We start from the raw sequence: 72,089 nt of genomic DNA on the forward strand, positions 1-72,089 counted from the left end.
GGCAGAGCCCTACAGGTGCCTTGCGTGGAAGGAAGAAATTCCCCCACGGAACAAGTCCGCCTGCAGGTTGGTGAGCTCCAATTGCGGGCCAGGCCACCGTGGTCCCCCCCCCCGGGTTGGATTCCCCTGCGCCCCCCCCCCCCCCCCCCCCCCCCCCCCCCCGAGGACCATCCACACATACTCACCTGCCAGGTCACGACGGTGCGTGAGTTGAGTGATTCACATTGGCGGGACTGGCCAAAAATGGCGGGGCCCAAAAAACCGCCAGGGTGGGGGGGGGGGCGCTGCCAATGGCCCCCGACTGGCGTGGCGGGAATCCCGCCCCGCTTGACAAACGGCGCCGGAGAATACGTCAGCCGGCCGGGGGGGTCGGAGAATCCCTCCCCCTGTCTTTAAAGGAAAAAATTGTAAAATCCCAGTCAGTGATTTATTTTTACTTCTTTCAATTTAGCATACTGCATTTGCTGCTCATGATGTGGCCTCCTTGACATTAAGAAGACCAATTACGGAGTGACTGATACCTTGGCAGAACAGCTTCCCAGCCTGCAAGTGCAGCCCTCAGCTTCCAGTCCCTGTCATTTTAATTCTCTACATTGCTCCCACTCTGATTATTCTGTCCTCGGCCTGCTGCACTGCTCCAATGAAGCTCAATGCGAGCTTGAAGAACAGCACTTCAACTTTTGACTTGGCACTTCTCAGTCCTCTGGACTCAACAATTAGTTCAAAATATTTAGATCGTAACTTCTGCTGCTCTTAACTTTTTCTTTCCTCATTTCTCTCTTATTTCTTTTACTTCATATTTGGGTGGCAGCTATCTGCCTATTCACACTTCCTATAGATAGATTTTTTTGTTTCTGTGCTTGTCGCATTACCATTCCTGTAGTATAAAGGATTAACAGATGGGATGTACTAATCTATGACATAGATGATGTTACACCACTGTCATCAGACAGCAATGTGTTAGATACAAGAGAGAGAGATTAGAACACCGTGCCTAGGAGCGACATGCCTACTCTGTACCTTGTTTAGAAATAATACTAGTAAACAAGTGTTAAGTAGTTACCAGAATATGACTATAGCCTGTCCAGTAACCAGATACCACACCTAGAGTCCACAGACAATTTCAAAACCATTCCCTTTGGCCTTATACCACGAAACATTTTTTCATTTAACCCTGCTTACCCTCCACCCTTTTAATACACCTTCCCTTTTATTCTTCTTCCAACCCTCTTCCCATTACTTGCTCATTACCTATCTAATTTCTAACTTTTCCTCGTTCTTATGAAAGGCTACAGATCTGAAATGTTAACTCTGTTTCTCTCTTCACGAATGCTACCAGGCCAGCCGAGTGTTTCTAGCATTTTCTATTTTTATGACAACCATTATTTCTCTCATTATTTCTAACGAGGTCTGCCCTCCCTTCTTATTTGACTGGAAAACAAAAAGTTGAGGAGGGGGCGGTGACCCACTAAGTGTCTTTACGATAATGAAAAGGGCAGGCATAGAGAAATGATTCCACTTGTAAAGGAGACTAAAAGTAGAAGCCATAAATATAATATGGCCGCTAATAAATCTAATGTACCCAGAGAATAGTCAGAATGTGGAAAATGCTATCACGAGGAATAGTTGAGGTGAATGACACAGATGCATTTAAAGGGAAGATGGGTGAGCATTTGAGGTGGAAAGGTTTAGGAGGCTATATAGAATAGGATTATTGACGAGGAATGTGAAGAGACACAAGAGGAGCATTAACCTGATTTAGATGAGTTGGGTTGAATGGCCTGTTTCTGTCCTGTGGGCCTGATATAATGGAAATGACTCAAAAATAAATTATTTCATTCATTTATGAATCATTGTTTTTTGTGGGATCTTGTTGTGTACATGTTTACCTATAAAACACCAAAGGCTACACTTCAAAAGAAATGAATTGCCTACAGTGCATTCTGGGATCCCCTGAAACCATGAAAGATGCTATATAATTGCACCCTTACTTCGTATGATTGAATTTTGCGGAGATGTATTGATTTGAGCATGCAGTCAGTTAGTTCCACGTCCATGGAAAATTAACTAGGGAAAGTAAATCAAACTGAATTTCTGTTGCTGTTGGCTTATTTTAAGAATCCTGCTCTACTGATTTGCAACCTAAGCCAAACAGCTGTCATCTGGCCAATAAAATTTGATATGGCAGACTAACTGAGGCGCACAGGCATCTGAATATGCCAAATACATGGAAAATGAAAGCATCATTGACTGCAATGGGCAAGCTAACTTCACTGTGATCAGATATCAACTCATGACATGAATCAATAATAGTTGGCTTGGCAACCAAAATTATTTGTGATGCTGGCTGTCAAGTAAATAGTACAGAATTTGGGAGTGTTCACCCCCAAAAAGATGTATCAGTTGTTGCCCAAGTCCTTTGCATCATCTGGTTTATACTGTTATGGAAAAACTTTTTTAAAAAATTGTTCAGGAGCCGAATGATGAATCTTGCTGGTTTATAATTTTAAGCAGGTTTTGCTTGCTTGATCCCTTGCACCCAGTTATGTAGGGTAAAACATGCATTTCTGTGGTTACAAATTGAGGTTGGTTAATTATGAAAGTTGAGCATGACGTGGCTGAAAAAGAGGACTCATACACTGAATATAAGCAAAAGCTTACTTTGAGGCTGAAAAAATGGAGTCGCCCTATGCATCAGGTCAACTTATACACTATGGTTTATGGCAATTAATGAATAGATATGCAGTGGATCCCATGTGTCAGTGGGCTGGGTCAAGCTCCAGGTAATGTCAAGTCAATAGGCCATCACCATCAGTAATACTGCCTTCCATTCCGTGAGTGCTCTGCACAAAGGTAGTTCCTCAGCTCATTGTCTGCTAATGCATCATAGTGAGCTAGTCATTTGACAGCCTTTGCCAGTGATGGTTTTCAATTGTCTTCCACTCTCAGGGACAGAATGAGGAGACAAATCTCAAGTATACCTCAGCCAGAATAGGAATCAAACCCATGCTGTTTGCATTATTCTGAACCACACACATGCCACCTAACCAACTGAGCTAACGGACCCCCTTATACAGCCCCAAGTATCAAGAAAGATCATCTTGAAAGATATCAGATGAAGGCCAGCACCCATCTAGCCATACAATAATGGGAAGTCTTTCCCGTCAAGACAAAAGGGGAAGCAGTTAGTAAAGATCCTATTATTGCTCCTCATGTCAGCTATATAAATAAAATCAGCTTTGATTAATAAGTGCATGTTTGAGATATTAATCGCGGGCTTCATGGTAGTACCCTGCATTCATGCATATCGGTTTGGATTTGGTATCACAAACTGAGGTTTCAGACCATAAGGCCTGTGACTGCTGAAAATAAAATGTAATCAAGATCACACATCAGAGATAGTACAGTTTCAGCAGGATTTGTATCTCTTGAACAGCCAGCCACTCAGATCAATTTCCATTTTCTAACTTCATGCCTGGGCCTGACTGTCAAAATATTGTGGCTGGGTTAGAGAAGCTGTCCATTATGATGTTCTGGCGATTATACATTACCTGAACACTCACAAAGCTTGAACACTTCCTGTTTCTGAAGATTAATTTAATGCAAGTGCTTATACGGTCTTGTTAGTCAGTAATGGCAGAAATATGGATAAATCACATGGGAATGGCTACAAATGGAAGAAGCACAATTTAACATGCCATAAGCAAATAGCCAATCAAGAGGAACAAGGAAAATCCTGCAACCAATTTATTAAAGTGCCAAACTGACAGTTGTCACTTTTTCTCAGCAAAGACATGCTGAAAGGTATGAACAATAAGAGTGTGAGGATAGTACCTCATTTAAATGTTTTAAATCACAAAACTCGAAGACATAAGGAGCAATGATTCATCTAGGCCCATATCTGGGGCCAGGATTGGTATTGCTCCAGTGCTTGTCTCAATTCCCCGGCAGCTTATCCAGCTTTGAAAAAAATATTTGAGCCACTTTCCTTGTGGTGCTCTTGTAAGTGATGGGGTGAGCATTGGGTGATGTGAAGGAGGAGACAGCAGAGAGGGATTGCAACTTGCAGGAGCCATCAAGAATACTATGAGAAGAGCATTCCTCCTGCCGATGCTAGCTCTGCTCAGAGTAGGCCAACTTTGGAAAGCATTTTAAAAAGTGTTTGGTTCCCATTGATACAAGGGGCCTATGTCAGCTTTGGAGGGCTGTCTTGGATGCTTGAAAAATGGCCCAATTGTTTCTTGCTTACTGATCTGCAATGGTTCTGGCAAGTCAGCATCTCAATTTTAGAATTCTAATCCTTGTTTTAAAATTTCCATGGTCTCTCCCCTCCATATCTCCGCAACTTCCACAAGGCCTGCCCTCCAAGGCCTCTGCACTCCTCTAATTCTGGCCCCTTGCTTGTCATAACCCTCACGAGGTCCACGGGGAAACCATTATCAATCTCCCCTGTGGCCTTGGAGTACGAGCTTCACAGGTAGGCCCACTCAGCTGGGGCTTGTGAGAACCAGCATGTTGGGTGCCCCAACGGGGACTGTGATTGTAGATAGTTACTGCCGTGGGCAGATCATTGTTAAAAGTAATAAATTGTTACCTCCCTGGTGCCGGGGTCCAGGATGTCTCAGAACGGGTAGCAGGCATCCTGAAGGGGGAGGGCAAACAGGCAGAGGTCGTGGTACATATTGGTATTCATGACATAGGCAGGAAGTGGGATGAGGTCCTGCAGCAGGAGTTCAGGAAGCTAGGCAGAAAGTTAAAAGACAGGACATCAAGGGTTGTAATCTCGGGATTACTCCCTGTGCCACGTGTCAGTGAGGCTAGAAATAGGGAGATAGAGCAGCTAAACATGTGGCTACACAGCTGGTGTAGGAGGGAGGGTTTCAGTTATCTGGACCACTGGGAGCTCTTCCGGGGCAGATGTGACATGTATAAGAAGGTTCAGTTGCATCTAAACTGGAGAGGCATAAATATCCAGGCCGCGAAGTTTGTGAGTGTCACACTGGAGGGTTTAAACTAGTATGGGGGGGGGGTTACCAGTACAATAGGTCAGAAGGTGAAAAAATTGAGGGAGAACTAGGAAATAGAGCCACATACAGGGAGATGTTGCTGAAAACAGCGGGACTGGTGGCCTGAAGTGCATATGTTTTAATGCAAGAAGTAAAGCAGGTAAGGCAAATGAACTTAGAGCTTGGATTAGTACTTGGAACTATGATGTTGCTGCCATTACAGAGACCTGGTTGAGGGAAGGACAGGGTTGGCAGCTAAACATTCCAGTATTTATTCCAGTAGAGGGGGAGGTAAAAGGGGTGGAGGAGTTGCGCTACTGGTTAGGGAGAATATCACAGCTGTGCTGCGGGAGGACACCTCAGAGGGCAGCAAGGCTATATGGGTAGAGATCAGGAATAAGAAGGGTGCAGTCACAATGTTGGGGTTTACTAGAGGCCACCCAACAGCCAGCGGGAGATAGAGGAGCAGATAGGTAGACAGATTTTGGAAAGGAGTAAAAGCAACAGGGTTGTTGTGATGGGAGACTTTAATTTCCCCAATATTGACTGGGACTTACTTAGTGCTAGGGGTTTGGACGGGGCAGAGTTTGTAAGGAGAATCCAGGAGGGCTTCTTAAAACAATATGTAGATAGTCCAACTAGGGAAGGGACTGTACTGGACCTGGTATTGGGGAATGAGCCCAGCCAGGTGATCGAAGTTTCAGTAGGGGAGCATTTCGGGAACAGTGACCACAATTCAGTAAGTTTTAAAGTGCTGGTGGACAAGGATAGGAGTGGTCCGAGGGTGAATGTGCTAAATTGGTGGAAGGCTAATTATAACAATATTAGGCGGAACTGAAGAACATAGATTGGGGGCGGCTGTTTGAGGGTAAATCAACATCTAACATGTGGGAGTCTTTCAAATGTCAGTTGAAAGGAATTCAGGACCGGCATGTTCCTGTGAGGAAGAAGGATAAATATGGCAAATTTTGCGATCCTTGGATAACGAGGGATATTGTAGGCCTCGTCAAAAAGAAAAAGGAGGCATTTGTCAGGGGGAGAAGGCTGGGAACAAACAAAGCCTGTGTGGAATATAAGGAAAGTAGGAAGGAACTTAAGCAAGGAGTCAAGAGGGCTAAAAGAGGTCACGAAAAGTCATTGGCAAATAGGGTTAAGTAAAATCCCAAAGTTTTTTACACATACATAAAAAGCAAGAGTGTAGCCAGGGAAAGGGTTGGTCCACTGAAGTACAGGGGAGGGAATGTATTGTGGAGCCAGAGGAAATGGGCGAGTTACTAAATGAATACTTTGCATCAGTATGGTGGATGTTGAGTTTGCAGAAGGGTGTGTAGATAGCCTGGGTCACATTGAGATCCAAAAAGACCAGGTGTTGGGCGTCTTGAAAAATATTAAGGTGGATAAGTCCCCAGGGCCTGATGGGATCTACACCAGAATACTGAAGGAGGCAAGAGAGGAAATTGCTGAGGCCTTGACAGAAATCGTTGAACCCTCACTGTCTTCAGATGATGTCCCGGAGTATTGGAGAATAGCCAATGTTGTTCCGTTGTTTAAGGAGGGTAGCAAGGTTAATCCAGGGAACTACAAGCTGGTGAGCCTTACGTCAGTGGTAGGGAAATTACTGGAGAGAATTCTTCGAGACAGGATCTACTCCCATTTGGATTTAAGGGGTCGTATTAGTGAGAGGCAGCATGGTTTGTGAAGGGGAGGTCGTGTCTCACTAACTTGATCGAGTTTTTCAAGGCAGTCACAAAGATGATTGATGCAGGTAGGACAGTGGATGTTGTCTATATGGACTTTAGTAAGGCCTTTGACAATGTCCCTCATGGCAGACTGGTACAAAAGGTGAAGTCACACAGGATCAGAGGTGAGCTGGCAAGATGGATACAGAACTGGCTAGGTTACAGAAGGCAGAGAGTAGCAATGGAAGGCTGCTTTTCTGATTGGAGGGCTGTGAGTAGTGGTGTTCTGCTGAGATCAGTGCTGGGACCTTTGCTGTTCGTAGTATATATCAATGATTTGGAGGAAAATGTAACTGATCTGATTAGTAAGTTTGCGGACAACACAAAGGTTGGTGGAATTGCGGATAGCGATGAAGACGGTCAGAGGATACAGCAGGAGTTAGATCGTTTGGAGACTTGGGCGGCGAGATAGCACATGATTTAATCCGGACAAATGTGAGGTAATGCATTTTGGAATGTCTAACACAGGTAGGGAATATACAGTGAATGGTAGAACCCTCAAGAGTATTGACAGTCAGAGAGATCTTGATGTACAGGTCCACAGGTCACTGAAAGGGGCATCGCAGGTGGAGAAGGTCGTCAAGAAGGCATACAGCATGCTTGCCTTCATTGGCCGGGGCATTGAGTATAAAAATTGGCAAGTCATGTTGCAGCTGTATAGAACCTTAGTTAGGCCACACTTTGAGTATAGTGTTCAATTCTGGTCGCCACACTACCAGAAGGATATGGAGGCTTTAGAGAGTGTGCAGAAGAGATTTACCAGGATGTTGCCTGGTATGGAGGGCATTATTTTTGAAGAGAGATTGAATAAACTTGGTTTGTTCTCACTGGAACGAAGGAGGTTGAGGGGCGACCTGATAGAGGTCTACAAAATTATGAGGGGCATGGACAGAATGGATAGTCAGAGACTTTTTTCCAGGGTAGAGGGGTCAATTACTAAGGGGCATAGGTTCAAGGTGCGAGGGGCAAGGTTTAGAGGAGATGTACGAGGCAAGTTTTTTACACAGAGGGTGGTGGGTGCCTGGAATTCGCTGCCGGAGGAGGTTGTGGAAGCAGGGATGATAGTGACATTTAAGGGGCAACTTGACAAATACATGAATAGGATGGGAATAGAGGGATACGGACCCCGGAAGTGTCGAAGCTTTTAGTTTAGATACGCAGCATGGTTGGCTCAGGCTTGGAGGGCCGAAGTGCCTTTGCTGTACTTTTCTTTGTTCTTTGTTTCCTTCCTATCGCTTGCTTCCTTGTTCACTAAATTGCTAATACCTGATTTTATTTGTTGCATGATTTGCAATTGTATCTTCAGCTGACTAGACCATCAACTTTGGAATTCCCTCCCTAAACCGATCCACATTTCCACCTCTCTCTCCTCCATTCAATCAGTCCTTAACGCCTTGCTCTTGGACCAAGCTTTCTGTCCAATTATCTTGTTGTGGGTGTCAGATTTTACTGTTTCCCTTCATAATTCTCCTCCCACAGTTTAACACCATTGCTCGAAAACAGGATGCCCTGGAGACTTGCTACAAGGCCATCTGGCAGTTATGCTCCTTGTTATGTTTTTTTTATGAACCAGCTGTGATAAGTTGGTAAGATTTCAGATTGATTTGGTTGTTCATGTCGGCACACTTTGAAGAGGAATAAATCTTGAACCTGTTCTGCCGAAATAGATTCCAGCATTGCTACTTGAAAAGATCCTTTCAAGGAGTTTTCACCACTGGAATACGTGTAACATTTGTTGCGTTTAAAATAAATATATCAGATTCATCTATTAAGTCTGTTGGTTTTTATTCTTAAAGACTTTGGTCCACCAATTATATTGAAGTCTATGCTTTGATGAAATATAATTTTCCGCAACCCAAAATTCTGGAAAGACTCGGGTGTGAGTCTGAAGAAATGAGAGCTGGTTGAGTTTTATGTGGGTCCACATCAAGGAGCTATTCTTACACCAATTTCACAGCAATCACAATATCGATGCCTGGCAAGAAAGATTGGTGTAAGTTAACTCTGCCAGTTCACACTAACATATTCAACAATCTATAACACTTAAGTGCTTCATCTAAAATGCAAACGTTAATGGTAGGATCAAAGGAATGGGCTATATTAGGTTGCTCCCAACCTGTGTTACTGAAAGGTATGGTTGATAGAAAATGAATGTTAAGTTTTAGGATACCAGTTAGTGAATTATTTCTTGTGGTGGCTCGAGTCAATACATTGGAGACTTCCAGCAACAGCAAAGTGCGGCACAATGGTTAGCACTGCTAACCAAAAGTAAGATTTTGAACAAATAGTTTATGATTTCTAGACATCTAAGTAAGAACATTTTCCCCAACATATCCAATTCACTTTTTTTCCAATTGAGGGGCAATTTAGCGTGGCCAATTCACCTACCAGGCACATCTTTAGGTTGTGGGGGTGAGGCCCACACAGGCACAGGGAGAACGGGTCCTTAGCGCCATGAGGCAGCAATGCTAACCACTGCACCACCGTGCCTCCTCAAATTTCTTTTTAATAGAAAATAGAAAATGCTAAAAATACTCAGCACTTCAAGACATCATTTGCGGAGACAAGCAGTTAACGGGCAGACTTCTCCAATTTCACCAACCGTTTGGTGACAAGCAGGAGTGGAACGTCTAGCAGGAGTTCAAAAGTCAGAAAATCACATGCGTAACAATATGTTACACTTCTCCCAATGACAGGTCGGTTTTTCCGCTGCCTGGTGGCGTGAATTTCATTTGCACTCATTTGCATCTCATGAATGCTCATTACACGAGCTGCTCTCCAGAATCTCCCCGGACCTTCCAATCTTTCAGGCCAGCGGGAAATCATGTCAGCCTCATGCCCATTTTAAAGGGTGTGGCGGACACAAGGCACACCTCAGTTCACTCAAGATTTCAAGTTGAGTGCAACATGCATAAGCTACCTACCACAGCGCTGTACCATTCCTGTTATGCTCACCGCCACTCTGCTGCGGAAGACCGGTTCGTGCCCTCCAGCTCCATGCCAAGCTTGTCTTCATGGACGGCACTGACTTTCACTGACTCAGATCAGCACTGCACACGAGTTTGGAGAGTGCAGGGATCTTCTGTTTCCTGTGCCAGACACCATTGTCTGTACGGACATCACTGTGTTGCGGGATTCGTGCAGCCTCCACTTCGACCAACCGAAGTTCGACCGGGGCTGGGGTGCAAGGTGAGGGTGGGGTTGATGAAGACAAGGAAGAACTGTGGAATGAGGGCTGTATAAGGACAGGGGGGGAAGGGGAAGGAGGCATGATAGCAGGCAGCGGAGCAAGGAGGTGGATGAGAATGACAAACAATGGAAGGCAGAGGGAAGGATGGGGGGTGGGAAGCTGAACCCTGAGAAGAGGAGGCATTGGCATAGTGGTATTGTTGCTGGACATGGAATCCAGAGACCCACGGTAACATTGCGGGGACCTGGGTTTGAATCCCATCATGGCAGATGGTGAAATTTGAATTCAATAAAAATCTGGAATTTTAAAAGAAGTCTAACAATGACCAGGAAATCATTGTTGATTGGCAGAAAAACCCATCTGGTTCACTAATGTCCTTCAGGGAAAGGAATCTGCTATCCTTACCTTGTCTGGCCTACATGTGACGACAGACCCACAGAAATGTGGGGAGGTGAAGTTCTGTCCATAATGGCCTCGAGGTGGAGTCCATATGAAGCATGGGTGCATCACAGGGGATGGGCCCGGGACAGAGTGGGATTTTTGGCACAATAATGATGGGATCCAGTATTAGTGTGGGAGGCTCGCGAATGACAGCAAGTACATCAACCTGCACATTATGAGGGTTCACGTGGACAGTGAGGGGTGGGGGAGGGTCAAATTCAATCCAGAAGAAGTCCCAGAAGTAGCACTGTGCAAGAACAAAAGTAAGATTGATTCTACCTCGGAGGTGTTACGAGGTGGTGTGGAAGGACGTTAAATTGGGCTATGAGGCTCCTTCTTGGGATGCACACAAACTTGTTAGTGCAGCAATAGTGGATAGGATTCAGGTCAGTTACAAAGGAGAGAGACCTCGTAGCCCAGGAAGCAACAGAAAGCCAATAATTTCATTCAACACCGCTAACGGGTAGGCCTCACATCAAAGTCTCAACATCAAAAGAGTATAAGGTTTGAATGCAGCTTTGGTGAATGAAGGCAATAGTGAAAGGGGCACAGCTGAATCATATCTGGCACTCCATCAATGAAGGGTTCCCAATGAATGCTATTCATTACTGGCCAAATAGCTTCCACACATTGACCAGGAGCAACTGAAAGGCCATTGGTATGCTACTTCAATGAATGGAAGGCTGAGCTACTTTGGTTTAATCATTTCATTCACAGCTTATCATCCCACAGAGGGCTCCAGATGTCACATCTGTGGAAAGAATGTTGATCACCTCAATGTGTGTGCTCGCATCCCAGGGTTAAAACTGCATCCAACACATTGCAAGCAAGGCACCCAAAGCTGTGCAGCCCCACATCTCCTTTCGGATTCTCAGTCAGAGCTTCCCTTTCCATACCTTTTAACCGTTGTTGTCTTTGATGTTTAATTTCAGAAGGAAGGCACATGAGTCATGGATCCAGGACTCAATACTGTATTTTTCATATCCCTCAGTCAATGGAGGAGGCAAAGGAGGGAGAGGCGTCACTGTGCCCAGCTCATGCAGCTGGCATTATCGGGGTGATAAGGCTAAGAGGAGCCTGAACATAAACAGGAGGGTGAAGAGGAGGGCGCCAGACAGAGGAAACACCTTAGCAGACTGAGAATTTATCGTCAATGGGTATCCTACTTAGCAATGTGTGAGAGGCAGTGCTGGATACGCCTGTGACTCTCCAGAGACCTTGTACATCACATATACTACATTCATTGTGAAGGCCCAACACCGTATGGGGATTGAGACATCCCCTTACTAGTGGCTGTGAAGGTGATGACAGCACTCAATTATTTTACCGCTGGGTCTTTCCAGGGATCAACAGGGGACCCGTGCAGCATACCTCAGTCCACAACACGTCATGCAGAAAGGAGGTCACCGATGCCCTTTACAGTAAGGCCCATCAATATGCCAGCTTTGTTTTGGACAGGGAAAGCCAGTCTCAAAGATTAATTGGCTTCACAGCCATCTCAGGCTTCCCAAGAGTGCAGGGTAATGCACCCATGTGGCTATGTGGACTCCATGGCAGCAGCAACTAATGTTGATTAACCGCAAGAGCTACTATTCTATCAATGGGCAACTGGTGTGTGCCCATCACAAGCACATTGTGCACCTATGTGCATGCTAACCTGGGGGTCGCCATGACTCCTCCATACTCAGTCACTCTCAGGTGCCTGGATCTTCAAGAGACCAGAACGTCTACAGGGATGTTCTCAGGGAAATAAGGGCTGCCCACCTAAACGCATACAGACGACTGCAATGTGCTGCCTTCCAACGCGTGCCAAAGAGAGTTGTAACACTACTTACAGCTGCATCTTCTCCCTTATAGAGTAGACCATAAGAAGTCAGATGCCACTCGGATGGCTCTCTGCAGTACACAATGGAGAGGATTTCCCACATGATCGCAGTGTGTTGTACCCTTCACTATCTGGCTAGGCAAAGAGATAAGCCCTTTTGAAAATGGATGAGAGTTCATTGGACAATGAAGATATGGAGGTGTAGAAAGCCCAAGCAGCTGCTCAGGGACAGTGTGAGCCCGTTGATGCTATGGCAGAAGGGAGATGTGCCCGTGAGACTGGTTCCGGGAAGGGTAAATTTAAGTGTGGTTATCTAGATACGTACTCCCTAGCCCTCCAAGCCATTCCATGTCATCTCAGGAGACAGCTGAACCATGGCTGAGTGAGTGAGTCCTACATTTATACTTGCGCGTTCTGACTTCATCACTCACTAGGACAAGATCTTAGCTTTATTCAGCGATGACCTGCTAATGCGCTCACTCTGTGAATGTCATGTTATCTGATGAACGACAAAAATGTGAGACAAGGCTTGACATTTTTGATGCCACCTAATGATGCAAACACTGCTGCAAACGTGATGCAGACCAGCCGAGAGCTCTCATCCTAAAGCACATGTCTTGGGTTCACACAGTAATATTGAAGAGACCCAGAAGCCACTAGAGTTTCATTGCTGATGAGCTGCCCTCATTCATTTTTGTCCTTAAAGGAACTGGTCCAGACATTTCCCCTCATACACGTCCAATAAAGATTTAGAAAACATCTTGCTGACAACACCCAAGACTAGTTACACTGATTTTGACATAACGTGACTGTTCATCTTATAATGAGACACTGTCACATGAATGGTAGGATGACTAAACCTCGAGATAAGAGGATTCCAAAATAGAAAATCACAATGTCTTCAGTTGAACAGAACATTTACTTACCCATCCTGCGAGTCTCAATAAGTGCAATTTATTTACAGTGATAGCACACCTGTGAACCAGAGGTGACATCAACATTTTTTAACATCCCTAACCGTTCTACTACACCTTGGCACAGCCCTGACATCTATAGCAGGAGTGGAGGCAACCGGCTGACAGCTACAGCCTATTGCTATGATGACCGTGATAGATATCCTCTGGTAGCCTAAGGCCTGGAGAGCCTCGGCCTGATGAGGAGATCCTATCCAGGGGCATAAGAACCTGGACTGTGTGCGGACACAGGCAAAGGGCACTCTGAGCAGCTACTTGCCCTTGGAGTGTCCAAAGTGGAGGCCCCTGGGGTGTCCAGCTGACACGCATCCTCCCTGTGGGTGCCAGAGGGTCCCGACCTAACTCCCACAGAATATTGGGCAACTGGAGGGAAGGAGATCAAGCTGCCTCATCCCCATATTGTCTACATCTTAATTATGCCCAACAGGGTATGTGGAGTGAGCACAAATCCGGCAAAACCTGCTGGACCAAGGAACCATAGAACCATAAAACGTTACAGGGCGGGATTCTCTGTTTGGCGACGCCGAAATCACAAAACGTGATTGGACAGAGAATAGGTTCCGATGCCAAAATCGCGGTGGGCGCCAATATGATGCCAAATCGCAATTCTCCATCACCTCGACAGCAGCGTCAATGCATCCCGGAATGCACATACACTGGACACCATTTACATTTCATTAGCAGGCCTGACCCGGTATTCTCCGGGGCCTCCGCCATTCTCCTCCTCCGATGAGATGAGTTCCCTTCGGCATGGTTCACTTGTGCATTTAAAAATCGTGAAGCCGGCTTGGTGGCTGCTGAGAGAGAGAGAGGGGGTACGGAAAGTGTCCAACATCGCCACAGTTTGCCGCTGGCTGGAGGGCTTGTGCCAGGGGTGGAGGGGGGGGGGGGGGGTAACGGGGAGTGGTGAGGAGGTGGGCTGTGGGGTCAGGGTGGATGGGCATGGAACACCATTTCCAAGGAAGGGGGGCAGCAGGGTAGCATGGTGGTTAGCATAAATGCTTCACAGCTCCAGGGTCCCAGGTTCGATTCCCGGCTGGGTCACTGTCTGTGTGGAGTCTGCACGTCCTCCCCCTGTGTGCGTGGGTTTCCTCCGGGTGCTCCGGTTTCCTCCCACAGTCCAAAGATGTGCGGGTTAGGTGGATTGGCCATGATAAATTGCCCGTAGTGTCCTAATAAAAGTTGGGTTAAGGGGGAGGTTGTTGGGTTACGGGTATAGGGTGGATACGTGGGTTTGAGTAGGGTGATCATGGCTCGGCACAACATTGAGGGCCGAAGGGCCTGTTCTGTGCTGTACTGTTCTATGTTCTATGTTCTATGTCTGCAAGGCAGCCATGCAGAAGTACATGCCTCTACCAGTCCACTGTGACTTAGGACGATGGGTTGTATAGGTGTCCCGCCAGGCCATCCCCCTAGGTCCCCTCTGGCCCCAGTCGACCCATCAGCTGTATGGGCATGCTGCAGCACAAACAGTGCCACCTTGCTGGCTGGGATGAGTGTGTGTGGGGATTGTAATGTATATGTGCGGCTGCAGCTTGCCAGCCTCCTGAGTGTCAATCACGGAGCCGACATATCCCGCATTGTTTTCCATTGGAATCGATTGTGTTCCACATGGCGCCTGTGCCAGCCCCTTAACAGTGGCGGAATCGGTCCAGGTGCGGCGCCAGTTTTCTGAATTCTGAGTTGGCATCAACACTTAGTCTCAGAAACGGAGAATCCTGCCAATCGGTGGGTAAATAGACCATTCAACCCATCCTGTCTGCGCCAGCCAAAAAAGAAACCAGCCACTCATTTTAATCCCATTTTCCAGCACTTGCTCTGTAGACTTGCAGGCTCCAGCACTTCAGATACGGATCCAGGTACCTATTAAATGCGTTGAGTGTTTCAGCATCAACCAACTTAGAAAGTGAATTCCAGAGCCCCATCGTCCTCTGGGTGTCCCCTTTAATTCTTCTACCTTAAATCCATACCCAGCACGGTTCGATTCCCGTAACAGCCTCCCCGAACAGGCGCCGGAATGTGGCGACTATGGGCTTTTCACAGTAACTTCATTTGAAGCCTACTTGTGACAATAAGCAATTTACATTTACATTTACATTGGTAAGTGACCTCTCTGCTGGGGAAACAAATCATCCCTCTCCACAACGTCTAAGCTCCTTGTAATTCTGTGCACCTCAATTGGGTCACCCGTTAGCCTCCTCTGTTGTAAGGAAAACCGTCCTAATCTTTTTTTTCTTAAATTTAGAGTACCCAATTATTTTTTCCAATTAAGGGGTAATTTAGCATGGCCAATCCACCTAACCTGCACATCTTTGGGTTGTGGGGACAAAACCCATGCAGACACGGGGAGAATGTGCAAACTCCACACAGACAGTGACCCAGGGCCGGGATTCGAACCCGGGTCCTCAGCGCCGTAGGCAGCAATGCTAACCACTCTGCCACCGTGCTGCCCTAAACCGTCCTAATCTATCCAATCACTCCTCATAGTTGCAATTTTCCAGCCCTGGAAACATGCTTGGAAATCTCCTCTGCACTGTCTCCAGAGTAATTATTTCCTTTCTGTAATGTGACGACCAAAACTGTACACCAAACTCTAGCTGTGGAGTGACCAGGGTTATATATAGTTCCAACATTACGTCCCTGTTTTGGTAATCAATACCTCGCCCAATAAAAGAAAACATTCCATATGCTTTGTTGACAACCTTGTCCATCTATCCTGCCACTTTCAAGTATCTGTGGACACGCACTCCAAGGTCTCTCAGTTCCTCAACCCTTGTGACAATAAACGATTATTATTATTGTCTGTGGGAGAGAGTTCCAAACCTCTACCAAACTTTGCGTGAAACAGTGCTTCCTGATATCTCTCCTAAATAATCTTGCCCTAATTTTTAGACTATGCCCCCTAGTTTTAGAATCTTCAACCAGTGGAAGTAGTTTATCTTTATCTACCCTGTTTTTCCCTGTTAATATCTTGAATACTTTGATCAGATCACCCCTTAACCTTCTAAATTTTAGAAAAATAAGGCCTTATTCTAGACTCTTATGTTTTTATGTTCTTATGTTCTTATTCTATACTCGCTCTGTATTTCATTAAATGTTTTCTCCACTGTTCTTCAGTCGTTTGACCCATGAACAGATCTTCCCAGTTTACCGTGGACAGTCTCTGTTTCACCCCATTAAAGTCAAACATACCGAAGCCTAAAGTTCTTGTAGCTGATTTATTTCTTTTCACTTTCAAACGCTACATTGAATTCAACATTGAATTTGATCATGTTGTGATCACTATTTGATAAATGTCCACGCGCAGTTAGGTTACTTATTACATTTGGCTCATTACTCATAACTAAAGTTAATATTGCCTGCCACCATGTTGCATCTAGAACATATTACTGCAGGAAAACATCCTAGACACATTTCAGAACATTCACTGCCTTTCTGACAGGTGCTGGTCTGTCTCTCTCAGCCTATGTGTACATTAAAATTCCCCATTAATACTACTCTGCCTTTGCTATGCACTTGCTTAATTTCTGCATTTATGCAATCTAACACCTCAGAACACCTACCTGGGGTTTATACATAATACCTATTATAGCATTAGATCCTTTTCTGTTCCTCAATTTCATCCATATGGTCGCCACTGGATGCTTCCCCTCATTATAACCTTGCTCACCATTGAGTTGATCGTATTTCTAATCAGTAAGCTTATTCAACCCCCTCTGCTATCTTAACAAAAGCAAATTACTGCGGATGCTGGAATTTAAAAGCAGAAGAAAAAATGCTGGAAAATCTCAGCAGGTCTGGCAGCATCTGTAGGGAGAGAAAAGAGCTAACGATTCAAGTCCAGACGACCCTTTGTCAAAGCTCAAAGGGTCAACTGGACTCAAAACGTTAGCTCTTTTCTCTCCCTGCAGGCGCTGCCAGACCTACTGAGATTTTCCAGCATTTTCTCTTTTGCCCTCTGCTATCTTCATTGTCCCCTCCTGGAAACTTTGTAACCAGGTATATTTACTTCCCAGTTCTGACTATCTTGCAGCCATATCTCCATAATAGCTCCTACATCATAATCTTCCATTTGAATTTGTGCCTGCAGCTCATCTATCTTATTCCTTACACTCTTTGCATTAGTATTTAGAACTCGTATTCAAGCAATACCCCCAATCTGTCCCTCAGCACTGATGCTTTATTCACTTGCTTTTTATTTCTCTCTGTTGGTTTTACCAGGATACTTCTTGTAGCTTAGACATTACTGAAGCTGGGTCCCTGACTATTTCTTAACTCTCCAAAGATGTGCAGGTTAGGTGGATTGGCCATGCAAAATTTCCTCTTCATGTCCAAAAGGTTAGGCAGGTTACTGGGTTGTGGGGTTAGGGTGGAGGCATGGGCTTAAGTAGGGTGCTGTTTCTAAGGGCTGGTGCAGACTCAATGGGCTGAATGGCCTCCCTCTGCACTGTAAATTTTATGATAAATGCTATGATTCACTGCCCTGCTATTTGTTTTTGGAACTGTGCTGACTTCCCCTGAGGCCTCCCCCTCCCTGTCATTTACTAGTTTAAAGTCCTTATGACCATGCTATTTATCTTGCCTGCCATTGGAAACTGTTTTCCATTTGCAAAAGCATCACCAACCATTACCCTCTGTTTCCTGTTACTGAGCTAATTATGGATCCAATCTGTCACCTTCCTCTACATCCCCCGATATCTCACTTTTTTGACCAGTCTGCCATGTGGGACCTTGTCAAATGCCTTACTGAAATCCATGTAGACAACATCCACAGCACTACCCTCATCAATCCTCCTTGCTACTTCCTCAAAAAAATCTATTCAGTTAGTAAGACATGCTCTTCCCTCAACAAAATCATGTGGACTATCCTTGACCAATCTGTGCCTCTGTAAGTGACAGCTTGTTCTCTCTCTCAGAAATATTTCCAATAATGTCCTCACCACTAAAGTCAGACTGACCAGTGAATAGTTTTCTGGCCTATCCCTTGCACCATTTCTAAACAATGATATGTTTGCAGACCTCCAATCCTCTGGTACCTTACTTGTATTTAGCAAGGATCGTACAATGATCCTTAGAGCATGCATTCATTCCTCCCTGGTTTCTTTTAACAGCCTGGAATACAATCCATCTGGCCCTGGTGACTTATTCACCTTCAAGGATAACAGTTCCTCCAGTACTTCCCCTCTCACTATGTTTATTGTATCTAATATTTCACGCTCCTCTTTAACTAGAATGCCTGAATCATCCCACAACTTTGTGCAGTCAGAGTCAAAGAACTCATTGATAACTCCGCTCACATCTTCTGAATGAATTGGCAAGTTATCATGTACATCTCTGATAGATTCTGGACTGAATTCTTTGCCAACGGGATTCTCCGTTTTGCCAGCAGCGTGACGGCGTGGGGCAGCCCACAATGGGAAACCCCATTGACCAGCCGGCAAAGCAGAGAATCCCGATGGCGTTCGGGACGGAGAAACGTGCCCTCTATCTCTTACTTAATTATTCTCTTGCTCATAATTTATTGGTAAAACATCTTAGGATTTCCACTGATTTTGCCTGCCAATATTTCTTTGCATCTTCTCTTTGTTTTCCAAATGTCCATTTTACATTTTAAGTAAAAGTCAAGTGCACACTGGTGCACTTGACCTTTACTTATCTGAATGATCATCAGATCCTTACCCACATTACTGTGTAAATAAGATGTCACCTAAAAGTAAAGTTTAGATACAACACAAAACAGGATATGCCAGTGAAAAGAATCTGTGCCTCTTAGGGCACATTGAGTCTTGTCCTACGAAATGCAGGCATACGGGCGTACATGCTCATTGCCAAGGGTCAACACTTCAAAGTTAAGTAGGTTTGATTTCAACATTGTTTCTTCTAATACATAGTATAAAACTAATCAAACCTACTGCTGTCTCATCACCCATCAACTGACAAAAATTAATGATACCAGCTTGCAAGTTAGAACATGACATTTTCAAGTCATTTACAAACGCGTGTCAATTATGCAGCAGTTTTGGTGGGTACCATATATTTTGTTTGATTACCTCACTCTTTTCTTCTTTCTGATTCACAGACTAACCCACACTAATATTCAGTGCAGTTTAATGACTGAGTTGATTTGAGTTGATCCCAGCAATAAACCGAGGACTGTAAGGCTGAACCTGACACAGTTGACCTGGGCTAGAGCTGCTGGGCAGAATATTCCTGGTCCTGTAGGATGAAGGCCGAGGGTGGGACCAGGGGGAACATGTGGAAGGGGGTGTCAGGCCGATTGGCTGACCCGTTTCCGCCCCTGGCCAATTTGCTAGAGGGCGGGTTTTGCCCATCCCGCAGCAACTGATGGATATGTTGCATACTTAGCTTTCCAATTGTGCACAGAATGGGGACAGCATCGGACACAGGCCTCCCACTGAGATCATTGCCAAGCAGATGCCTGGAGGTGGCCTGCTACTGACAGGCTGAAGGGCCTGTTCAGTTCACACACATATACACACACACACATATCCCCGCCACCCCACCCTCACCCCCACAACCAGATTCCCAGCTGTGGCTGCACGCTATACTGTGCAGGATGTTCCCTGTTTTTTACAGAAATAAATACCATTTTCGAGGGCCCCCCTCAACTCAGCACATCCTCCCCCCCAAGATGGAGGTCCTCTCATTTCCTGCAGTGGCAGCACCCACTTTTGATTGGGTCTGCAGCCTCAGGTGCAGACTTGTCAGGCTGAATGGCCTCCTTCAGCACCTTAACAATTCTGTGATTTTGTGAATCAAGTGTGATTGTAATTTTAACTCTCCATGTTGCCCACCTCAAACTATACCTCTGATCAGTGATTGGGGAAGACAATGCTGATTCTCTTATTTAGGGTCAGGTTGGGAAAGACTTATGTTTAATAGCAGTGGGATTCCTTGTGGTCAGCACCTCAGCCACAATTGTTGCCACACTATGACAAGAGAAAAGATAAAGGACACACACACACTGGGATAAGGACTACTGATCTGGGAGAATGGAGACGCCTGCAAACCTGTCAAAGAATTCTGCAGGATCACCACAAGGTGCGTTTTGTGACTGAGAAGAGTTTTCCTTTATAGTGATGGACGGTGGGGGTTTATTTGGCAGACAGGCCGAGAGGAGTGAGAGGCAAGAGTGCACAATGCAAAGGCAGTCGAGTATGTAGTTTTGACACAGAGGGCAAAGATGCCCATGAACTGCTCACATTTAAAATTAGAAATGATGATGGAGATTACAGTGACGCTTTCTCAGAAAACGCATGTAGTAATTATGTTGTCAGCTACATGTGATGTTGAAGAGCCCATAGGACCATGAGATTGTGGTTTCTGCTTGTCTCATTGCAAAGTACGCAAGTTTCAAAAAGATTCTTGGTATTATTGACCCAATGCAATGATGCGCACATGAAACTCACCAGTTCTGTTTTCTAAATAAGATTGAATGGGAGCGGGAATGAACTTGATATGAAACTTTAAACTTCTTTGGTGTTACTCATATTAGATTTACTTGAATAAAATGCCTCTAAAATATATATACTTATAACAAAATAACATTAGTTACTTCTGAGAAAAAGAATGACTTGGACATAGTGACCATTACATTTGATAGTGCACTCATTCTCTGAGATTTCAAATGACTTAAACTATGATTAAATTAAAGTTGCCATAGTCCCCGAGGACCGTAGGCTGCTGTCCCCTTTTGAGAGAGAGCTGATTTAACCTGAGGGTCACAACACCTCAGCCGGAGGGCAAGATTGAGAAGGTGGGGCCTTCATGGATAACATCAGTCAGTGTGTGGGATTCAATCCTGCACTGTTGGTATTGTTCTACAACACGAACCATCCAACCAACAAACTGAGCTAGCCAACCCACAAAGTGGTTGCCTTGCATTGGCCGGGAATCAAACCCAGGCCTCTTGCGTGACAGTCAAGAGCTCTACCACAGAACCACCAATGCAAATGACAGGTTAGAACCACCATGATGTATGATATGCAATTGATGTGCTTTAAACTCCCGAATTCCCCACCCCACCAATAGTGAACATCAAGATGTGAGATCAAGTCCCGAACTTGAAGGACAATCAGGATCAAAGTACTGGGATTCTCCGACCCTCCGCTGGGTCGGAGAATCGGCAGGGGTCGGCGTGAATTCCGCCCCTGCTGGCTGCCGAATTCTCCGGCACCGGAGATTCAGCAGGGGCGGGAATCGCGCCGCGCCGGTTGGCAGCCGCTCACAGCCCCCCCCCCCCCCGACGATTCTCCAACCCGTGATGGGTCAAAGTCCCGCCCGTTCTTGGCAAGTCCCGCCGGTGTAAATTAGACTAGGTCCCTTACCGGCGGGACCTGGCGGCATGGGCGGGCTCCGGGGTCCTGGGAGGGGCGCGGGGCGAGCTGGCCCCGGGGATGCCCCCATGGTGGCCTGGACCGCGACTGGAGCCCACCGATCCGCAGGCGGGCCTGTGCCGTGGGGGCACTCTTTTCCTACCCGCCGGCCGTGTCAGCCTCCTCGATGGCCGACGCATAGGTGAACCCCCCCTCCCCCCACCCGCCCCACCGGGTACGGGAGAATCCCGCCCCTCAGTTCTGGGAATAATAATAATAATATATAAGAACCCACAGCACTAATAGCACCTAAATTTCATTCACGGCTGTTGAAGACAATAAATTGCTTTTAATAACTGGAGAAGTGTGTGGTTTGCTTTTCAGGAAGCCCATTCACTGAAACTGTCAGCATTATCCAGACTGAACTGGTGGACAGAGTATGCAGTTGATCAACAAAATAAGCACGAGGTACCAAAATTTGTTTAATAGTGACAGAAAGTAAAGACTTCAATCGTGAAAGAAAAATCGTTTTTGATTGACAGTATTAGCTGGTATGTATCAGAGGAATTAGAAATATAAGGATTCATATTTGCAGTATGTTTGCACTCTTGTGAGGAATTGCCGTTGTGTTATGAAAGTGGATTGTGTTCAGATGTAATTGTGATATTTTGCAAAATTCGGAAATTCTCTAATTCATACAGACCATATTTTATTTTTGTTACTAACATTACAAGTCTGTGTCCTTCTATACTATACCCTATCATCTCTCTGTTCCTTTGAATGACCAGTTTTAAATTCACCAATAAGTTTTATATTAAATCCAATAGATGCCAAACTTTCTGACAACAGCATCAATTGAAAACACAAACATTTCAAGTTTTAAAATCTCATTTATTTTCTCTGATGGTTTCCCCCACTGCAAGTTTCATCAGCTAAATGTTTTTTATTAGCAGGAACACCTTCAGATCTCGGAGAGATTATCTGCACAAATGCCCCAACCGATTTTCACAATTTACGCATGGGCGATCAGGTTCTTTGACAATCTTGTGCAACTAGAAGTATGGGTTGCGACCACAAGAGCAACTTCCTCATATTTCACTTAACTTCATGAAACTGGCATAAACCAGAGTGCATTCAACTCTTTCTAAAACCTTACATAAATTTTAAACTAAAAATGTCCAGAACTGAGATAACAGTGCTTTCAACGTAATTTTGAAAGGCAACTAACAATTTATATTCCAGCAGTCAAAACATTCACATCCTAATATCTGAAAAATTGGTAGAATAAGCAACAATAGCATTGTACAAAATTGTCGGATAAAATAAATTACATGAAGCCCTTTACATTAACTGACAAACTGCCCCTGTAGGGCGGCACGGTGGCACAGTTGTTAGCACTGCTGCCTCACACTAGCTGTCAGTGTGCAAAATGGTGGGGGCTCAGAATCAAGAGACAATCACAAAATACGATTCCCTCTGCATGATTAGGATGAGCAATTTTTACCCCCCCACCCCCCCCCCCCCCCCACCCCCCCTCCACCCCCGCCCTCTGGTGGAATAGTGTGAATCACACAATTGAATCCGTGAAAACTCATTTGTTGGGTACCATGAGATGCCAGGCTGCAAAGGCAGTGTGGGGGACTCAGGAATAGGTTTGAATCGCTGCCTCATGAAGAATGAAAACCCTCTCACTTGGGGAAGCACAACTGTAGTATCAGTAGAACCCCACACTCTGGCAATAATATGAGGAGAAAGGGATTAAGCTGTAGGAAATTTCAATTCCACTTGTCTGGGAAGTTTGACTGTCAGGAATTAGTATGTTGGGCTGTCAACTGGGAGATTGGAGGTGACCTCTCGGTATGCACTTGTCATGCTAATTACAGGCTTCACTCTAATCAGCTGTGCTTCAGCTGCCATAAGAGGCAGTCATTTTCCTGAAATTATACCCCACCCTTCATTGACTAGTCAACTGTGCCAATGTAATCCGAAGAGTTAAAGATCAGTGCCACTGTTTGGAGTCCCATTCATGCCAAACTTGCCATAAGCAAGTCCTGACATAGGGCAACCAAGGGGGTCGTCCAACCCAACTGTCTGCAAGAGCTGGTGCCACATGGAATGGGAGGACACCCACTGCCATGGTCCTTAAACATCTCCAACTACATCTAGATAGAACAGTACAGCACAGAACAGGCCCTTCGGCCCTCGATGTTGTGCCGAGCCATGATCACCCTACTCAAACACACGTATCCACCCTATACCCGTAACCCAACAACCCCCCACCCCTTAACCTTACTTTTTAGGACACTACGGGCAATTTAGCATGGCCAATCCACCTAACCCGCACATCTTTGGCCTGTGGGAGGAAACCGGAGCACCCGGAGGAAACCCACGCACACACGGGGAGGACGTGCAGACTCCGCACAGACAGTGACCCAGCCGGGAATTGAACCTGGGACCCTGGAGCTGTGAAGCATTTATGCTAACCACCATGCTACCGTGCTGCCCCAAAGAAAATATTTTAAAGATTATTTTTTTTTTTTCCTAAGGGCAATTTTGGACACTAAGGGCAATTTTAGCGTGGCCAATCCACCTAACCTGCACATCTTTGGACTGTGGGAGGAAACCGGAGCACCCGGAGGAAACCCACGCACACACGGGGAGGATGTATAGACTCCGCACAGACAGTGACCCAAGCCGGAATCGAACCTGGGACCCTGGAGCTGTGAAGCGATTGTGCTATCCACAATGCTACCGTGCTGCCCTACTGCTACCATGCTGCCCTACATCTCCTGTGCATGGACCCCCTGTGTGCTTCTCATGTCCCCAGTGCCTATCCTTCGCAGATTTAAATTGACCTCGAACACAAAATTTTGCTTTATGAATCAATTCAAAATCATCAGCCATTTCTGCGGCCTGTCTAGCCGTTTTAACTCTCTGCTCTTCCATGTGAGTTCTCACTACTGCGGGAAGTGAATTTTTAAATTCCTCAGCTCCTGTCTTCAACTTCATCCTTTGACGTTCTTGCTCACCTAGCAGTGCCAGTTTCTGAAGTTCAAACACTCTCTCTCTTTCCTTTGCTTCTGCCATGGCCAATCTCGCTGCCTCTTCCTGTGCTGATCTGACCCTTTCCATTTCAATTTTATTCCTTTCCATTTCCCTTTGAAAAACCCTCTCTTTTTCTTTGGCTCCATTTGCGCCCTCCAGTTCTCTCAGTTTTTGCTGCATTTCCAATCATTTCATTTTTAACTGGATTCAAGCTAATTCTAATGGGTTAGACTGTGTCACTGGTAAGTTTAAAAAGTCTGACTGGGACAATGTAAGTCGACCAGGTGAGAGCTTATCCTTGTGACTATGTGCTAGCAGTATTTTTTTTCCCCAGTCGGTTTAAGCCCTAAATTGTCTGCTACATCTATGATCTCATTTCTGGACCCAATTTCCTAATATCTCCCTCGTGTAACACCAGACAACAGAAAGTCAGGAGGTGATTTAATTGGTGCAGAGTTCCCAGTCTCTGACCTCTTGTAGCCACAGTATTTATCTGGCTGTTTCAGTTTCTGGTCAATGGTAACTCCCAGGATATTGATAGAGACTGATTCAGTGATGGCAATGCCATTAAATGTCAAGGGGCAATGGTTAGATTCTCTCTTGTGGAGATGGCGATTGCCTGATACTTCTGTGGCGCAAATTTTATTTGCTACTTATCAACTCCAGCCTGAATATTGTCTCAGTGTGCCTTTTTCCGGCCCTTGCCAGTGAAATCTTTCAGTCCTGCCGATGGTGACCCACTGTGGTGGATTTCCCAGTGGCAGAACGGGCAAACCACGTAAAGCGCTGTAGACTTTGGCGGGACAGGTAAATCTTGTCGGCGGCCTATGGCGATCTGTCTTTGCTGCCAGAAAACATGCTGTGGGGTGGGGGGGGGGGGGGGGGGGGGGGGGGGGGGGGTGGTGCACGGAATCCCACCCGAAGTCTTGCTGCACATAGACACAGACTGCTTCGGTATCTGAAGAGTCGTGAATGGTGCTGAACATTGTGCAATCATCCATGAACATCCCCACTTCTGACCTTATGATGGAGGGGAGGTCATTGATGAAGCAGCTGAAGATAGTTGGGCCGAGGGCACTATTGTGAGGACCTCCTGCAGCGATGTCCCAGGGCTGATTTGATTGACCTTCAACAGCCATAAGCATCTTCCTTTGTGCCAGGTATGATTCCAACCAGTGGAGAGTTTTCCCCTGATTCCCATTTTGCTAGGGCTCCTTGGTGCCACATTCGGTCCAGTGTGGCCTTTATATCAAGGACAATCATTCTCACCTCACTTCTTGAGTTCAGCTCTTTTTTCTATGTTTAATACAGTAAGAAGTCTTACAACACCAGGTTAAAGTCCAACAGGTTTGTTTCAAACACTAGCTTTCGGAGTACTGCTCCTTCCTCATTCACCTGAGGAAGGAGCAGTGCTCCGAAAGCTAGTGTTTGAAACAAACCTGTTGGACTTTAACTTGGTGTTGCAAGACTTCTTATTGTGCTCACCCCAGTCCAACGCCGGCAACTCCACTTCTATGTTTAAGCCATGGCTGTAATGAGATCAGGAGCTGAGGGGCCCCATCGGAACCCAAACTGAGCATCTGTGAGAAGGTTATTGATGAGTAAATGCAGCTTGAGAGCACTATCGCCAACACCTTCCTTCACTTTGCTGACCTGGGATGCAGATTGTTCTATTTCCTATTCCTAAAATGTCTCACATTAATAAGCACAAAACACATATTCATAAGTGAAAAAACAAACAGTTTTTTGTGTATTGTTGCAGACAAGTAAAATGTCAGAATCGAAAATGTCAACACAAATGATATTTCAGCTAGCAAATGCTGAAAAACCACCATAAACATCCATTACTAGGCACCGTGACTGCATTGTAAACTTAATGATAGTGTAGTAACTCAACAAGGCTTCTTAAACAGCACCTCTGAAACCTAGAATTAAGGTCAGCAGGTGCCCAAAATCCTACTGACTCTAAGTACCCCACCACCTCGTAAAGAATCCTGACTCATATCGCCATTCCGTCATCATCGCACCTTATTGAACAGTACTCAGGTTCCCTCACAGAAAGGATTGTAGCACCTCAGGAAGGCAAATCACCACCACCTTTAAACGGTATCTAGAGATGACCAATTAATTCTAGCCTTGATTTTTTTGATCACATTTTTGAAAAATACATTCCATGGTTCAGTAACACTTGTGGGTTTCGAAATGAAATCATTGGAAATAAAGGGGAGATGTAAAACAGGTCGTTGATTCACTACTTTAGACTATTGCTGAATGTCAAAGTTGATCCCGAGTCTTAAACTTTGGGCTGGGTTAAGAGTTTTAAAAATTTATCAAATAGACAAAAAAAAACTTGCAAGACATTAATCAAAGCCTGGCTGCTTATTCATTTCCGTTTTGAAGATTTCTTGTCTATTTCAGATCAATAGAAACACTGACATCAAAAATAGAGGAAGATTGTGGACCAGATAGTGTGTTTGTTTGTGCTTCAGCTGGCAATGCAGGAAGATGTGTGGGTGGGGAGATTGGGCACTAGAAGAGTAGCAGCTCTGTTCTGCAAGTACTGCAGGAAATTATTTTGTTTAGTTTGCACAAGTGACCTCTCCTGTGAAAAGGTGGCATTCTGTACCTATTGCAACTGCTCAACACATCTTAAGAGAACATTCCTGCTCCACACACTCAGATCATGAAAATCTTAATCAAAGCTTGCTCCTGATCTGAGGATAATATTTCAAAAGCAGTTTTATACTGCCATCAATGGCATTCATTATATTGGTGACTTCAATATCTGTTTACCATGGTTAGAGCTTGCCGGATTTATAAAGCTAATTATTAATTCCGGTTTATAACTTCAAAGAGAGTTTAAGATCATTTCCTTTGCATTAGAAAATTATTCCTCTGCGGATGTGTTGTATCCCAGTTAGAGATGAAAGGCTAAAGAACTGGCTAAAAATGCATATTTATGCACGCATGGAAATAAACACAAGCTTCTAAACAGGTGCAATTTAGACAGCCATGACTTCAGCAAGATGCAGGTCACTCGACGAAGGACCCACAGATCATACTCAAGATTTCATTGCTTTCTGTGCCCTCTTTTAACTGGATTTCCTTCTGAAACCTTGCTCATTTTTCTCTCTATATATGAATAAGTGAAACTACTCTTTTAAGCATAGATTCCTGAGGTGTTTTACGAAAATCAAACATTATTCTTTATTCATTCATGGATGGATGTTGCCAAGTGAGGCCAGTGTTTATTCCCCATCACTAATTGTCAGTGAGATGATAGTGTTGATATCCCTTCTTCAACCAATGCAGCCCGGGCGATGAATGCACGCTCACATTCCTATTAGGTAGCGAGTTCCTGGATGTTGATCCAGCAGGAATCGCTGATATAATTCAAAGTCGAGTTAATGTGTGACTTGGAGAGGCATGGTGCTGTCGTAATGTTCCAATGCACCTGCCACCCTTGCCCTCGCAGATGGTAGAGCTCACTGATCTGCGAGATACTGTTGAAGAAGCCTTTCATAAGTTACTATTCATAGGTGGGTACACACTGAAACCATTGTGTGCTGTGAGTGGAGGGAGGGAATGCTTATGATGGTGGATGGGGTGGTGATCAAACTGTTTGCTTTATCCTCATTGGTACTGAGCATTGTGAGCGCTGTTGGAGTTTCCCTTATCAAGGTAAGCGGCGAGCTATGCCGTGTAGATAATGGAATGTTTTTGAGCGGTCAGGAGGTGGTTAGTCATTCGTCATAGAATACCCAGCCTCTCTCTACTTCTGCAACATGTGGCTGGTCCAGTTAAATGTCTAATCAATGGTAGACCAGAGGATTTTGATGGTAGGGGATTCAACAATCCCTAACCCTAACTCTAACCCTAACCCTAACCCAATCCCTAACTCTAACCCTAACCCAATCCCTAATCCTAACCCTAACCAGGAGAAGTGATTAGACTTGCAGTAAATGGTCACTGTCTGATACTTATGTGATGTTAATGCAACTATTCCAGAGGAATAGGCACTGAGATGACTGATAAAGCCCCAGCCTATGAGAAGCAAGCGCGGATGAGAGCCTCCCTGGCCCACTGGATATGTCGGACCCACGCCACTGCCACCCGCCCTTCCCACGACTGCTCCTGTGGGTCCTCCCAGATCTCGTGAATAGGATGGGAATAGAGGGACACGGACCCAGGAAGTGTAGAAGAATTTAGTTTAGACAGGCAGCATGGCTGGCACTGGCTTGGAGGGATGAAGGGCCTGTTCCTGTGCTGTACTTTTCTTTGTTCTTTGTTCTTTGTTCTCATCCTCCAGCCCCTCCTGGTCCGGCCCCTCCTTATCCCTCTCCTCCAGCACATCGCCCCGCTGCTGTGCCAGGTTGTAGAGAGCACAGCAGACTACCACAAAGCGGGGAGACTCTCTGGAGGGTACTACCAGAGCAGTCCAGGCACTGGAAATGCATTTTGAGCAATCCGATGCACTGCTCAATTACAGAATGGGTGCCTCATCAACCGGTCTCCACCTCTGACTCTGGCCTCTGTACTGGCACATCAGCCAGGACCTCAGTGGGTACCCCTCATCCCCAAAGACCTAACCCGTCATCTTGGGATGGTCCTCGAAGACACCAGGGACCTCCAAGTGTGCCAGGATGCAGCTGTCGTGCACACTCCCTGGGATGAGTGCCCAGATGTGCATGATCTAGAGGTGGTGGTCGCACACGAGTTGTACATTCATGGAGTGGAACTCCTTCCTGTTAATGAAGGGTGTTCCCTGTTGCCTCGGTGCACGCAGGGCAACATGCATGCCATCAATTACTCCCGGGTATATATCAGCGATGGCGGAGAATCCTACAGCCCGGGCATCCTGATGGGCTTGGTCCAGCTCAACATTTCTATCGTCTGATGCTCATGCATATAGGGCAACTGTGGCTTCACAGATGCACTAGTGGGCTGCAGGTTGTGATATGCTGCACAGGTCCCCACTCGAGCCCTAGAATGAACCGGTGGCATAAATTTTCAGGACTGTGGTGACCTCCACGGCCACCAGAAGCGGATATCCTCCTCCTTCATGTGTGCCAAGTCTGCAAGGACATGGCACTGGTGCCGCACCATCTCCTTGTTGAGATGGAGCCTCCAGCGGTACATGCTGTCCGAGATCTCCTTGAAAGCCAAACGATGCCTGGACACCTTGTGCTGTCACTGGCCCTCGCCTCTCCCCAGCCTGATGGGTCTCCCCAGCTACTGCAGGGGCCCTTGGACCCCGGACCCCAGACCCTTGCCGGGAACATTAGGAAGACTGAGCTCAGATATCCTCCCCGGACCCACACAATCATCCTCTGGTTGCAGGGATATCCCAAGTCCAGTTCTTGGGTGCTTGATTGTTGGCTGCTGCCTGTGTGGTGCTGAGGCTCCTATTGTTCAGGAAACATGCCCAGGCCTCACAGTTTGCTGGAATGCTAGGCAATGAACATGTCTAAGACATGACACGTGTACTCACGAGAATTCATGAGAGCTGTGAAGTGCTCATATAACGAACAATGACAATTCCCAATTAGTAATAGCCTTCAGCTGTGCAGCTGGAGGCTGCTCACAGTCAGAGGGAGCTGAAGTGATCCCACCATCTTATCCACAATCGAAAATGGCTACTCACCTTCACCAACCCCCACGGCAGCCATTGTGCTAGATTCCCATTTTTAAATAGGTGTGCGAAAGGGCTCTCGCGTGAGTTCCCACTGGAGAGCTGTTTAGATCCCGGGAGGCAATTATATAGGATGTGGAGCTCATTAATGAGATGGAGATTGCTCTTAATTGGCTTATGTTGTAATCATTAGATTCATTGGGTTCAATTTTCCCCAAAAATGACTAATGCAGGGTTTCTCCATTTCTTCACCACTGCGATTGGGAACCACAATCAGGCAGAGAATGGAGCGACGCTTAAAAAACAGGATCACTGTGGTTGCCCATTGCCATTCTCCCCTCCCTGCGCCAGCAGGAAAATTCTAATTCATGATGAGCATGCATAAGCATTCAATTAAAAGGCTGGAATCCTGATTCTCCCTCCCCGCGTGCTGTTCCATTCCCCACAGCGGGAAATCCACAGAGTGAGCTTTGGTGCGAGGTTGGTCAATGCAGCGCTGGTGTAGTGGAGTCCGAGGCGGGTCAAGAGAGTCAGAGCACCGATAATGTGCCCCTCTGCCATTGCCAAGCTACAGAAGGGCTCCACCAAAGGCCCTGGTGTTTGGGTAGGCTCGGGCTGTGAGTGAGGGATTGACCCCGGGGCCCACCGGATTGGGGGTTCCATACTTGTTCTGCTCCTTCCAACCCAGGGCAACCTGAAGATGTCTCTTGAATTGGTGACCTCAGACAGCCCTCCGCTCAACAGCATCCTCCTGATCTGAGGTTTGTAATCCTGATGTGGCCTCCTCACTGCAAACTGCTCTGCCTGACAGCTGAAGAGCAGTCCAGGCAGTCCAGTGAAGAATCAATGCAGAAACACTTTCCCTTTCCTAACATCTGCCTCCACCCCCAGACAACAGCCTTTTAATACAGCAGCTGTTATAAGTGTCAGAGGCTTCCTAGAAAGCCACAACATTTGAAAAAACTTCAAATCCCCTGACAGCCTTTGAAATGTTGAGGATCCATTCAACTTCACAGTGCAAAAACCTCATTAGACTGTGATTGATAGTTACATAGTTCAGTCGCATTTCAAGTACCCTGCTTTGATGTGTATAAACACTCTTGCTATGATTGACAGCTCCTGGCCACATCAAAGGCAGTTAAGTGCTTTCTGGTGTGAGAAAGGAGGACGTCAAACCACTTTGTTCCTTTGATGTGGTGAGATGCCAGGGAGCATTGCACGATTGGCAGTGTCAGGGTGAAGAGACTGAAGGGGTGACTGAAATAGGGTTGGGGTGGCTTGGGTCGTGTGACCCTCACGCATGCGTGGTGTGGGGGGAGGATGCCCCTCCTTGTCAGCTGGGGGCATCAGGACTTTTAGTCATGTCACACTGAAGTTACAAGTTTCATATTATAGAATCGTAGAATCCCTACAGTGCAGAAGGAGGTCATTCAGCCCATTGAGTCTGCACCGACCCTCTGAAGGAGCACTGCACCCAAGCCCACTTTTCCGCCCATTCCTATAACTCCTTAACCTAACCTTCACATCCCTGGGCACTAAGGGGCAATTTGGCTTGGTCAATCCACCTAACCTGCACATATTTGGGCTGTGGGAGGAAACTGGAGCCTCTGGAGGAAGCCCACGCAGAGACGGGGAGAAAGTGCAAGCTCCACACAGACAGTTACCCAAGGCTGGAATTGAACCCGAGTCCCTGGCACTGTAAAGCAGCAGTGCTAAGCACTGTGCCACCGTGCCGCCCGATCATAGGAGATATGTACCCGAACAGACGCTGGAATGTGGCGACTAGGTGCTTTTCACAGTAACTTGATTGATAATTTTTTAAAAAGTTTTTTATGGAAATACACTTTTCTATGAATATGTGTTGACTGTTGCCAGAAAATTTAACTTATCTACCCTCAAACTCTCAGAGCTTTATCAGATCTCTTAAACAGTCCATCAGATAATTGCACTGTAATTTATCAGATTTCACCCTCATCTCTGACATTAAACAGATTCCTCCCACTCCTCTATGAATATTGACCAGATGTCTCGTCTCAGTTATATACCAGCTGCCCCTATATGTTTTGGCAGAAGCATCTGGTAAATAGCAATAATACAGAGGCACGAGGCAGATAACAGGCAAACTGGACAGGGAGGTCTGATAGGTAACTGTCATTCTGAACAGACGGGTTTGAAAAATAGCAGACAAATTGGAGAGAAGCATCTGGTAAATAGCAGTTTGGCTGTTATTTATCAAACCTCTCTGACCAGATTGGCTGTTATTTACCAGGCCTCTCTGACCAGCAAACATTTATTTACCAGACCTGTCTGCCTAGACTATCTGTTATTTTCCATACATATCTGTTCAGACTGTCTGTTATTTATCAAACCATCTTTCGAATATGACAGTTATTTACCAGCCCTTTGTGTCCATTATGACTGTTGTTTATCAAATCGATCTGTCCAGAATGACTGTTACTTAACAGGCATGTCTGTCCAGTCTATCACTTAGCAAAACTATTTCTCCAATTTCAGTGTTTTTCCACTTCCCTCTGCCCAGTCTCACTGTTGTATGATAAATTACTGTATCCAAACTCGCAGGGCGGAATTCTCCATTCCTGAGGCTAAGTGCTGGTGCCAACTGAGGATCTGCAGGTGTTTCACGACAGGAAAATTGGTGCGGACCCCTCACCGAGTCCGGTACTTATGGATCGTGCGAAGAATCACCGGGTCCCAGACCGCGCATGCGCAGGGCTAATAAACTGCACCAGTCGCGCTGGAAAACATGGCGGCGGCTGTTCTGGAACCCTAACCCCACAGCCCCTAACCCCTGCACCTCCCTCCACGAGCCCAGCCCTAGCAGAAGCCCCCCCCCGGCGGCCTTGCGGCACAGATCCCAGCCCCAAGTGTGGCAGCGCTGGACACTGTCTGCAGCCGTCACGCTAGGTTCCCGACTGCTGGGACCACACGTGGTCCACGCCGTTGGGAACTGGGCCCATCGGGGATGGAGAATTGCGGGTGAGCCGGCTGATGACGTGCCAACGGACTTGCGACTGTGCGTGGCGCTCGTTCTGATAACGGTGATTTGGAGAGGGCGGAGCATTGCGAACCGGCATCAAACCGCGCTTGCCCCAATTCCGGCATCGGAAGCCATTCTTTGCCCGATTGCAGATCCCAATTTCAGCGTCGGGCTATGGGGAATTCTTCCCAAAATCTTCCATTTAAAAGAAGAGCTACGAGTTTTACGCATTTCACAAATCATCTACAATAGATTTCACCACAATTTGTAAAAGTTGCTTACGCAGACAATAAATTAAAATCAGAAAATCAAACCAGCAATACCTGCTCTTTCAACAGTTTTGATGTTATTCTGTCATTTCCCACAGTCATAAACTAACACAAATGAACATACCTACTCGCATGTACACCAATAGGGAACCAAGGAGAAGATTAAAGATGCTTATTGCGAGGAAATTATTAACGAGGATCAGAAAAACTATTCACAATAATGGATGAAACCAGTTTAGAAAACATTTATTAACAATTCCTTTGGTTAAAAAAAGCATACCTGTTTGATGTTGCCAGCTATCATGGCTGCAAGGCAGTCTGTAACGCTTTGGTGATGTTTCACTCTTCAGCAATGGGTGATTAAATCAGTGCTCGCTGTTACAAAATGGAAAAATCTTCTTGTTTATCCACAACCGTGCTTTGACGCAGTGAGCCACAAAAAATGAATCAGGCACAGTTGAACATTAAGTTTGAGTTTAAAATGTAACCTTTAAAGTATTAGTCACTGCATACATAATTTTAGCCAATGGAATATAAATTTACTCTGCATGGGTTCTGATTTGACTGTTGCTGAAGAATTTTGTAAATAGCTAGCACAGAAAAATTTAAATGGACATAAAATAAAACAAGTGAGATCAGTGCCTGAGACTAAAAGCCCATATTCCCACTTTAAAAGCGAGCTGAGATTTATCAACCTAATCCACTGCTTAAAAAATGGCCACGGCCAATGGTTACTCTATTCAAACCAGAATAACTCATTTCTGAATTGATGATGGGAACTTGTTAGCTCTTTGTTGATATGTTTTCCACCTTTCAGTTTGCTGTATCCTTCCCTTTCATGTTTTATGCTGGAAGTTCCTTTAGATTTCAAGATCTCTTGCGAAGGTTTATTTTTGCTGCTGTAGTAGAAAATATGAAGCCAAGGATTTGCAAATAGTGAAGCAAACCTGAGAGCCCCATTTTATATGGTTTCCATTTGTGTTTTTAACATTACAACACAATGACTGTAGTTCAAAAATACTTGATTGGCTGTTAAAATACTTTGGGATGGGCTGAGGTGGTCATTTATTTTATTTTATTTTTCTCAAACTTTATTTCTTTCAAAAATTCAGCAGAGATGACAATGCAAGGAGAGCCTGCCGGATAAGATGGCGCACAACCATAGACATCAACACCAAACTAGTGGGTTCAGGCAGGTCTGTAAGTTCTCCGCCCCATGAGGCAGGCAGTGCTGATTATCATTTGAGAGGTTCAGTGGTGGAACTCAAAGCATAAGAGGGAATAGTACTTCATCCACTTTCTCACATACCACTTAGAACATACCACTTGGCCCACTCCCCCATCCTACACCCATGACCCGACCTAACCTGCACATCTTTGAACGCTAAGGGGAAAGTTATCATGACTAATCTAGCGAACCTGAACATCTTTGAACTGTGGGAGGAAACCAGACAGCCGGTGGAAACCCATGCAGTCACAGTGAGAACGTACAAACGCCACACAGTCACCCAAGGCTGGAATTGAACCCAGGTCGCTGGTGCTGTGAGGCGGCAGTGTTAACAACTGTGCCACCGTGCCACCCGTTTCCCCTTATCCCATAACCCCTTCTGATATATAAACTGCAAATTATGTAGGGATGAACCTCTAGCTTTCCCCGGCTCTCCCAATGCAATCCCACCACTTTATTCCTTTCCGCTTCCCAAGAAATGTACAGGCTGTGTATGGGAGCATCTATCCAAGAGGAGCAGGAGAATGATAATGATGGGCGGCAAGGTCGCACAATGGTTAGCACTGTTGCTTCACAGCACCCGGGTCCCAGGTTTGATTCCCAGCTGGGGTCACTGTGGGGATTCTGCACATTCTCCCTGTGTCTGCGTGGGTTTCTTCCGGGTGCTCCAGTTTCCTCCCACAAGTCCTAAAAGAAGTGCTGTTAGGTAATTTGGACATTCTGAATTCTACCTCTGTGTAGCCGAATGTGCCGGAATGTGGCGACTAGGGGATTTTCACAGTAACTTCATTGTAGTATTACTGTAAGCCAACTTGTGACAATAAAGATTATTATTATCAAGTACCGTCACTCGCTCTCACATTTGCAGCCACCAGCATTAGATACGGGCACTGCACATCCTCTAGAGAGTAGAATAGAGATAGGAATTTCACATTGTGTGTCACTGAGTGCAAACGGGCTACAGCTAGTGCACGGAAAAGGCCTGCCCAGGTTCAAGCATCGGGGAGCATGTGCTCTCTCATAGTTTTTCCAGAGTGTGTGTGGCCTGTTCAAAGTGACTTATTCAAGTGTGTTGCCCACTGAAATTGTTTTGCATGTTCATGTGCAATATGGTAAAGGAACCATCTAATACTCCGTCTGTGTGTGGCTTTGTCGCTTACTGATAATTGCAAACACTGCAACAATAGTCAAAACACTTTGCAAAAGGCTGATGTACTTCAGTAAGGGAGAGGTAAAAGACAGATGAGAAGTCAAAACAAAGGTCATACCTGCTCTAAATTTAAGTCGCAATGTTATCTGCTGGTGATTGTCATTGTGTCATATGTAAGCTCAATGTATTTTCCTGTAGCTTCTCACCTTTGCAAACTCTGAACCTACAGGATTACAACACCTACTACTTCCTTCCTATGGTTACAAGCCTGTGTTGTGGGAATCTTACTTAAATTCACCCTGAGACCATTGATAATAGCTTCTTGATGTCTTCTGTGCTGTTGCTTTTATGATAAGTAATATTTTCATTCAAACTTATCTTGGCAAATGGCATTTACAGGAAAGCAAATCGAGACACGCCATTCACAATATGCTTCTTCTAGTCAATTTGACAATAAATCCTTAACATTCCTAAAATGTCTTTCCTTTACACAGGTGGGCTGCAAGGTAGCATAAGTGGCTAGCACTATGGCTTCATAGCGCCAGGGACCCAGGTTTGATTTCGCACTGGGTCACTGTCTGTGCGGAGTCTGCACGTTCTCCCCATGTCTGTGTGGGTTTCCTCCGGTCCGGTTTCATCCCACAGTCCAAAGACGTGCAGGTTAGGTGGATTGGCCATGCTAAATTGTCCTTAGTGTCCACAAAGATTAGGAGAGGTTATTGGGTTACGGGATAGGGTGGAAGTGAGGGCTTACGTGGGTCGGTGCAGACTCAAATGGCTTCCTTCTGCACTGTATGTTCTATGTTCTATTCTGCAAAATCAAAAATGTGCACGATGAAACTAATTTTGGCTGAGGTGCAATCATTTCTAGTAATAACAAGTTATTCTTACAAAAGAATGCATATATTATGAGAGAATGCCTTCAAACGAAAGGAAGAGTTATCTCAGCAACGCTCATTGGCTCTGTCCACAGATGAAGAGGGTTTACTTGAGTGAGAGATTGGGTTATAACCAGTGCCTGAGGAACTTAAGTCAGTGCCTTCAGCAGGGTAAGAAATTGGGGGGTTAAAAAAAAAGATGGAAATGATATTAAAGATTCTGAGCTGGATTCTCCATTCTGAAGACTAAGTGCTTCCATCAGAGTAGAGTCGCTCCTGGTGCGAGGAGGGGCTCCCAGGACTGATTCGCACCCCTTCCACATTTATGCATGAAGGGGAACTAGTGTGATCCTTTTGGAATTACCCTGCTTTGATGCTAACCACAATGTTGCTATGATTGACAGTTTTATTACTCACCACATCAAAGGCAGCTAAGTGCTTCCTGCTGTGAAAAAGAGGAAGTCAAAGCACTTAGCTGCTTTTGATGTGCTGAGGTCCTGTCAATCATAGCAACAGTGTTTATAAGCATCAGAGCAAGGGAATGGAGCTGAATTCAAGCATGAATGAAAAGATCAATAAACAATCTACCAAGCAGCTGTCTCTGGAGAAATAAAACTGTCTATCACTAGCTAATATAATGTATTGCTGAGTGAAATTGAATGGAAGATCTCGATTTCAAAGGTTGTCAAGGGATTTCAAGATCTTTGATGTGTATTGGGTTTTCAAGGAAGCCTCTGGCACTGGGAACAGCTGCTGTTTTGAACATTCTGAGGCAGCAGATGTTAGGGACAGGGAAGTGAAAATGCAATGATTTTTCAACCTACTGCCTCGACTTTTCTTCAGCTTATAGGCAGTGGTTTCTAATGGGAAATAGAGGAGAGTTCGATGGGGTTCTGATGGGGGTGACTGATGGGGGTTTCTGATGGGGTATCTGATGGGGGCCTGATGATGGGTCTCTGTTGGGGTCTGATGGGAAAATCGCTGTTGGGAGTCTGATGGAGGGATGTGATGGGGTGTCTGATGGGGGTCTGATGGAGGGGGTCTGATGGGGGTCCCTGTTGGGGGTCTGATCGGGGGTGGCTGATGAAGTGAGCTGGGGGGTTGGTGGGACAGGATTTGCATTGTGGAAGGTGGGACCTTTGGGAGCACCTACGTGATGCACTTACCCCTTGACTCAACACAGGAGTCCAACACATCAGGGCCACACTTGAAAATACCTGCACCAATCCTCACCCTGAGGCCTGGAGAATCAGGCTTTCAGACTGTTAATCAGATGAAAATGGGTGAAAATAACCCGTTTGTATCCTCCAGCCAGCGTGTGGCATGTGGCTCGCTGTCACCCTTGGTGGGGGAGCATCGGAATGGGATTGGCCCTCGGCGTCGATCCTGTTTTTAGCCCAATGCTCGATTCTCCGCCAGATCGGGAACCTCGTTCGAGATGCCGATGTGGAGAAGTCATCCATTTGATCAGATGAAACAGCAAAACGTGAAAGTGAGAGCTTTGCTGAGGAAAACAAACTTATGTGGAGAAGTTTGAGATTAAAGAAGCCTTTGGCCCAGGGGACAATCGCAGTTATCTTATCCGGCTCAAATAAACCTTACTAAAAATGGTTTGGCAATTAAATGGCCACAAACAAATCCAATAAGGTGGGCAGCACGCACATTGCAACATTTTGGGTCAGAATTGTTCAGTTCTGTGATGTTCTCTGTTTTCTTTGTCTGAATGTCTTGAATGCATCGTGTTTAACTAAGAACATCAGCTAAGTAAATTAACAAAACTGATTTATTAATACTACTTAAACTAGATTTGAACATATTCCTAAGCACAAGGTTGCTAAAATAAACTATGCTATAACTCTCATTACAGAACTCTCAAGTGCACAACTACTCTCTCTCAAATCTAAACATCTTCTCCTGGAATCAATGGTCATCACGTGATATATATGTGACTGCTCTTGATCACCATCTGGTGGTAAGAAGCATTTACATGAAATTGTTAACCCTTTATCTCCCATGCAATATCCATCTTGTTACAAGTTCACCAATTTGCTTTTAGAGATGTTTGGAACCTCCACCTAAAATAGATATTAGGCTCTTTGCATAAGTAAATATGAGATGTAAACCCTATTTGATGTCCCCTTTTTGAAAACATGTATTTCATTCCAAAATCAAACCGATCATATTTGGAGAGAACATTCACACATACCATCAAAATCCACAGTTTGTACAAATTTTTCCCATTTTAATTCCCCTCCCCCCTCCTCCCGGCTGACAAACAACTCCTTGAGCATGGATAAGAACGGATACCATCTCACGCAGAACCTGTCTTCTGACCTCCTTGGGGCAAACTTAATCTTCTCCAAGCTGAGAAATTCCTCTATGTCCCCATCCATGCCACCACCTCTGCTGGCATTGCTGATCGTCAGTTCAACAGTATCGTCCGCCAGGCTATCAAGGAGGCGAAGGTCACCACATCGGCCCCCTTCCCTGCCCCTGCAGCTCCGGCATTTCCTACACCCCAAATATCGCATGCCATGACCCCAAACCCAGTATCTCTGACAAAACCTTAAACACCGCACCCCCCCAGAACCTCTCCAATTTACCACACCCCCCAGAAAATATGAGAGTGGTTCACCGGCCCTCTCCCACACTTCTCACAGCGATCTTCCACCCCTGAGAAAAATCTACTCCTCTATGTCCTTGTCATATGTAACCTGTGCACCACCTTAAATTGAATAAGAATCATCCTTGCGCACGAGGTGATTGCGTTGACCCGACGCAGTACCTCACTTCATATCTCCCGTCTTAGCTTGATCCCCACCTCCCCCTTCCATTCGCCCTTAATCCTATTCACCAATGCCATCTCTTTCTTTCTCAACCATCCATAGATTTCTTGATGTCGCCTTTACCAAACTGATTTCCCCTAAACACAACTGACATTGTGCTGGCTGTAGTTAGTGAAATCTTGTCCTGATCGTAAATGGACCACTGCCAGGTGCTACAAAATAGGTACATTTTGTAAAATATTCATATTTGAGCGTGCAGTCAACAGGAGCCAGAGTTTTCATTCCAGTACCACTGACTGCTGCTGGGCAATCCCCTGTTCCTATCCCTATTGCTGCCACACATTTCCTGATCACTGTCCCCACCTCCCTCTTCCTGTCAACCCACTTTCACACAATTGCTTTTCTCTCCCTCTAGGACCTGCTACAGACTGCTCCTGACAATGCATAGACCTGGGTTACAACCACCCTCACATATGCAAAAATATTTTATGTTGGGTTATTTCTACTTTAGAGGTTGTGCCTTCCCAAATAATAAAAAAAAGTGAAATCCAAATAATGGACCATGGAGTTGGGCCAGTGTATGCTCCGCTCTCCAATTCACCGTGATGCGGGAGCTGTGGCTAATGAGAGAATCAAACCAGAGCTTTGAAAATGTTACTTCTTCAGGTGGGATGGGAGGTTAGAAAATTGTTACAATCCTACTGGGCCCATGGGAATGATGCGGTCAATCTCACTGTCGGGCTCTTGGAATATGAGCCGCGCTGAGGGAGGAAGGCCCAACAGGGGGGCTCATTAATTCCCCGAGATTAAAGCCGGCCCAAGAGGGAACCGGCATCTCAGGGTGGTCCTAGCCAAGACTTGGAGTGATGCCTTTTTGCTGTATTTCCTACGACGCCCTATGCAGCTCTTGCTCATGTATTTGTTTTGTTTGGCCCTTGTTGCGCACTGTAGCCAAGTACTATTTGTCAATGTACTTTGTTGATTATTCTTTTTGTCCACTATGTACGTACTGTGTATGTTCACTTGGCAGCAGAAAAAATACTTTTCACTGTACTTCAGTACATGTGACAATACATCAATCAATCAACTACATTTGACTTACCTTTAAGGACTCCTCATTGACTACAATAAATATGTTGTTGTGTGAGAAGACTGGATGAGCTTTTTCTTTGGGGGGGCGAACCTGATTGAGAGACAGGCTGGGCAGATCACTGCGCTGCGTCATCCCACAAAGTAGGCGGGTGACCTACAGGGCGACCTTTACCCGCTCAACAATTCCTCTCGCACAAGGCGGCGAGGACCCGTGCGTCACCCCGGACTGTTATTTTCCTTACTCATTAGTTTAAGGCATTGGATGAGCTTTTTTGAAAAGGTAATGTTAGGAAAAGTTCAAAGAAGCATCAGAAAATCTTTTTCAGTATTTGATCCATCTTCTATCAAAGGTAAAAGTGAATTGCTTCTGAGACTGTTATTCTAGCCAATCAGTAGCAATTAAGATAAACACATTAAGGACTAAAAATACAGGATAATTACAGAATTAAGGTTGCTTTTAGTAACAATACATAATAACAATCACTTATTGTCACAAGTAGGCTTCAATGAAGTTACTGTGAAAAGCCCCAAGTTGCCACTTTCCGGCGCCTGTTCGGGGAGGCCGGTACGGGAATTGAGCCCGCGCTGCTGGCCTAGTTCTGCATTACAAGCCAGCTGTTGAGCCCACTGTGCTAAACCAGTCCTAATACTTCAATAATTGCGATTAAAATATGCTGAATTATAAATATTTTAAATGCCTCTATGCTAATCTGCATGCTATCCATTATTGAATGTCAGACTAATCTAATATTTCTTGCTGTTTATAATAAAAATTCTCAAGTGCTGGTTGATGCTGGCAAGCAGCATTGCTAACATTCCTAATTACCCTGAGATGGTGGTGTTGGACCTTTTTTATCTTCTGTGATAAGTGCAGTGACAATACTGCCAGGTTGATATTGGAAAAGTCTTGTGTGTGCTGTTGTGGCTGTATCTAGATAAACGAGAGGTGAATGCCCTTTCACATTCCAGACTTGAGTATGGTATGAATACGGAACACTGTGGATGCTGGAAATCCATCCCATCCACCACTTTGCTGGTAATCAGGAGTAGCCTGATGGGACAGTAATTAGTCAGGTTGAATTTGTCCTGCTTTTTGTGGGTGGGACATACCTGGGCAATTTTTCACATTAAGAAGTCTTACAACATTGGGTTAAAATACAACAGGTTTAGTTGGAATCACTAGCTTTCAGAGCGTGGCTCCTTCACCTGGTGTTGTAAGACTTCTTATTGTGCCCACCCCAGTCCAATGCTGGCATCTCCACATCATGACTACCATTTTTCACATTGCTAGGTAGATGTCAGAGTTGCAGCTGTACTGAATAGTTTGACAGAGGAGCTCTTCAGTACTGTTGCTAGAATGTTGTCTGGGGACATAATATCCAGTAGTTTGCAGTGTCCAATGGCTTCAGCCATTTCTTGATATCATGTGAAGTGAATCCAAATGGCTCAAGACTGATATCTGTATTGTTGATGAGCTCAGCAGGATTATCCACTCAGCACCTCCGGCTGAAGATGGTTGCAAATGCTTCAGCCTTGCTTTTAGCACTGAAGTGCTGGACCACCGCATCATTGAGGATGGGGATATTTGTGGAGTCTGCTCCTCCTGCTAATTGTTTAATTGTTTATCACCATTCGTGGCTAGATGTGGCAGGACTGCAGAGATAAATCTGATCCTTTGGTTGTCACATTGCTCAGCGCTGTCTCGCATGCTGCTTCCACTGTTTGCCATGCAAGTAGTCCTGCGTTGGGTACTCGGGGGATAGCTCAGGAAGTTATATTTAAGGAAATACGGACCACGTTCGCAGGACCAAAGGGCCTACTCCAGCTCACATTCCATATGTTCTCATGCTCTTATGCTTGGGTCCCCACTCCAACAATGGTTCCAGATGACTAGCAATATGTCTGGCTGCACTCAGGGAAATCATTTCTACAGAAAACCAGCAACAAACAAAGTAAGTTGTTTACTTTGAATTTGTAGCTTGGAAATGCTAGCTTTGGACTGGGGTGGGCACAGTAAGAAGTTTAACAACACCAGGTTAAAGTCCAACAGGTTTATTTGAAATCATTAGTTTTCAGAAAGTTCATCACTCACCTGATGAAGGAGCTACGCTCCGAAAGCTAATGATTCCAAATAAACCTGTTGAATTTGTGGAACCAAGAGATGCATGAACTCCTGATTAATATTCCTATTCACCAAACACCATCAAAACAAAATTCTTTAATGGCTACACATTTGCCTGAGACTATTCCTCGAAAATCAAACTGAAATTACCCGTGTGAAGCAGTTAAATTTCAACATTTCAACAGTTAAACATTTCAACATGATAAATTCCTATACAAATGCCAGACTTATTCCTTTTTGTTTTATTGCTGAGATGATTGTGCATTGTAGAACTGACACTGATGCTAACTGATTGAACACAAGAAATAGGAGCAGGAGAAAACCATTCAAACCCACTTCTATATGACCATGGCTGATCTGAGGCTTCAACACTTTCCTGCCCAATCCCCCTTTAATTCCCTCAGAGACCAAAAAATCTGTCTATCCCAGTCTTTCATGTATTAAATGATGGAGCATCCACAACCCTCTGGAGGCAGAGGATTCCAAAGATTCATAAACCTTTGACTGAAGTATTTTCTCCTCATTTCAGTCCCAAATTATTGCTCGCAAACAGACAAGACTGAACATGACAGAAGTAAAACTAGTTCTTTCCCGGTACAGGGTGCGAAAGTTAGTGTTTAGTGAGAGATCCTGGAACATCTGCTCCTGGAGCCTGTGGTATTTGTGAATAAGGGGAACAGTCCATCCTCCGCACTATTTGAGTCACACAGTGAGCAGGATTTCAAAGCTGCAAAGATCTTACAGGATTGGCTGTGGGATGAGGCCTTTTCAAGCCATGACTGGTATCTTCTCTGAATTCTCTTGCTTCTGTTAAGTGTCACTTCATGCCAATTGCATATTTATTTACTCTTAGCAGCAACCTCAGTGAGACTTCAAAACCACTCACCATTATCAGTTAAGCACTGCGAGTATTTTATTGTTGATCCCAAGTCAGCATCAAAAGAAACAATTATAACTAGTCTTAACCTCTTCTTCAATGTGCAAATGGGTAAATTCACTGTCCAATTCAGCTATTGTTACATATTTCCCCCTACCATCAAGAATCCCTTAGCTTATTGGCCATCAATTCAAAGTGGTTTAAGGGAAGGCTTGTTCCTTCATTAACTGTATGTGGTTCATTTATTGGCAATTATGTGTGCTATTGTTTCTCTATATGATGTGGAGCTTTCCGGTTATCTCAGCTGGTTAGTTAGAGCATTGTTCTAATAAAGCCAAGGTCGTGGGTTCGATTCCTACACTCACCAACCTGCTTGTTCTGGAAAAAATTGTATAAAGATACAGTGAGGCCCTCCACAAACAGCAATAAAATAATGAGTTGATGATTTGTCACGTTTCAGTCCCTGCATTTGGTTGTTAACTGAAAGATTGGCGGTTCATTACTATCCAGGGACGGAGGCTTACTTTATTTTCATTGAGTCACAATCCAGGTTGTCATTTGGTACATTGACAGGAAGAAAATATCCCCAAAAGGAGAGAGAGAGAGTAAAGGCAATTGAAGTTATTGGGTGACTTCAATAACTTGGTATTGAATAGGGTTGTTAAAGACTTGGATTTCAATATCTGCCCTTTCAGTCAGATTATGCTCAACAGTACAGGAGGCCGTGAAAGACAAAAGTGAAAAATGAAAGGAAGGTGGAAGTTTTTGTAGACCTCTAAAATTAAGGCTAGATTTTGACAGCATACTTTGGAAATTCAATAAGAAGTCTTACAACACCAGGTTAAAGTCCAACAGGTTTGTTTCAAACACGAGCTTTCGGAGCACGGCTCCTTCTTCAGGTGAAGAAGGAGCCGTGCTCCGAAAGCTCGTGTTTGAAACAAACCTGTTGGACTTTAACCTGGTGTTGTAAGACTTCTTACTGTGCTCACCCCAGTCCAACGCCGGCATCTCCACATCTTGGAAATTCAAATCAGTGCATGGCAGCCTCCTGAGAAGTTGTACCTCAATGCCTTGGCAAACTGGATAATTTCCCCATTTGTATCAATGTGCATCAACGCAAAAGTGACGTTATAACTTTTTAATGATACCGACACTTTTGCGTTCATACACCCAAGTGCAAAAATGGCCTCATCACTGAGAAAACAATGCAGCAAGTCCTTGAGCGGGTTACCACAAACTGGTGGGCATGATTGGAAAAAGTGGGAATATAAATGAACATTTAAAACCTGCAATTGCAGAAGTATTGCCTCTGCGGTAAGATCAGAAAGCCATCAGGAAGCATTCCTCCATATTTGTCAAATATTCCATAAAAAAGAATACAATTAGTAGAGGTGCTTCAAAAACAGAAGCACGTGATGTTAAAATATTCGTACATATACTGACTAGTCGACTAAACTCATCACCCACTGGCCTGTTCAGAATAGTAATTCAGGTGTACAATTTGACATTTCTCACATTAGTCAGAACATTGCAAGTTTTGAAAAGCAAGATCGTAATGGTAAAAGTGAGGAATAACCAGCGGGATTCTCCGTCCCACCAGCACCGTTTACCTATACAACATGCCCCCGCTGGCAGTGGGACTCTCCGTTCTCGCAGCCGGCCAAAGGGGTTTCCCATTGTGGGCCACCCCACGCCGTCGGGAAACGCGTGGGCGTAGGTGCGCTGCCAGGATTGTGGAGGATCCTGCCAACGGAGAATCCCGCAGGAAATGCTTAACACTTCAACTGGAAGAGTTGACAATGATGTGGAACTATGAGACCCAACTTACTGTTAGACATAAAATTCAAAAATAATAATGCTGAGATTATATGTTGATGCATTAAAAATAATAATTTGTCAAGTCACTTGTTGGAATGTCAAAGATTTTTTAGGCAATCCAGTCTATTGCAATCAGAATAGATTGGAATTCACTTCACCGTAACACTTGCATGGGCATATGAGTAATAATAATAATTAGAAAATGCATTGCCTTTCAAAGGATTACATTGTTTTTTGGGTTGACTAAATCTTGCCTGAGGAATGAACGCGCTCACATTATCATGTCATCCTAAGCATGCAGACTCCTCCACAGAAGTATTTCCCCACATTGGTGTTCAATTGTACAAGTTCAGGCAACACAGCAGCTGAAAGGTATTCTTGAACTGTCGGAGGGAAAGAAAATCCGTTCAATATTCCATTCAACAATCATTTTTTATGTTCAAAGCAAGGATTTGTATAATAATAATAATCGATTATTGTCACAAGTAGGCTTCAATGAAGTGACTGTGAAAAGCCCCTAGTCGCCACATTCCGGCGCCTGTTTGGGGAGGCTGGTACGGAAATTGAACCCGCGCTGCTGGTCTTGTTCTGCATTACAAGCTAGCTGTTTAGCCCACTGTGCTAAACCAGCCCCTTGCGGTGAAAATATTAATAGGAACATCACCATTAAAAGAAAAAAATAGTCACTTTAAAATAACCTTCAATGCTGGCAACTGTGAAATAACTGAGCTTTGCATTGAATATTACATATCATCTAGTAAAATGGTCACAGGGAAATGAATGAAAGTGGATAATATTTAGAATTTGCTTAATTTCTTCTGATTATTCCTCCATTCCTTTTGCGCAGGAGTCTATGTAATGCAAGGAGCGAAAAGAAACAAACAATTTTAATGAATTTATCCAATTTCCAGAGTTTGATGCATTGTCCTTCAAGGATCTCTAAACTGCAAAGAGCGGCTATGATTAATGGATTAATAAAAAAATTTACAAATTTCCCGATGACCTTTCTGTGGCTGAGTTATTGAACCGGAACATTTCGGAAATGAAGTGCAAAGCTTTTTCATGCTGGTCATCACTCCTGTTCTTTATTGTGCTAAATTGCAAATAATCAATTTACGAAGATGAAAACGTTAATGTACATTTTAGGCAAATTATCTGTTACTCATCTAGTACAGCTAAAGATTATTGTTGGCAATATTTTCTAACAATCCAATTACCTCAAACCCAGTTAAGCATTGAACATTGGTGAATGTGCCCTCAACTTGTGTGCAAGACCAGTGCCATTTTAATAGCACTGGGTTTTGTAGTTTATGTGTATACATGCTTGGAGAGAGGCAAAACACCTCGTTAATTCACTTAAATCGGGCACCCACGACACAATTGCATGGGAAACTCAGCAGCAAAATGGAGGTGGGAGTCTCCTTTATCATGTTCCTTGTCAATCATGAAATGCAGTTGTGCTTCCCCAGCCCCAGAGCTGGCTGACGTTGACTGGGAAAATAGTTTAAAAGGTGGTGGAGAAGCAGTGGCTAACATTTAAGAGGGTACTTCATTTCTCTCAACAAAAATATATTCCATTGAGAAAAAAGGGCCAGGATTTCACGCCCAACCCAAAAGGTGAGTAAAATCTCGTGAGAAGGTGTCGGGCACGTGCTCTGACATCACCGTGCACTCGCACAATATTACGTTCAACGGGTGTGCATGGGTGTCGATGCACATCCTCCGACAATTAATCAGCCACTCAAGGCAATTGAAAGAAATGTTATGCTGCCCATGCAATTTGCGGTCACGCGGTCATTCTGTTTTTTTCACTTTTCTCATCTAAGGGTGGGAATACAGTGTAGCCATTTGGGATGGCCACTTAGACCCAGGGACAGAGAAACTCGCAAAGCCTAGCGGGTAAAATGGACAAAGCAAGATTCAAGCAGGCTCAGAGCCTGAAATGTAAAGTTACAAACAAGGAGTCCAGGTGGTATTGAAACTCCCAACCATTAGCATTTTGACGGGCCGATTAGCATTTGATGGCCCATCTCCACCAAGACAAAGGACTGATACTTGAGCGACCGATACAGTCCCAGACATTACGGCGCCACTCCCTGTTCTAGGGAAGCATAAACAACCGGGTCAGTGACCACTTGGGACACGCCCAGCCATCCAGACACCCACCCATTTATTGGTTAGAAAACAAACAAAGTGATTGGGGATCACCCAATTAGTGGGGTCCAAACTGAAGGACTGCCCAACAAAGCGTGAAAAACCCCAAGTATAAGAAGAGAGTCCGCCATATGTTCAGCCTCTCTTGGACCTGGCACCCCGGCTACGTCTGTTTCCAAGTGCAGCACCACCAGAAGCGAGTCCAAGTTCAACGCTCGCTACCAGATGGATGAGCCGAGCTGAGCAGCAGTTACTTCTCCAGATTCGATAGATCCAGAATCGGACAGCGGCCACTGTTTCTCTGACCTAAGCCGGGTGCCTGAAATTAATTGCAGGTTGCCTTAGTCGATAGGTGTAGTTAACTAGTCGTGTTTATGTTGCATGATAATTGTGTGTAAATAAAGTACCCTTGACCTTGAACTAACAAACTGGTATTTAGCTCTTTGATCGATAGCCGGTTGAACCTTGTGGTGGTATAATTTGATACCTGGCGACTCTGAGCACTAAAATATGATACCAAAAGAAAGGAGGACAAACTCACTGATTGCCGTAGTTACAGCAGAACCACAGGAAAAGGCAGCAAAAGGTGGCCAGCACATTAACCGTATGAGTTGTTTGAATTTCAGGTGAGAGTTTCCTACTTAGAGTTCATGGGCTGGATTCTCCGCTCCCTGATGCCAAAATCACATTTGGCGATGGGGCGGAGAATCCGTTTTGGTTACAAATCAGGAGCGGCACCGGTTTTTGAATTCTCCGCCCTCTGAAAAGCAGCGTGCTCTAGGGGTCCACCACGCCGGTTATCCACGATCTCAGACCATTGCCTGAGGCCAGCCCCGCAATGCTCCGTCCCAACCGGCAGAGTTCCTGACAGCGTGGGTTACATGTGCTCACACCGTTCGTGAACTCAACGTGGTGGCTGCGGACTAGTCCGGGACCGCCACTGTCAGGGGAGCGCCGATGGGCGGGCGGGGGGGCTTCATTCAGGGCTGGCGACACTGTGGCTGTGCAGTCTGGGGCACGCGAGCGGCCGATGGGGGACTCTACTTTGGTAGTCCACATCCACAGGCTGAGTCCGCCATGGAGCACGGCACGGTCGCAGCGAGCTCTACGCTGCCGTCCTGCTAGCACTCAGCAAAACGGGTAATCGGTGGCCATTTTACACCAGTTTTCCTGAAGTAAAAGACCACCGACTCATGCCGGCGTGGGGACAGAGAGTGTCCAAAAGGGAGAATCCAGCCCCATACCTTTTCCTGTTGTTTCTTCTGAAGTATTAGCTTTGTCTTAAGAACTCCTTTTGTTTTGTCAACCCTCTTGGAGAATTTCTATCGAGGGAAACCTTCAGTGCACGAGACAGTGCCAGTTGCATTTCAGCAGATAGGCATTGTTTACTCCAATGGGGAGGATGAGAGGGGCAGAAGGCAGAGGAGGCCAGGTGTCTGCAGGCAGCATCACAGGTGGAGAGAGGCACAGTCATAGGGGCAAACAGGGAGAGCAAGGTGGAAGGGACCATGGAAGACGTCAGAGTGTACAGGCAGTGATTCAGCTATCACATCACGTCTGAGGCCCATTGCCGCAGGAGGCTCCACCCCTCCAGGGACACTGTAGCATCAATATGCCAGATCTTTGAACAGGAGGTCACCTCCAACTGCTGGGCACCCAATGCTAGTAGCTCTGAAGGTCACAGTAGCCCTTAATATTTTTTGCATTTGGATATTTCCTGGGGTCACTGAGTGATTTGTGCGGTGTGTCCCAATCAGCTGCCTTCAGTTGCATCAAGCTCGTCATTGATGCTCTCTTCAGACGGGCTCACATTCATTTAAATCACTGGCTTTTAAAGCAGACCAAGCAGGCCAGCAGCACGGTTCAATTCCCGTAACTGCCTCCCCGAACAGGCGCCAGAATGTGGCGACTAGAGGGCTTTTCACAGTAGCTTCATTTGAAGCTTACTTGTGACATTAAACGATTTTCATTTCATTTCATTGGATGAAGCTAGCCAGGCTAAGCAAGCCAGAGGCTTTGCAGCTATTGATGGGTCCCCCTGCGCCCAACTGGCTGGCAAGGCAGCAGAGGGTCAGTGGGGTGCCTTTGTAAATAGAAAGGATTACCACTTCATGAATGTGCAGATGGTATGTGACCTGTGAAAGGTACCCTGGTAGCTCCCATGATGCACACATCCTGCGACATTCCCAGGTGCCAAGGCTGTTTGTGGCTCCAGCTTGACTTGATGGTTGACAAAGGATAAATCTTGAAAAGATGGTTCATGAGAGTACTCTGGCATCCAAGGGCAGAGGCAGAAGAGAGGTTCTATAGGGACTCACATCTCCACAAGGGCGGTAGTTGAGAGGACCATTGGGCTGCTGGAGATGAGTTTCCGCTGCTTGGACCGATCAGGGAGTGCACTGAAATGCACTGAACAGCAGCTGGTTGTAGTGATCCTCGCCTGAGTGTGTACAGAAGGGGCTGATGGGAAATGGAAGTACCACCAGGGGGCAGCACGAGGACATATAAGAGTGACGCCGAAGGCCCGCCCTCGCTCACTTTGGCTGGAGAGACAGGGGAGCAGGACAGGACGGAAGTTGAGCTCAGGGCTGCAAGTGTGGTTAGGCCTAGTTGCAGAGCATAGAAAAGCAGTATCTTTACAAGTGCCATTCTGTAAGTAAAAGCTAACGAAGTAATTTATTGTGGAGCACAATAAACCATCCTTCAACTGTGGAACGACTTCTAGCATTCGTTTAAGAAACATAACATGGTACCAGGAGTGGCTTATTTGAACAGAAAGAACCAACGCAGCCAGCAAAAGCAACAGGTCTCGGAGTGAGAGAGAGGAACGGTGTGTGTGGGGTAAGCACAGATGCAAGGACTTTAAATTGCTGACCTCCTGAGCTGCTAGCGGCTGTGGACAGTAAGGAGGAATTCCCAATTCCAGCCAACGTCTCTTCAATCCAGCAAGGTTAGGAACCTTACCCCTTCACCTCCATTAATAGTGGCTGGACTTCCATGTCCTCTAACTTTTCACCACTGTGGTGTTCACCCACAACATCCCTACCTCCTCAGAAATATCAGAGGTGAATGTTTGTGTGGCATTCCTTTAGATTTTATTTTCCTGATTTAACTGATGATTATTAAATTACAATTTGTGAGAACTTGCTGTACACAAATTGGCTGCTGTGCTTCTTGCATTACAATTGTGATGACATTTTGAAAGTGCCTCTTGGTTGCAAAGCACTTTGGGACATTCTGCATAAATGTTATATAAATGCAAGTCCTTCCATCCTTTCAGTGGTTGGATTATCCATTTTAAAAAAAACTTATGACATCAGGCAGAAGAAATTTGAGGAACATGTTGAGTGTTTGCCATAACTCCTTGGTTAGCATCTTCAGTATTGGGCTTTATGACAATAGCCCCAAGCCTAGCAGCTGAGACCCGCAATGGCACCCAGCATTTCAGCTCCAGTCCTGGCACAAGTTCTTGCCAGAAGCCAGGTTTGCTCTATGAGTACATATCAAGGACAGCATGATGAAATGAGTAATTGAACATTAAATGTAATACATTGCATGAAGCATTTTTAATTTTGTACGCCTACAGACCAACAATAAAAATACACGAGCTTGAATTTTGTATCGCCATCTGGGCATAAAGCATTGCCAGTGTGAAGTTTACAGAGGGAAATCAAGTGAGGAAGATCACATATCCAACTCCCAGCTTGTTAAATCTTCCTTCCATTCATGGATGGAAAATTGGGGTGGCCCATTACGGGTGTACCATTCCCCAACTCGCGCCCCCATCTCCGCTCTCCCCATGTTTTCTCTTTGTACTTTTTCCATATGACGCTTTAGAAACAAAAGGTTGGAATCTACTCCTTTATGGTTACCAGGAAAGCAAATGAATTTGAATCTCACTGCCTCTTCACAATCCAGTCTCTCAGAGTTGATATAATAACAGAGGATGCTGGAAAAACTCAGCAGTTTGGCAGCATCTTTAAGGAGAGAAAGCTGTTGGCTCTTCGTTAGAACTGAAGGGAATAAGGATGTGTTATATATATTAAAGCGTAGCTGCAAGAAATTGCAACAAAAAGTAGCAACTTTAAGAACAAAAGATGGATTGACCTGGTGTGGAAGGAGGAGGGAGGGTTTTCACTGAGGTAAACGTATGTATGGAATATTTAAATAAGGGGTTTAAATGGAAGAGAAAAGTTACAATCACACCAAGCCATCTGTCTTTTGCTCTTAACGTTGGTACTTTTTGTTGCAATCTCTCACAGCTACACTTTAACATGTAACACATTCTTCCTCACTTCAGTTCTGACAAAGAGCCAAAAGGACTCGGAACATTAACTCTGCTTTTTCTCCTTACAGATGTCGCTTGACCTGCTAGGTGTCCCCAACATCCTCTATTCTTGTTTCAGATTCCAGCATCAGAAGTCTTTTGTTTATTTTTTTCTCAGATTTGATGACTGTTTTCTGGTCTCAGAATTCTTCAATGCTGTTTACATAGGAGCAAACATACATTGCAATACATAATATAAGCAAAAAATAAATATAAACAAAACCTTAATTTTGGGGGGGGGGGGGCTGGTGAGTGGGTGATCTATACTTGAGACATGATGAAATTAAAATATACTTACATTTGCATTTTGAGGTAATAAATGGATAATTGCTGTTGGAGGAATTTCTCCCTTTTAAATCAAATTTAAATTCCCATGAATCGGTTCGCCGTGCTAATTCTGAGCAGCCTAGCAAATAATGTCATTTTCAATAATTGTCAATATTTACGGCACTCCTGAATTCAAATCTTCATGATCAATTAAAGACTAAAATCCAATGGCATGAGTTGGCTGTTGAGTTAGATGTGCTACTGGTTCTTTTGTAAGTAGCTCTGAGAAATTATTTTACTTACAAATCCATAAATCAGTCATCAAAATGAATAGTTAAAGCAAAATCTCTTACACTTATACATTATGGTGTTATTTTAAGGGGATTGTGTTTTTGAAAGTTATTAATTGGTCTTTAATTACACTACTGTGAAGTGCCTTGGGACATTTCATTAAAGTTACCGTTGTTTTCATTTGTGTACATGAACACCTTAGCCATGTATGTTTGCCTGGGCAGGATTCAGCAGAGATTTGAAAGCATCTTTTGTAAGTTTTTCTGTCAAGTTCGATGAGAATACTTCACAGCAAATAATCAGCACCCACAATCCATATCGGCAGTCATGCGAACCTCCACTTGAGTCCATCAGTAAAATGCATCCTTAATCTGTATGGGCAAATGAAAAGCTCTCAATCTACTTCAAAGTCTGCCTGAATAAAGTAAACACACATAAAGCTCGGTCCATTATGCTGATTGTTTGCATTTCTTAATTATTATGCAAGTAAATTATTGAAAATGAGATTTTATTGTCCTTTAAAAGCCCTGGTGTTGAGAGATCAATCCATTATATTCATTGCTTTGAAATGTTGTGACCAAATTATGGTAATTACATCTCTTTTTAGTCTCTAATGTTTCACTCCTCCTGTGCCTTGAACCATTTCTTGACCAATCAAGTGAAGCAGTTAAGCAAAGCAACAAATTCTGTTTCTATTTTATACAACTAACTTAGCAATACTGTTTAAAATCACAGGGTTTTTTTTTGGTGAGTGAGGAGGGAACAATTTGTTACTAACTTCCTTTCTGTCACAGAACAATAGTTATGGAATATATTCCTGCCAGATTCCCTCTATACTCTCTGGTCGTGAATCAATTTATCAGGACCAGGACAATATGGGGCATATAAAAAAATAATTCCCAGATCCCAACTCCTACCCTTTTCAAATTTTAAATGTTTTGAAAATGCGAGAAATAATTTAAAGATTTTTTGGAACAACTGTGTTCACTTATGAAGTTCCCAGGAGGTCCAAAGAATGTGCAGTATCAAATCCAAATGGTGTGAAATGCCTCCTAGAGGTGCTTTTGCAACATTCCACTCTGCAGACGAAACTAAGGATACAAAAGTTGCAGTACAACTGTACCCTCAAACTTTACAAGATTACTGAACTTCAATTAGATTTCAGTTTCTGTTAGGGGAGAAAACAAGGGATTGAATTTCACACGATGTGGCTTCATTCAAGAGACAGTTCATTGTGAAAAGGGTGGTGCCTCTGTTTCAAATCCTTCACACCCCATGCAAAAAAAGTATTATGGAATTTGCTTTGCTTTGATTTTTATTTGTCAATTTTGTCCACTTGATATTTCAAAAACTTCTTTTCAACTCCAAACAGCAGAAAGCTATGAGCCATTCAACCCGACAGCACAAGTTATGCGATACCCAAAGAACAATGATTTTTTTTTTGGTTTGTAAGTAAGTTTGATAGAAGTTAATGGTGATTGAAGGTATTTTCAATAATTTAGAAAGCTCTGGGATATCGAAGATACTTTTCAGAGTATTAACTTGTTTCCTAAATTGGAAAAGAAAGTCTGACACTCAACTCCGATGACTGGTTTTGAGAAGGGTTAATTCAACCAAATAAAAGATAAAAACAAAAATATTTCAGTGCTGGGAGCAATGCTAAAATTTTGCTACATGAATTCTGTTCCTAGGGCTGCTAATCCTTTAATTGGAAAACAGTAGACTGTCTTTCAAGTTGCCTTTAAAGCATTAGTGCAAATTCAAATCAAAATCATGCCTTTTCACTGCCCATGGCATGAAGGGATAAAATAATGAAATGCTCTTTATACTGCAGACAGGTTGTCTAGTTTGAAACTCCAATAATTTTTGAACTGCGTTAACAAATTATTGATCCTTGAACGACAATGGGATTATTATTTGTAAATCTCAATACTGAAAAAGAGAAGTGGCGTTGATTTCCGACACAGAACACAAGCTTATGGGCAACTTTAGAATCTCTAATGGTTGTGGCATGAAGGGAAATCCATTTGTACATTGTTTGATGCAATAGCCAGTCTCAAGTAAGACAGACAATATGTAATACATTGTTTAAAACCTGGAATTCAATTATTTCCTGCTTTGTTTAGAGGAATAAGTTGTGAATAAATGAGGCAACCTTTCCTGCAGCTAAAGGTTTGGCTTATGTTGGGTGCAAAGTGATGATCAGCAGTGAACAGGAATATCATCTTTTTTATGTTACAAGCATTGCATCAGGAAGTTTTAAAATACTGTTTTTTTAATAGGTTGTGCTGATCATCAAACCATATAAGAAATATGTTTAGTGGAAAGATATGAATTTGGTATTGTTGTTTAATGAGTCTAAATGCCCAATCTTCTGCTTTTTAGGGCATAAATTGGGCAGCACAGTAGCATGGTGGTTAGCATAAATGCTTCACAGCTCCGGGGTCCCAGGTTCGATTCCCGGCTGGGTCACTGTCTGTGTGGAGTCTGCACGTCCTCCCCGTGTGTGCGTGGGTTTCCTCCGGGTGTTCCGGTTTCCTCCCACAGTCCAAAGATGTGCGGGTTAGGTGGATTGGCCATGATAAATTGCCCGTAGTGTCCTAAAAAAAAAAGTAAGGTTAAGGGGGGGGGGGGGGGGGGGGGGGGGTTGTTGGGTTACGGGTATAGGGTGGATACGTGGGTTTGAGTAGGGTGATCATTGCTCAGCACAACATCGAGGGCCGAAGGGCCTGTCCTGTGCTGTACTGTTCTATGTTCTATAATTATGCGGCAGCAAGGTGCTCATCAGATCTTGTGATGAGATGGGCAGTGATTCATCCCTCATGGATTGACAGTCTTGGTCCATATTTAAGCAGCACCCATATGCACATTCACTCACTGCAGGCCAGGTATGTGCCATTGATTCAAACTATTGCAACTAAACAAATTAAACCAACTGCTCCATGGTTCAGCGAGCCCTCAGCCTCAGGATTGTCTCGAACTTCTCGTGGACACTGTTATAACTCTTGCCCCAGGACAGTCTTTCACCACTTCACTCTGTTCCTTACTCCGCTCCCACTCTTGCCTCTGTCTTCCCATTCCGTCCAGAGTTCCACTGACCAGTCTCCCCGCCTTTTGCTTCCATCTTCGCCCTTCCTGCTGGTATTGCCTCCAATGCCTGGCATTGCTGCAGCTTCTGATGAGCACCAAAATCTCGCAGCATCACTCTTAAATGTAGCCAAAAGCAGCATTGACGTTCCTCAAAGTCACTGATGACTTTGGTTGGTTCGGCCACAGCTAGAGTATTGTGTGGTGTTCTGGAATCCACATTACAGGAGGGATATGCTGGCACTGGAAAGGGTGCAGAGGAGATTTCCCAAGATGTTGCCTGGTCTGGAGAGTTATACGTATGAAGAGAGATTTGAAAGACTGGGGCCGTTTTCCTTGGAGCAGAGGAGACTGATGCGTAACATGATTGTGATGTATAAAAGTATGAGGGTATAGATAGAGAAGATAGGAAGAAACCTTTCTGTTTGGTAGAGAGATCAATGGCCAGGGGCATAAATTTGAGGTAAGGGTCATGAGATTTAGAGGGGATATGAGGGAAAACCTTTTCACCTCGAGGGTGGTGGGAGCCTTGAACTCACTGCCTGAAAGGTTGGTGAAAGCAGAGACCTTCATAATATTTAAGAAGTATTTAGATACGCATTTACAATGCCAGGGCATACAATAAAATGGACCAAATGCTGGAAAATGGGATTAGAATACTTAGGTGGCTGTTTTTGATTGGCGCCCGTGCAATGGGCCGAAGGGCATTTTCTGTGCTGCAGACCGCTATGACTCTCTGACTCAAAATGAAGCTTGCCAGGTGCATGTCATTTATATACAGCTGTGAAACAGACGATTCTATTTACCTGTGGGTGGGACATTTTAATTTGGAGGGAGAATGCAATTCCAGGAAGTTCGCCTTTTAATGAGCATTAATGAGATGAAAATTAATGCAAGTATGGCCCCCAACATAGATTAATGGGAAAGCTGACCTTCCTTTAAGCCACCATCAAAGTCAGGAGAACAAGATTCCAAAATCAATGCCTGCTGGCAGGAAACTGACTTTTCCCATCACACCAAATTGAGTGCCTCCATCCTCCACGATTCCTGCTGCTGGTGGTGGGGGAGGAAAATCCTGCCCAATTATTTCAACAAGAGCCCCAGAACATCTTTGAATGAAGGTCAAATGTTGTCATTTCTGCAACTGAAAATCACCAGTAGGTGGCAGAATGTGCCATAATGTCAGAATATTCAATTCTGCTTCTCAATGAGGTCTGGTCATGTTTGGAGCAAAATAATGACTGAAAATTGAGAGTTTTATATTCATTGATCGAAGGACGTTGCAGAATAAATTGACTGGAAAATAACAGCTGACCAAAATTGATTGCAATGCTTCTAAATACTTGGCCCAAGTAATGTTCATAACGTGACACAAGAATATAAGGAAAAGGAGCAGGATCAGGTCATTTGACCTGTCAAACCTGTGCTGATATTCAATAAGATCATGTTTGATCTGACTATGGCTTAACTGCACTTTTTTGCCTACCTCCTGTAGCTTTCAACTTCAATGGGAACGCAACATTGACTGTAATGGGTCGGTTCCTATTAAACACCCTGCTTGATTTTCCTCTCACAGTTGAAGTTTGATTTTTTGCTCCCTAACATTAGGCACTAACTCTTTCAAAAGTTTATTGTATCTTCCTGAAATGTGCATCTTCTCAACTGAAATAAGTTGCCTTCCATAAATCCTCCTGTGAACGTCAATTTGAAAAGAAAAGCTTGTATGTTCAGCAATATAGGATTACTTTCCATGTTTCCCCAGGAAAAGCATTTGAATGTCTTACTGGATTTCCTGCACCCTGATATTTTTCCACCTCAATTATACAAGTAGCCGTTCAAGTTTTAATGTCAACAACTTGGGTTGGATTTTCAAAAGGAATTCAGAAACCCAAAACCCAGATGAATTCTGGGTCCTGAGCCCATGCCTGAACCATTGTGATTGTGGTGATATTGGGCGCCATTCTCTAGCCTCTCACTGGCGTGTTTCTCGGCGGTGGTGGGAGGTGGCATGCCATTTTCCGGTGGTGGGATCTTCTGGTCCTGCTACTGTCCATGAGATTTCCCATTGACTCTACCCAATGCCGCTCTACATGGTTCCGATCCAGGTGATTATAGTCACCTCATCTCAGATCTAGTCCACCATTCCAGAGGGCTGCTTGTCGAGCACCTTCCTATTTCTTGAGCAGGAGAAGACATTCGACAGGGTGAATCACGAATATTCATTTGGAACTCTGGGGGCTTTCAGGTTCTGGATGTTTTTTGTCACTTGGATCTGAATTCTATACGCTGCCACAGTCCCTCATTCAGGTTAATTCATGATGCCCCTTCACTTTGGGAGAGGAATGTGTCAGGGACGCCCATGTCTGGCCAGTTATATTCTTTCTGCATGAAACCTTTCCCGTGCCTCTTGCAAAAGAGGTTGTCGGAATCGGTTCTGCACGAGATGGGGATTGGTGTGGCCTTTTCCCCATATGCTGATGACATGCTCATTTTCACAGACCCAGCTGAACTGCAAAGGATGTGCGAGTGCCAGGAGGTGTATTATGCTGCGTCTTCTGCAAGGATCAACTGCAATGTGTTCTGGACTCCTGGTTGGTCAGATGGAGTCCTTGACAGAGGAATGTAGGCCTTTCATCTGTAGCTGGACCAGTCTCTTCTACCTGGGGATCCATCTCTGCCCTGTTCTGGAATCCATGCCGGTGAAGTGGTCGGAGTTGGAGAAAAAGTCATCGCTCGCCTGAAATGCTGGACAGGACTTCTCTATGTGCTGTCCTACCGGGGTCAACTTGGTCACAAACCAGCTTGTTGCCTCCATGTTGTGGTATCAGCTGCTTACTCTGACCCCTCACATGGAGTTTGTCACTAAAATTCAGGAGATGGTTATCGACTTCTTTCATAGAATTCCTACAGTGCAGAAAGAAGCCATTCAGCCCATCTAGTCTGCAACAACCCTCTGAAAGGATACGCCATCTAGGGTCCGGCCCCCACCCAATCCTCATAACCTAGTTGCCCCACCTAATCTTTTGGCCACTAAGGGGCAATTGATGATGGCTAATCCATCTAACCTGCACATCTTTGGACTGTGGGAGGAAACCAGAGCACCTAGAGGAAACCCACGCAGACACGGGCAGAAGGTGCAAACTCCACACAGTCACCTGAGGCTGGAATTGAAGCCGGATCCCTGGCTCTGTGAGGCAGCAAAGCTAACCACTGTGCCACTCGCTCCTGAGGTTCTAAGTCTATCAATTCAGGAGGGTGGTCAGATGCTGGCTTGTCTCCGCACCCAGTAGTATCTGTAGTGATACCTTTACGTTGAGCTCCCTCCTAGATGGTGTGCCTTGGCAATGTATTTCTTGCCTGGTCTGAATTATGATTTACAGCTCATGTTTATAGACCTTAGGAATCTTTGCATACAAACATGGCCCGTCTTTTACCAGGACCTGATCAAACTCTAGAGAGTGGTCACTTCACACCGCAGTTCTTCCCCATCAAGAGTCGCGACTATTGTCAGGGAACCACAGCTCAGAAATCCACACCTCTTTCGGTGGCTGGCGGAGAGGAGGACTGTAGCTGCTGAGGTGACCAGAAAGGGGGGCATTCTGGGCGGTGAATGAGTGGGATACATTTTTAAAAATAAATTTAGAGTACCCAATTCATTTTTTCAAATTGAGGGGCAATTTAGCGTGGCCAATCCACCTAGCTGGCACATTTTTGGGTTGTGGGGGCGAAACCCACGCAAACACGGGGAGAATGTGCAAACTCCACACGGACAGTGACCCAGAACCGGGATCGAACCTGGGACCTCAGCGCCGTGAGGCCACAGTGCTAACCCACTCCACCACCGTGCTGCCCTAATGAGTGGGATACATGACCATTTTTGAACTGGCCCGCCGTTCGGACATGCCGTGATGACGTCTGGCGGCTGAGGACCCTAGTGGAGGGCTCTCTACGCGGGTGACCTCTTTAACTCAGGGACCTGGGATGGAAGGTATTGCATGCAGCAATCCTAAACAACCATAAGTTGCTTTGGTTCATTGGCTCCCAAGACGCCTGGTTCCTTTTCAGCCCAGAGGAGTCCTTGGACCACGCATATGTAAGTTATCCGTTATAGTTTTCTGAAAAATCTTTTGATTTATTTTTCGTTTCACTTCAGCCCCACGCTCTTGACCTTCGGGCACCCAGTACAGAGGGGTAGGGAGGGAGCAGACCCTCCTCGTGATCCTGCTCTTGGGCCTTGCAAGCTGACCATTAATAGGTTGAGGCAGTAGGAGGTTGAGGAGGTTGTCTGCCATGATTGCCTGCTCCTCTACCCCAGTTAGTTTCACTGCTTGGTGGGTGTCCCTGGAAAGGAAGCCCGTGTGTCTGTCAAAATGATCGAGGCATTCCATGTCCAGTGGCACCATGGGAACGTTGGTGGTCTATCGACCCCTTTAATCGCATTTTTTTTTGATTCTTTAAGTTTCCATTGAGTTTTTGTTTACTTTGACGCAGTATCCCTTTAAGGGGCTGCCTTTTAATTTATCATTCAATTTGTTGGTTTAGTTTATTGATTACCCATAAGAAGCACAGCTCTGAGTTGGAATTCTCTATTTAGGAACCTATGTTCTCCCGCCGGATCCAAATCTCTCATGGTTCGTGCTGGTGTCAGGAGCAGCGCCCAGAAGTGATTCATTTTATGCATGACGGGAATGCAAGGATTTTGTTCCACATCGCGTTATCAGGTTGCCACTTTGAATGGGTGACCCACCTTCCCCCCACAATGCAAATTCTATCCACCCTTCTGACAGGTAAGGGCATCCTCCCCCCCACCACGGGGATTGCTGGGCCACCATCCCCCCCCTCACCTAGCCACGTACGCATAAGGATCACACCACCACCCCCTCCCCCCACCAGACCACCAGGTCTCCCCATCAAAGAACCTCCCATCAGACTCCCCCATGTCAGCAGCCCTCTTCAGAGACCCAGCATATCAAAGACCCTGCCCAGATCAGAGACCCCTCATAACAGAGACTCCCCCATACCAGAGACCCCAAATATCAGTGATCCCCCATAATAAGAGACCACCCCTCCATATCAGAGACCCCTCATCAGTGGAACCCCATATCAGACACCCACCATCAGAGGCCCCCCCCCCCCCCATACCAGAGATCTCCCACATCGGAGCCCCCCCCCCCACATCGGTAAACCATGCCTGGAAGTTAAAGAGTACTCTAGGCAGAAACGGTGAAAAATCACTGCTTTTTCACTTACCTGTCCCTTACATCTGCTTCCTCTGACATCTAGCTATGATTGACTACAATGCTGGTACACACGAGGCCTCATGCGGTGCCTCCTTGGTACCTCCTCCTCCTTGGCCTGTTGGGGGCCTGGCTCTCCATCCTGGACAACTACTGCCCGCTCCACTGTTGCATGTACTGCTGCTGCCCACTCTGCTGCTTGACACACCGCTGCTGCCTGCTCTGCTACTGCAGCTTCCTCCTCGTCCTCGAGCAGTGCCCGCTCGTACAGCTGCAGGGCATCCCCCAGAGCTGGGGCGACCGACAGGAAGGCCATCATTGCTGGTTGTATTCCAATATCCATTTTCTGCAGGGGGTGAAAGGCCGACATATTAGCATGGTGCAACCCCCCATGCCCAACCAGGTCCACCGGGCTACATGGTGGCCCCGGTTGGCACTGTAGGATCCTCCCCCGCATGTTCCCCCCCTCATCCCCGCACCCCTAGCCCCATCGGTGACCTCATCGGGGCCTCTGTTCCTGAAACCCGTCCCTGATGCCGGGGTAATGATGGCTGGCACTGCCCTCGCCAGGGGTGTTACTGTGGGTATTGCCCTGGGTGGGCCGCTGGTGGGTGACAGCCGGGTGGAGGATGGTTAGGATGGGGAAGAGGTGTGGCGGGGTGGTGGCATGCGGGGGTGGGGGGGAGAACCCATATGGCCGGTGTCAGCTGCAGAACCAGGGGCCAAGATGGATGGCCAATGGGTGCACAGCAAATGGCCGCCGTAATGGTGGTCCGTGCCTGGAGACCCTGGCCACTTGGCCTGTTCCCCCCATCTCCGCCCCCCCCCCCTCTCCCGGCCCTGGCAGAGGCTCCCCCACCCCAGCTAGCCCGGCCAGTGACCATTCCGGCTGCCCGCAGTCGTTCCTTTCCGTGTCCTACCTCCTCTTTCTCTCCCTCAGCAGCCACCACGCCCGCCGGTTTCACAATTTTCAAGAGCACAATTGAATCGGCCCATCAGAAGTAGAAAATCGTGGAGACCCCGGAGATAACCGGGTCAAGCCTGCTATTGATATGGAAAAAGTGTCTATTGTACGTGCATTTCGGAACTCATCGACGACGCTGCGCGACAGAGAATCAAGATTTGGCATCAAATCAGCACCTGCTGTGATTTTGGCGTCAGATCCAATTCTCCGCCCAATTGCCTGTCCCGATTTCACCATCAGCCAATGCAGAATCTTGCCAAGAGATCTTTTTAGAAATTCCTCCAAAACATGGGTATTTTCTTTTTACTTGGATTGCAACGTTTGGTGCGGTGGGTGGCGCAGTAGCACAGTGGTTAACACTGTTGCTTCACAATGGCAGGTTCCCAGGTTCGATTCCCGGCTTGGGTCACTGTCTGTACGGAGACTGTAGGTTCTACCTATGTGGATGCTCCGGTTTCCTCCCACAAGCCCTGAAACACGTGCTTGTTCGGTGAATTGGACATTCTGGATTCTTGCTCTGTGTATCCGAATAGGTGTCGGAGCGTGGAGAGTAGGAGATTTTCACATTAACTTCATTGCAGTGCTAATGTCCGCCTACTTGTGACACTAATAAAGATTATTATTATATACTCCATGGGCAGGATTTTCCGTTGGCCAACGAAGGAATCGAAAACACAATTGGGCGGCGAATCTGATTTGCGCTGAATCCGTGGTTGGGGTGTTGGTTTCAAGGAAAATCGCAATTCTCCGGTGCCTCGACACCAGCGTCATTGCGTTCCACTCCTCACGTACAATAAACGCCGTTGGCATATCATTAGCGGGCATGACCCGGTATTCTCTGGGGGCTCTGTGGTTCTCCACCTCCACTGGAGGGAATTACCGATGGCGAGGTTCACTTGTGCTTTTAAAAATCAGGCAATAGGTGCCATGGCTGGTGAGGGAGGGAGAGAGAGGAGGTAGGACACGGAGAGGTGAGAGCATGGGCTGCCGGTCCTGACACCGGCTAGGCTGGCTGGGGGGATGGTGAGGGGTTGGGACAGGACAGGCCGCCGGGCCGGGGTGACCCCCCAAGGGACTGGGGCGGTGTCCAGGCACGGGTCACCATTTCCGCAGCCTGCAAGGCAGCCATCTTGTTGCGCACCCCACTGACTTTGGCCCCTGGTTCCACAGAGTGACACCAGCTTCATGGCTGCCCCCACCCAATCCCCCCCACTCCCCAGCCACCAAACACCACCCACCAACCCCACACCCCAGCCCTCATCCTCCACCCCATCATCCCGCACCTCACCCTCCGCCGTCTCACCCCCCACTGGCACCACCCGCCAGCGGGGCATTACACAGCCAGCACAAGGGCAATGCCTTCCATAGACCCTTCAGGGTTGCACTGGACGGGGGCTGCAAATCGTACCGCTGACATGGGCAGCGCCAGCTGATGGTACCCCTGGCAGCAGGCATGCATGCCGGAGCCGGAAGCCCCCACAGTGCCAGGCACCAACAGGGCCCCTCTGTGATACGTACATGCTGCACTACGGGGTGTGGGCTCTGGGTTGGCAGTAGCAACGGGTATGGTCCATGGGATGGAGGATGATGATATCCCGCTCTGTGATGAGCTCCGGTGCTCCGCACCGCTTGAAAAATTCTGTCTCCTGCCCACGGTCGCACTTCCCATTGTCAACCTGAGTGATCCCTGCATGCGAGCTGCCCATTCCATCACACGTTCCCATCGGATCTCTGGGGTGATGGCTGTTGGGGTGGGGGGAGGGGAGGGGTGGAGGTTGGACACTGGAACGGTGAGCGACAGCTGAGCTGCAGTCTCTGAGCAAAGCCCACCCGCAGCATCTGGCCATTCCGTCCTCCCCACCCCCCGGGCCACCTCTGCGGCCAACCCAGGTCAGCCCACTCCTCACACTTTTCTGACAGAGCACCAAGACAGGTTGTAACATTGTGCACAGGTATTTACTGTGAAACCATATGTATACAGATTTGTGCCCTCGCCCCTATCGCTAAACTGTGGCCTGCACCCACACCAACTTAACTGTTGTTTACTTTTCCGGCCTTACAGGCCCTAATGTATGTCGAGGTGGATCCCCAGACAGTACATCAGGAGTGGAGGCTGCCTGCTGTGAGTCCCGCCCTGTGATCTGGGTCCCTTTGAGCAGCTGTCTTTTGGGGTGACTGGTTCCGGATAGGCCCTGCCACTGCTTGGGTGTCTTAGGTGGCGTAGTCCTGCCCTATTTTACCCGCTTTCCACCAGATACGCCACATTCAGGAGAGGGGGGGGGGGGGCATCTGAAGTGCTGCTATATTCCAGCACCTCCCCTGCAGGAGTCACCGGCACGGGCTCCATCACCTCCTCCTCCCTCGAGCGGGATATCATCATCCTCCATGCCATGGATCATACCCGCTGCCCATTGGCCAATGGGCTACTCCGTGGGATGGGAGTGCGAGCGGAGCTAACCCCTGAGGCTCCCCCGCCACCTGACGCTGCCAGTCCTGGAGGCCTGCTCTGGCTGGACCAGGTCTGCATGCTCGCGGCCAAAAGGGAGTGGACCATCTCCATCTGGGACTGGGCCACCTCACACTGTGACTGTTCCACCACCGTCTGGGGTTGTGCAACATCAGCCTGTCACTGCGCCATCTTCCTCTGGGACTGGACCACTTCCCTCTGTGTCTGTGCCACGTCAGCCAGTGCCCAAGTAATGCCGCCAACGCTCTCAGCCATGCCCGCTATGATTGGGACACGCTCAAGAGCACCGCTGCAATGTCGAGGTGGCTCTGCGATAGGGCAGACCTGCCCTGGACCTTGGGACCTTGGCCACTGCCTGCACAGAATGCTCCAGGCCTTGGACATGCTGATCCATAACCAAAACCCTCGCCACCCCCCCCCCCCCCCCCCCCATGCCTCCAAAGCAAACGCCACCTCTGAGGTGTTAGCCTGGGTCACGCGTATGGTTGGCACCACCTCCTGCTGCTGCATGCAGTTGGACTCTTCAATCTGCACCTGCAGTTGCTCGATTCTCACCGACAACTCCTCATGTAGTCCCTGGCTCTACAACTGTATCTCCATGATCGATGGGACTGTCCATTCCAGAAGCCTGAAACCCATCTGGATGGCAGCTAGTCCCTGGGGTTCAGCCCACGCTCCGACCATCCGGCCCTTCGCGAGTTCCCACCTCCACCTGCTGTACCGGAGCATGTGGCGTTGGTGCTAGCCCCTCAATGGTCGTTGAGTCGGTCAAGGTGCGGCGCCAGTTTTGTTGTCGTGGAAATCCACGAATCCTGCCCCAGCATCAACACTTAGTCTCAGGAACAGAGAATCCCGCTGCAGAGTTTTAGCCCAACATCATGAAAAAAATCGAAATTAGGCAGGCTGTATATGGCCATTTAATATGAGACTGCCAGCTTTCTAACCTCTGCTGCTGTTGAAAGTTACCACCTAAATTCTGTAGGCTTTATTTGTATGTATTAGGAGGGATGTTTCTTGGGGGCACGCTACTCCTTGGCAACGGGATTCTATCCTCCTGGACGGTAGCATGGCGGTTAGCATAAATGCTTCACAGATCCAGGGTCCCAGGTTCGATTCCCGGCTGGGTCACTGTCTGTGTGGAGTCTGCACGTCCTCCCCGTGTGTGCGTGGGTTTCCTCCGGGTGCTCCGGTTTCCTCCCACAGTCCAAAGATGTGCGGGTTAGGTGGATTGGCCATGCTAAATTGCCCATAGTGTCCTAATAGTAAGGTTAAGGGGGGGAGTTGTGTTACGGGTATAGGGTGGATACGTGGGTTTGAGTAGGGTGATCATTGCTCAGCACAACATCGAGGGCCGAAGGGCCTGTTCTGTGCTGTACTGTTCTATGTCTATGTCTATGTTGTTTTTCAATGGGATTTCCAATTGAAACCACCCATGCCGTCGCGACACCCAATGGCGAGATGGCACTGCCAGCAGGAAAAGTGCTACCCGATCACCGGAGAATTCCAGTCATTATGTCAGTGTGTTACTCGGCTGTTTTGAAATATATATATACACAGCAGCATAAACGCTGCCTAACTTCAGAGAAGAACATTCAGACCTTTCCGAGGTCAGGAAAGGAGGTGAACAGGACCTGAAAATATGGCCGACATACCAGTTCTGTAACGCCCATGCCTGGCACCTGTCAAAGCTGGATTCAACATCCTGCAAGGGCTGCCTTCCCCCCTGAGGGGAGCAACCAATTGGTCCCATTAAGATCTTGGTTAAAGGAAATTAAAGGAGATGCCCTACATGACGGGGGGGACAGATCGATTGCCTGAAATTCAAGTGCCTGAAGGCACGCGCCCAGCAGCAGGCTGAGGACCTATTTCCCCAGGTAGGACTCTCGGCCCTCCTTGTCGGCCTGGCTGTGGGTGCAGACAAAGATCGCCCTATTGAAGGAACGCCCCCACCACCACCCGCCGCAGCGGTGGCTTGGCTGCTCCTTCTATTTTCTGTTTGAAGTTTTTAAATAATTGGCGAGAGGGCACATTCATGCTGAAGCACCCTCTGAATAATGGATCCTTTACTGCAGCTTGGTGCTCATCTGAAGCTCGAAGGAAATAGGCCCTCCAGCTCTGAAAACCTGTCTGCCGCCCTTAATTAAACAAGGAATCTATCTCCATGCCAATTAAAGTGTGCCTCCATCAAAATCCCAAGGAGCGACTGTTTTCTTCTAGGTGTGGGTTCAGAACGCAGAAACAATTCCAGCTCCTGCCTGCAATTCACAAAGTGAACATTCATTCCTTAGACTTCAGCTTTAGATGTGGCTTTGGGGAATGTGAAATTTTAGGTCTTTCTATGTGTAATAACCAGCACGTCAGTGTGATGATGATTATTTTCTCTGTGCTCCTTGAAGAGAATGAGCTCCCCCGCTAGGGGCGGGAAATCTCACCTTTACTTGTATAAAAGGTCAGCCAGACTGGAACTGACCGACAAGGGAGAGTAGCTAGTGAGGGTCGATCGGTACTCTTGTATAAAAATGTTGTTTACTTTGGACTCCTCGAGCCTTATTAAACTATGGTAATCCTAAAAGAAAATCTAAATTTCAAGATCTGAGTGCACAGTTAAAAAAAAGTTCTTATTAACAGAAGTGAGGCAGCAGTGTTGTGTTGTGGAATTTAATATGCTTCCCCGATGCTAAAGTTTAATTACCAATTCCATTTTGAATGCCAAACATATATTCACACCAAAAACACACATCACACTCAATTATTGAATAGCAGATAACCCCAGTTTCCCAAAAGTAAAATTTTTAATTACAACAAATAATTGATGCACTCTTTGCCAAAACTGCCTATAATTGAATGTTTTATCATTCCCAAAGGAATTAGATCCATGTTTTAACATTACTTCAGGAATTGAATGAATGCTTTCTTAATGTAGTCAAAAATGTACCTGAATGGTGAGTGCATTGTGTTCTGTTATTCGATATTTAGTTCCACGTTGCGAATGGTGGCAGACTCCTCAATGTTTGAGTATGCCTAATGCTGTAAGTGACTCCAGCACCTTCTGCAGCTCCTCTGGAGTCCGATGCAAGATCAGTATGGATGTCCACAGAAGTGGTAGTTCATGTTGTCGTTGTTGGTGCTTGGGGGAGCTCCCGCAGTTGCCCCACCTCTGGTCATCTTCTGGGGATGTTAAATGTTTGGCATAGATGGTTCTCAGCCAGGCTAAATCAAATTTTAGTGCATGATTACTCATGGGCCCATTGGCTGCAGTGTTTTGCCAAGAGAGTTGCAAAATCCCCTACACTGCCCCTCCAGTGGTGTGTTTTGCTGTGGCAGAGGTGGCGTGCCATTGGTTGGGGGCAGGAATTTCTGGCTCTGGCACTATCAACGTGGTTTCCCATTCTTTGCACCCGCCGCGGTTGCCACCGGCAGGACTGGAAGATCCCGCCAGTGTGAATGGCTGGAAAATGCGACCCGTGGTCTGCTGCCCAGATACTGGGATATCAGAGAGAGATGGGTAAATCCTTTCCTCAGGAGAGCAAACCTACTGAAGATCAACAGGATGGACCCGATGCACTGTGCAGGAATCATTTTCATTATTGCAATTGCCATCGTATTTATCAAATAAATTAAACAAGGATGCAGAACTCCACAGAGGAAACCTGTAAAAAAACATTTTAAATTAGATCACTTGAAAAGCATCACATAGGACTTAATTTTAGGGCCATATTGACCTTCAAGTAATGTTAATCAGAGCATGAACCTATTTTCCAAATTCATTACAGGATTAGTTCTTCACAATTGAGACTTCTGATTGTGCAGAAAGGAACACCTTTATTGCTTATCATCCGAAGCTGAGATTTGAATGGAGTTTCTATGGCCCAAGCCTCCAAGGATATAATATTGTATTGTTTAAGAACTGATCTCTTACTGTAAATTGGTATTTTTGCGGTTATATTGCTGGGTTAGCAATCCAGGGAACTGAGTTGAAATAATAATAATAATCTTTATTGTCATAAGTAAACACTGCTATGAAGTTACTGTGAAAAGCCCCTAGTCACCACATTCCTGCACCTATTCGGATACACACAGAGAGAATTCAGAATGTCTAAATTACCTTGCAGCATGTCTTTCAGGACTTGTGGGAACAAACCGGAGCACCCGGAGGAAACCCACACAAACACAGGGAGAACGCGCAGACTCGACACAGACAGTGACCCAAGCCAGGAATCGAACCTGTGACCCTGGAGCTGTGAAGCAACAATGCTAACCACTGTGCTACCGTGCCGCCCTACATAAGCCCTACATAACAGTGTTAGAAATAGAAAACTTGGTAAAAAAAATCTGGAAATAATAAAGCGGTAACAGCGAGGGTAACCACAATGCTGATGGATTGTCAAACAAGCTGAACCGATATAATGTTGTTTCAGGAAAGAAACTTGCTTTCCTATATGTTCTGCAAACATCATTGACACTAAATTGTATTTTTAAATAGCCGAGTCCCCCACTTGGTGATATCAAACTACTTTCAAGGCAATTACAAATGAGCAATAAATACCAGCTTTTGCAAGTGATATCCACACTCTTAGGAATCAGCATCGTAAAATGTTTTGCACCTGGCATTAATTTTAATCAGTTGGGACAATTTATTGGTTACTTGAAGCAAATAGATTTGTAGTACCTTTTGCAACTAATTTTGCATAGCAAAATAACTTCAACACATTTCCATTGTAGAGTGAATTCATTCATAAAATGTATGTTAAATGTGCTATATAAATTGGTTGATAAACTGGTTTCAAACCAGCTTTTATAACTGGCCGACTGTCGTTCTGAGTGATTCCACCAGGTGGAGCTATTGAATGAATGTTTTGAATGGACTTTCTGCAGCCAGGGTTTTGAAACTGCAAGTGTTTCCATTCGAGGAAATAGCAATGTATCTAGCAGAGAGATAAAATATACATGTAACTATATCATAAGTCATAGGAAAATAATATGGCACTTTATAGACAGGCAAACATTGCTTTCGGAAAATGTATTATTTATAAAACTTGGAATCTTCTTCAATTTTCACACTTAGGTAAATGTTCCTAATCTGTGCTGAAGGTTCGGAAGTAAATATAGAGACTGAATGATGATCCAATGTTGTGCCACTGAGGGAGGCGAAGAAAGTTTGTGGCATGCAACACCATGTGCTGGAGGAAAAGGTTTGCGGCTATAATTCCCTCACATGTTAAGTTGTTGTCATCATCTACGCCACAGGGGAAGCAGAGGCAGGAATATACCCATCACAATACAGAAGGGGAATATTCCAGGCGCTCTTGTCCATCACCCAGTGGCTGGTCTGAAGCTGGCATCTTCAGGGAGTTGGGAGCAGCTGACAGTCCTGCCTTCTCAGCTGGGGGAATGGTGACCAATCGGAAGAAAACGACTGAACGATAAAGGAACGAGTGAACATTTGCATTTATTCCACAAGAATTGCTCAAATTGAAATTTGAAAGCCAGCAAAATATAGACATGTCTCCTCATCTCGTTATACTAATGTAAAGTTTCAATACAAATTCAAGTACAGCAGTTTGATTGTCAACCACATTTTTTTTTGCCCAAAGGATTATAATTCAAAGATTTTTAAAAGTTGACAAATATTTCAAAAATTAATGCATAAAAACAATGGAATTTAATTTGTGGCAATGATGGTATACAAATTTGATTAAACAAATAATAGAGCTAGAGCTGTCTTCACTAGTCTCTTATTGTTAAACTATAAAAGTATGGATGTTTCAAGTTGTACTACTCTAGTCTTAAGATATATTTATTTTGTTTTCTCTATAGTCTCTTCTAGAAGAGCAGCAAGTGCGACGGAACTCCATTACCTCAAAATTTCCCTGCCAACCACCTTGTCTGGGAAATATATCTCAGTCCCTTCATTGTCATGCTGTGGATATTCCTTCACCACATTGTAATGCAAACCACCACAATGCCCACATCCCATGTGAATGGAAAAAAAAGTAAGAAAGGACCAATTAGGAAATGTAGACTTGTTTGTAAACAGTGCACACAAGAACAGACTCAGAAATCTGGTTCCATTAAAGATATTTTATTTTCTCTTTGCAAGCATGGGTTGGTTTCTCAAGCCCGGGCTGGTAGAGCACAGTCAGTATTAAGCCTACCGTGAACACGCAGAGGGATGTGCTGCTAGATATGATCCTTCAGTCTTTGGGATGTATGGTCTACCTTCCTGGGATTGGAAAAACTCAGTACACGGCCTCTAATTTTAGATGTGTATTCGCAATCAGACTGCACTAGCAAAACTTAAGATTCATGCCAATTTAAAGTTATTGGTTGAGCTTGCAATGTGGCTCACTTACGCGTACTGGAAGCCACATATATCCATATACAGGGACTAGCACTGCGCAAGCAGAAATGATGTGCCTAGGCATTGCCCTTTTTTTGAATTAAGCAAAAGCAATTGCGACAATAGTTCCCTGGTGCATTCTCCATGGCAATAATTCTCCATGGCAATACCTCGACCAATCAGAGCCGACTTGCCAAACAATCAGCACCCTTTTCTCATGCAGTATAAATTGTTGTTTCCTTTGAAATTTGCCATTCTTACATCTGTCTTGATGAGTGCAAGATAAAAAGCTTCGACAGTACATCTCTTTTTTAGTAATACTTAAGTTCTGCAGTACCAAGCAACTATATTTATTTACTTTTAAATGAGTATACCATTTTGGCTTCCAATGTAGTCCAGTCATAATTATTTGTTTCGCTATCCATCGTCACAGCAGCACAGGACCAGAGTGGCCATTGCTGGGACTACAGACAGTCCATAAAGATGTGAAGGTCTCTGGAGTTCATCCAATTCAGGAATTTGGTCAGGCCTGCCTGGCAGATCCCAATGATGCGAGGGAGGGATAAAAGGAGGGTAGAATCATAGAGGAGGAGTCCCCAATGGGCACAGGGGATCCGTAAAGGAGGTACCCCCACTTTCTGCCCGACAGCAGCCTATGCAGTGAAAGCTATCAGGCAGCTTCCCTTGTCTCTGTCTTCCCCTGCTACATGTATTAAAGAGACGGAGGCAGTTAGAGGCCCTTAGGGTGTCATGAATTGGCATTGCCCGCTGACCGTAATATGGGAGACAGGTCATGGTAGGCAGTAAGGTGACATTCAGGCTGAAAGTTATATTTTATGAGCTCCCTACCTTTGAATATGCTGGCAGGGGAGCATAAAAATGCATCCCATTGAGTTATTTATGGCACAGGAGGCCATTCGACCCATCAGGTCCATGCCAGTTTGCACATTCTCCCTGTGTCTGCGTGGGTTTCATCCCCACAACCCAAAGATGTGCAGGCTAGGTGGACTGCCCACGTTAAATTGCCACTTAATTGGAAAAAATTGAATTGGGCACATCTAAATTTATTTTAAAAAAGGAATGGGAAGATAAACCATTTATGATCATTCTCTAGCTATGTCTGGATAAATAAGAATGGAACCCGGTGAGTGCAGTCCCACCCAACTGGGTTTACTTCAGATGTACTCATTAAAGTTTGTAATAGGCACAACCATCCAATTATAACCTGAAGGCATGCAAATGCTGTAGTGTATTGAAAATTGCATTGTTCTTTTTATCCACTTAAGGCTTCCATACACTTACGCCACGAGAGGGAGGCTTGAAAGGCAATAAAGGAAACCATGTTTCGGAATTTGTACAGTTCTGACTCTGAATCTGTCTTACTGAATCTTATTGTTTCTTCCCAAGAATTTCTAATGGCGAAAAAGGGTGAAAATATGAAACATGTCTTTCAGGTATTTCAAAATTGACAGCTGTTTACTTAAATGCACATGGCATTGAACACAAAATAAATGAATTAATGGCACAGATAGAGGTTAATGGGTATAAT

At 45.5% G+C, this 72,089-nt stretch overlaps 2 non-coding genes across 2 annotated transcripts; both read right to left on the minus strand.

Annotated features, from left to right (window-relative positions):
* Nucleotides 1–21,075: 21,075 nt before the first annotated feature.
* On the minus strand, nucleotides 21,076–21,146 carry trnad-guc. The gene has a single exon. It is a non-coding gene; the product is annotated as a tRNA-Asp (tRNA).
* Nucleotides 21,147–40,697: 19,551 nt separating this feature from the next.
* Nucleotides 40,698–40,848, minus strand: LOC119979147. The gene has a single exon (XR_005463653.1). It is a non-coding gene; the product is annotated as a U12 minor spliceosomal RNA (small nuclear RNA).
* Between the last annotated feature and the right edge of the window lie 31,241 nt (nucleotides 40,849–72,089).

The sequence above is a fragment of the Scyliorhinus canicula genome, chromosome 15 (assembly GCF_902713615.1).
Source record: "Scyliorhinus canicula chromosome 15, sScyCan1.1, whole genome shotgun sequence".
NCBI classification, from domain to species: Eukaryota; Metazoa; Chordata; class Chondrichthyes; order Carcharhiniformes; family Scyliorhinidae; genus Scyliorhinus; species Scyliorhinus canicula.